The 68,518-nt window shown below is 45.7% G+C and overlaps 2 long non-coding RNA genes and 1 other non-coding gene across 3 annotated transcripts; 1 reads left to right on the forward strand and 2 right to left on the reverse strand.

Annotated features, from left to right (window-relative positions):
* Positions 1-30,254: 30,254 nt before the first annotated feature.
* Positions 30,255-60,383, reverse strand: LOC132208557 (uncharacterized). The gene is made up of 3 exons (XR_009444677.1): positions 60,046-60,383; positions 56,234-56,398; positions 30,255-34,410 (listed from the first exon to the last, which is right to left on the reverse strand). It is a non-coding gene; the product is annotated as an uncharacterized LOC132208557 (long non-coding RNA).
* On the forward strand, positions 41,302-41,493 carry LOC132208559 (U2 spliceosomal RNA). Its single transcript, XR_009444679.1, has one exon. It is a non-coding gene; the product is annotated as a U2 spliceosomal RNA (small nuclear RNA).
* LOC132208558 (uncharacterized) lies at positions 43,804-51,210 on the reverse strand. The gene is made up of 2 exons (XR_009444678.1): positions 51,141-51,210; positions 43,804-45,559 (listed from the first exon to the last, which is right to left on the reverse strand). It is a non-coding gene; the product is annotated as an uncharacterized LOC132208558 (long non-coding RNA).
* Positions 60,384-68,518: the final 8,135 nt, after the last annotated feature.

Below are 68,518 nucleotides of genomic sequence, written 5' to 3' on the forward strand. Positions count from 1 at the left end.
AGGTGGAGGAAGCTAGGGTCAAGTTCAGCTAGAGAGGATTACATGCAGGCAAGGAAGGAGCTCAAAAATGGTCTGAGGAGAGCCAGGAGGGGGCACGAGAAAGGCTTGGCAGAAGGAATCGGGGAAAACGCAAAGGCATTTTACACTTACGTGAGGAATAAGAGAATGGTCAAAGAAAGAGTAGGGCCGATCAGGGATAGCATAGGGAACTTGTGTGTGGAGCCTGAGGAGGTAGGGGAAGCCCTAAATGAGTTTTTTGCTTCTGTCTTTACGAAAGAAACCAACTTTGTAGTGAATGAAACCTTTGAAGAGCAGGTGTGCATGCTGGAATGGATAGAGATAGACGAAGCTGATGTGCTGAAAATTTTGTCAAACATTAAGATTGACAAGTCGCCAGGCCCGGATCAGATTTGTCCTCGGCTGCTTTGGGAAGCGAGAAATGCAATTGCTTCGCCACTTGCGAAGATCTTTGCATCCTCGCTCTCCACTGGAGTCGTACTTGAGGACTGGAGAGAGGCAAATGTAATTCCTCTCTTCAAGAAAGGAAATAGGGAAATCCCTGGCAATTATAGACCGGTAAGTCTCACGTCTGTCGTCTGCAAGGTGTTAGAAAGGATTCTGAGGGATAAGATTTATGACCATCTGGAAGAGCATGGCTTGATCAAATACAGTCAACACGGCTTTGTGAGGGGTAGGTCATGCCTTACAAACCTTATCGAGTTTTTTGAGGATGTGACTAGAAAAGTTGATGAGGGTCGAGCTGTGGATGTGGTGTATATGGACTTCAGTAAGGCATTTGATAAGGTTCCCCATGGTAGGCTCATTCAGAAGGTCAGGAGGAATGGGATACAGGGGAACTTAGCTGCTTGGATACAGAATTGGCTGGCCAACAGAAGACAGCGAGTGGTAGTAGAAGGAAAATATTCTGCCTGGAAGTCAGTGGTGAGTGGAGTTCCACAGGGCTCTGTCCTTGGGCCTCTACTGTTTGTAATTTTTATTAATGACTTGGACGAGGGGATTGAAGGATGGGTCAGCAAGTTTGCAGACGACACAAAGGTCGGAGGTGTCGTTGACAGTGTAGAGGGCTGTTGTAGGCTGCAGCGGGACATTGACAGGATGCAGAGATGGGCTGAGAGGTGGCAGATGGAGTTCAACCTGGATAAATGCGAGGTGATGCATTTTGGAAGGTCGAATTTGAAAGCTGAGTACAGGATTAAGGATAAGATTCTTGGCAGCGTGGAGGAACAGAGGGATCTTGGTGTGCAGATACATAGATCCCTTAAAATGGCCACCCAAGTGGACAGGGTTGTTAAGAAAGCATATGGTGTTTTGGCTTTCATTAACAGGGGGATTGAGTTGAAGAGTTGTGAGATCTTGTTGCAGCTCTATAAAACTTTGGTTAGACCGCACTTGGAATACTGCGTCCAGTTCTGGGCGCCCTATTATAGGAAAGATGTGGATGCTTTGGAGAGAGTTCAGAGGAGGTTTACCAGGATGCTGCCTGGACTGGAGGGCTTATCTTATGAAGAGAGGTTGACTGAGCTTGGTCTCTTTTCATTGTAGAAAAGGAGGAGGAGAGGGGACCTAATTGAGGTATACAAGATAATGAGAGGCATAGATAGAGTTGATAGCCAGAGACTATTTCCCAGGGCAGAAATGGCTAGCACGAGGGGTCATAGTTTTAAGCTCGTTGGTGGAAAGTATAGAGGGGATGTCAGAGGCAGGTTCTTTACGCAGAGAGTTGTGAGAGCATGGAATGCATTGCCAGCAGCAGTTGTGGAAGCAAGGTCATTGGGGTCATTTAAGAGACTGCTGGACATGTATATGGTCACAGAAATTTGAGGGTGCATACATGAGGATCAATGGTCGGCACAACATTGTGCGCTGAAGGGCCTGTTCTGTGCTGTACTGTTCTATGTTCTATGTTCTAAACCCTGGGGACAGTCAGAAAGCATCTGCCCCTTGATCCCTGTTGAAATCTCTTCCATTTCTCTGGGTTCAAAACCAGGGGAAAGTGCTGATAAAATGGGGAAATGTTGGAGGTCAGTCAGTGGCAGGATTGCCTTTGTTTCTGTTTATTTTTTCTTCAAAATATCCTGGCTTTGATTTGGTCAATTTCTGTCTGTTTATTTTCTCTCTCTTTCTCTCTCTCTCTCTCTCTCTGTTTCCCCCGCTCACCCCTCACCCCACCATCTCATTCTCTGTCTCTCTCTCTCTGTGCTGGGGCAGGGGGGGAGATATCTGACACTGAAGCTTGTAGACAGTGAGACACACAGATTCTGGGAGTGGGGGTGTGGGATGTGTGAGGGGGGTGTGAATCCCAGCTCTGGAGTAAATATCTCTCCTGCCCTTCCCCTCAAACAGAAACACTGGGACAGTGAGGCAGTTTGAGATATCTTCCTGTTCCCCACTCTCTGTGTTTAAAATCAGGAGCTGTGCTGGTGTTTGGGTGGAGGGCGGGGTGGGGTGGGGTGAGGAGAGTGTGAGATTGTGGATACTCAGGCATGTTCAGCAGTGGGATCTTGCTGTGCTGGGTGGGGAATGTCTCAGATTGCTGAAGGCAGCAAGCGGTGAGATTTTGCTGAGCTTTCGGTGCTTTTTAAAAAAAAAATCCATTTTCATTTCTCTCTGTCTTACCTCCACCCCCAAGGAGATTTTATTCGGGAGCTGAAACTCAGGATGATGCAGAGTCAGAGAGAATCAAATCATTCTGCAGTGAGGAATCGTCAGACAGGAGCTGGGACCAGAGAGAGCGAGACAGAGAGAATCACAATAAACCATCCAGTGTCCTTGTCGTTCAATTCCACACTCACATGCTCACAGGAAAAATGAATTATGGGGCTCAGGCAGTCTCTGGAGTTTGGACCACAAGGGCGTGAGACCTGGGCTGGGGCTTGGGGGAGACGAAGGGGAAAAATGGGGCTGCTGCACAGTCTGATCCCACAGATTTCACTGCCTTCCTCTGACTCCATATTCCCAGCTTCTTGTCTCTCTCACAGCTTTCCATAAGTCTCCATCTCCCCCACATCCCCAAATCTCCCCCATCCACTCTCCCCTGATCCTCTGATATCCTTCCTTCGAATCACTTGGCTCCCTTCCTGGGATTTTCAGGAACTGTTCCAGCGTACAATCTTTCTGAAATCTGGCCTTCCCCATTCACCTCTCTCTGCACTTTCACTCTCTCACTGTCCTGTGGGATCTTGCTGTTCCTGCCTGACAGTCATTCTATCTGCATGCTCCCTCACTGTCTCCCTATTCCCTACTCTCGATGGTATCTCTCTGTCTGCTCTTCTTTCACTCGATTTCTCTCTGTCTCTCTCTCTCTCTATCCTTTCCTATTTTCTCCCTGGGATTTCTCTCTCTCTCTCTCTCTGTCCTTTCGTGTTCTCTCCCTCGGATTTCTCCCTCTCTACCTGTCCTTTTCCATTCTATCCCTGGGTTTGCTCTCACTCTAAGTTGCTTTCTGTTTCTCTACCTGAGTTTATAGCGGGTTTTGAGAAAATTTGTAGCTCAGGTTGAGTTTCTGGATGTAAGTTTGCTCGCTGAGCTGGAAGGTTCATTTTCAGACGTTTCATCACCATTCTAGGTAACACCATCAGTGAGCCTCCGACGAAGCGCTGGTGTTATGTCCTGCTGAGTTTACATTAACCTCAGTTTATTTTCCCCCTCTTTCCCACTCTTTCTATCTGCCCTTTTTCTTGTTCTCAATGGGATTTCTCTCTGCCCTGTCTGTCTGCCCTTCTGACTCTCCCAGTGGTACTCTTTTGCTCCGCCTCTGCCCCTGGGTTTCCTCATTATGTCTCTCTTGCTGAGATCATTCTCTCTCCCCTCCCTCTGCCTCTCTCCCTTTCTGTTTCTCTGTCTCTCTCCTCAATCTTTCTCTGTCTATCGTCTGTTTTCCAGCCTCAAGTTTCACACTCTCTCGGTCCGTGTGTCTCTCTCGCTTGTCTATCCTTCTATCGCTCTCTGGGGTCTTTCTGTCCCTTTCTATCTGACCCTCTGTTTCTCTCTCCCTATCTTTTCATCTCCCTCTGTCTCTGTCCTACACCTTTTCACTCCCTGGGATCTTTCTCTGTCTCTCTCTCCTTCCCCCTCTCCCCCCTCTCACTTTCCCTCCCTCCCTGGGATTATCTGCCTGCCTGCCCATTGCTCTCTCTCCCTCCCTGGGGCTGTGTCACTCTGTCTGCCTGTATCTCTCTGTCTCTCTCCCTAGAGTGGGTTTGGGCTTTGTGCCAGAGTGGAGAGGGGTGTATATTTATTGGAGTGAGATCGCCCCTGTTTTCTTCTCTCCCTCTCTTTCTTTGTCTGTCCCTCTCTCTTTATCTGTTCCCCTCTCCACATCACTTCACTATTCTTCTGTCTCTCTATACCTCTTTTCTCCTGTTGGATTTTCTTTCTCTCTCTCTCTCACCCCTCTCCCTCCTTCTGTGTGTTTCCACTTCTTACTCCCCATAGCTTGTCTATCCCTTGGCATGTCTGTGCCTCTTTTCTCCTCGTGGGTTCTCTCCCTCCCTCTCTGTCTATGACTCTCTCTCCCCATTGCTTGCCTCACCCTCCCTGAGCCCCTGCCCCACCTGAGTTTCACCCTTGCCTGCTCTCTCTAAACTGAAAGGGGGGTGGGGGGTTACCTGTCTCATTGAGGGGGGCAGGGTCTGCCTGGGGACCAGGGTCTTGCTGTTATGTCAGGCAGTCAGTGAAAAGGCCTCTGAGTCTCTCGCCCTATGCCCTGTGACCTCTGCCCCCAGGGTGAGGCAATGACTTGGTGAGGTGGAGGGGGGATTGTCCACAGAAGGAAATGCAGAGGGCCATTTATATACAGTGGAGTTGCGGTCACGGAGGAACTGGGAGGGGAGAGGAGCTCTATGTGGGGGGGGTGGTAATTATAAACTGAGAGTTGAAACTTTTTGTGAGGGACAAAATATTTGTGTGGTAAAACTCAAGTTGGGGAATTTTGAAAGGTGTTGCAAACATTTATTGAGGGGGCAATATCAGGGGAAATGCAAAGTGGGGGAGTCCCAAAATGGGGAAGGAGGGCAAGCTTTGGGGGCAATATTGTGGAGAGTAACTGAAATTGGGGAAGCAGCAATATAAGGGAAAAATATTTGACAGGGAGGGTCAAATTACTTATGGGGGGGTGCAATATTGTTTTGGGGAGGCACAGGATTTGGAGATGGGGTACAATATTGTGATGGTCGGGAAAAAGTGGAGGACACATTTCTGGGGAGGTAAAAAGGGGCAAAACGTGGAGACAGTGAAACATGCTGGACAGAAGATTTGGGCAGGAGGCAGAAAATGGCTCAAAATTGCATGCCACAAAATTCTAGGGCTCATTTTGGCAGGGGTCATTTCAGGGGAGCACATTGGGAAGCATACATTTAAGGAAGGCATTTGATAAGGTTCCCCATGGTAGTCTCATGCCGAAAGTAAGGGGACATGGGATGGGGGGAAATGTTGCAGATTGGATTCAGAATTGGCTGACTCTTAGAAGACAAAGGGTGGTAGTGGATGGAAAATATTCAACATGGTGCTCAGTTACAAGTGGTGTACCTCAAGGATCTGTTCTGGGTCCTCTTCTATTTGTGATTGTTGTGAATGGTTTGGATGAAGGAGTGGAAGGGTGGATTATTAAGTTCGCAGGCGATATGAAGGTGGGTCGAGTTGTGGATAGTGTGGAGGGCTGTTCTAGGTTACAAAGGGATGCAGAGCTGGGCAGAGAAATGGCAGATGGAGTATAATCCTGAAAAGTGTGAGGTGATTTATTTTGGAAGGACAAATTTGAAAGCAGAGTACAGGGTTAACGGAAAGATACTTGGCAGTGTGGAGGAGCAGAGGGATCTTGGGGTGCATGTCCACAGTTCCCTGAGAGCTGCCACCCAGGTGGATAGAGTTGTTAAGAAGGCACTTGGTGTGTTAGCTTTCATTAATAGAGGGATTGCGTTCAAGAGCTGTGAATTTATGCTCCAGCTGTACAAAAGCATGGTTCGGCCACATCTGGAGTATTGTGTCCAGTTTTGCTTGCCTCATTACAGGAAAGATGTGGAATCATTGGAAAAGATTTAGAGGAGATTTACCAGGATGTTGCCTGGAACAGAAGGAAGGTCTTGCGAGCAAAGGTTGAGAGAGCCAGGGCTTTTCTCTTTAGAACGAAGGAGAATGAGAGGTGACTTGATAGAGGTGTACAAAATGATGAGCGATATAGATAGAGTGGACAGCCAGAGACTTGTTCCTAGGGAGGAGGTAGCTATTATGACGGGGCATAGTTTTAAAGTGAGTGGCAGTAGATATAGGGGAGACGTCAGAGGTAGGTTCTTTACTCAGAGAGTGGTTGGGGAGTGGAATGCATTGCTGGAGCAGATAGTGGAGTCGGCCTCATTAGGGGCATTTGAGTGGCTATTAGATCGGCATGTGGATGACAATCTCAGGTGGGGGTGGAGGTTAGATAGGCCTTGGATTTAGGGTAAACGTTTGGCACAACATCATGGGCCGAAGGGCCTGGACTGTGCTATGTTCTATGTATATGTGATGGGAGCTACTTGTGGGATCTCACCGAGCTGAGTAGGGTAAGGGGTGGATGGTGATGCAGGAGGGAAAAAGGGAGACAGCTGAAAGAGGGAGAGGTGGGTGTGGTGGGGGGGGGGTGATAGGTACAGGATCTGGGGTGGGGGGGATAGGGGAGAGGAGGTTACTCCAGTGTTCAGGCCGAGCCCAGCTCCAAGTTGAAATGGGAGAGTTCAGTGTTTGCTGGTGGGGAGGCCCCTTTTTGCAATTTGCAGCCTGTGGGATCTTGCTGTGTGGGGACAGCCTGTAGCCGTTCCCTTTACAGTAGCGAGGCTACACTTTCCAAATTCAGATGTGGTGGGGCGGGTGAGGAGGGAGGGCTTCCGAAAGTGGGTGGAAATGATGCAGAAACGTTCAGGCTTCTTCAGTGTGGGGTAAGGGCATTGCAGGGGACAGCAGGTGGGATCCTGCTGTGCAGAATGTCCTTCATTCCTATGTCAGCTCCTCTCCTTGTGGGGGCGCTGTGGGGGTGGGAGGATGGGCTCCAACAGGTCGTTAAGGGAATCCATTGGAGGTCCTGCATACTGTAGTCTGTGGGATCTCGCTGTGTATCCCCTTTGGCAGCATGTCACCCTCAGGCTGTCTGAAGGGACCCAGGCTGAGTTTTCTGACAGTCTGATAGTGGGTGGGGTGTAAAATCCCTCCCTTTTGCTGTGCGCCCCCCCACCCCAGTCAGACACGCCCCTCTCCACCACCTCTCGTCACCCCCTCACCCACCAAAATGTGACAGTGTCATGCCTCCCAGACACAGTGGGGAGAAGGGAACACGTGGCAAATGTGAGGCAGGAGAGGGCACTGCTGTCAAATGGAGAGGGAAGAGAGAGAGAGAGTGAGGCATTGAGCCATTATCGGGCAAGAGAAAGCTCAACAGAGATGAAGACATTGATAGGGACAGAGAGAGAGGGAGAAAGAGGAAGGGGTGGAAAGGAAAGAAAGAGAGAGAGAGGTGACTGCACCAGTGGAAGATCCACGTCTAATATTTAATGTAGAATCAGAACCAATCCCAGACAGAATGGACACGGGGGCTGAGCCCGGTGAATGGGAGTGGACCGGGGGGAGGAGGGCACTGGTTTTGTTTTTCAACATCCCCCACCCCATAATGTCAGAGAACCAGCTTGAGGGGGCAGGTTAAACACGGAGGGAGGGAGAGACACAGGCCCTGTGGTGTCACTCCTACCACTGAGTCATTGCCCAGCCTCTCAGAAAATAAACCCTGGGGGCAGTCAGAAAGCATTTGCCCCTCGAATCCAGATGAAATCTGTTCCCATTCTCTGGATTTAAAAGTCAGGGGAAAGTGCTGAGAAATTGGGTTGATTTTGGAAGTCAGTCAGTGATGGGACCTCGTTTTGATCCTCGTTATTTTGTTTCAAAATATATTGGCTTTGATGTGATCAATTTCCATCTCTCTCTCTCCCTGGGGGATTTCTGAGAGACTGAAACTTGGGCACAGACAGAGGGAGACAAACAGAGTCTGGGAGTGGGGATGGGTGTGTGAATCCCAGCCTCTGGAGTAAACATTTCTCCTGCCCCCCTCCCCTCAAACAGAAACACTGGGACAGGCCTGAGACAGGTTGAGACACCTTCCTGTTTGGCGTTCTCTCAGTTTAACATCAGGGGCTCTGCTGGGGGAATGGGAAGCTGTCAGGTTGTGAAGTCCAAGCAGCAATGGGATCTTGCTGTGCTTTAGATGCTATAATTTATTTATTCAATTTTCATTTCTCTGTCTTTCCACACCTGCCCCCGAGGAGATTTGACTTGGGAGCTGAAACCCCAGATGATGTGGGGCTGCTGCACAGTCTGATCCCACAGATTTCACTGCCTCCCTCTCTCTCTGCCTCCAAATCTCAGCTTCCTGTACCTCCCACTGCTTTCTATAAATCTCTGTCTCCCCCACATCCTTCACATCTCCCCGTTCACCAATACCCCACCTCAAGTCTCTCCCGCAACTCTCTCACCCCTTTCCCCAGATTTTGCAGGAACTGTTTTAACGTCCAGCTTTTCCCATTTCTGAACTTCCCAGTCCACCTCTCTCGACACCTTTCTCTCCGCCTGATGGTCATCCTATCTGTGACCACCCCACTCTGTATCTCCATCACTCACTCTCCATGGTATCTATTTGCTCTCCTCTCCTTTGATTTCTCTCTGTACCTGTCCTTTCTCGTTCTCTCCCTGGGATTTCTCTCCCTCTCTCTGTCAGTCCTTCTCTCTGTATGCTGGATTTATTCCCCACTCCCACCTCTCTGCCCTTTTCCTTGCTCTGAATGGCATTTCTCTCTCTTCTCTCTCTCACCCCGTGGCTTTATTGTTCTCTCTCTGCTCCTTTCCTTGGGTTTTGTCTTGTCTCTCTCGCTGGTTTCTTTTGCTCTCTACTCCCTCTCTGTCTCTGTCCCAGGCCCGTGCCTCAATCCCTTCTGTCCTCCCAGATCCCAGTTCTTCCAGTCAGTTCCCAGCTCTCCCTACCTGACATACACCTCCCTCAGGTACAGAGCAGAGTAAGAGGCTTCTTTGTGAGATTAAAGCAGGATGTGAGGTGGTGTGAGAAAAAGCAACAACTCAAAAGTTCTGTCCAGTGGCTCCTGTCTGTCTCTCCCTTCTCCCCCTTAAACAGTCACTCCCTTTCTCTCACACTCCTTCACACTCTCTCTCTCTCTCTCTCTTTCTCTCTCACACACACACACACACACACACACACACACACACACACACCAGGCCTGAAATCCACACAGATACAAAACTGCAGTTTAAAACTAGCTACAACACCCTTTCATTCTGAAAAGGGAACAGAGTTTTCTGCAGCCAGGGAACCCACATTTATCCCACAGGGGAACACAATACTTTCACTCAAACACAAGATGTGAGTGGGATTGAACTGAACCAGTACAGTTGGCGAGTTTACTTTTAATGATTTTCTGAGAATGAACATCAATCAGTTTCACAGATGGACATCAAGTGATGCCATGGATCTGTTGCACCATTGGGCGTATGTACATTGCACAAATGATCATGTGTTTCTTAAACACATTCACCTTCTCCCTGACAGTAGCCAAGGGGCATCACAGCACTGTCCCACTTTCTCATCGGCATTTCATTTGTAAAAGCTGGGAATTACCTGATTGACAAGAACTGTCTTAAAGCTGGTTAATGTCAGGGCTGTGCCTGCGACTGCACATGGAATCTGTATGTGTCATTTTGTTTCTTTGTGTCTGTGTTTCTGTGTGTTTGTGGTGTGTGCTTCTGCGTTTGTGTGTGGCTGTGTCTATCTGTGTGCTTCTGTCTTTGCATGACTGGGTCTGCATGTACATATGTGTGTAAAAATGTATCTGTGTGTCTCCATGTCTGTGCCTATATGTGTGTGTGTTTGTGTCTCTGTGTGTGTGTGTGTGTGTGTGTGTGTGTGTGTGTGTGTGTCTGTGCCTGTGTGTATTGACGCTGCTGTGTGCTGCTCTCTCTCTCTTTGACTGAGCCCCTGCTGGCTTTCACCATCGATCATCCTTGTGCAGTGGCGTGAGGAGGCCAGCAGAGGGGGATATTGTTTCACTTTAAACACAAGGGAGCAATCGGGATCGGAGGTAACAAAGTGTGGAGCTGGATGGACACAGCAGGACAAGCAGCATCTCAGGAGCACAAAAGCTGACGTTTCGGGCCTAGACCCTTCATCAGAAAAGTGGGATGGGGAGAGGGTTCTGGAATAAATAGGGAGAGGGGGGAGGCGGACCGAAGATGGTTTGCAGTGGGAGAGAGATCACCTGAGGTTGGTCCGGAGGGAGGAGGGTAACTTCTTCAGGTTAGAAAAGGCTTCACAGTGAGGTTAACATTGTATCAGAGATCATGGGAACTGCAGATTCTGGAGCAATCGGGAGTGAGACATAGATCCCCCTCTCTCTCTCTCTCTATATATATATATATCCCCCACCTCATTCTGTCTTTGCCCCCCCTCTCTCTGCCTCTCCTGCTCTCTCACTCCATCTCTCTCCTCCCTCCCTTTCTCTCTGCCTCTCTCTCTCTCTGTCTGATCCTTCGAGTTTGGCCCACCATGAGGAAAGCTCATGTTTGATGTGATGGTGAGTGAACGGAAGGAAGGTGATAAATCTCATGTGAGAAGCAAAATGGGACGATGGACAAACTAAGACAGCGAACATTAGAAGATATTGAGTGTCTGTGAGCAGCTTATTGTTGAGAATGTGATGCCTGAGAGCCCTGTCCGCTTCCCTTCCATCACTTCACTGAACATTGAAGATAACTCACTCAGAGGCAGTAGGAACTGCTGATGCTGGAGTCTGAGATAACACAGTGTGGAGCAAGAGGGACACAGCTGGCCGGCAGCATCAGAGGAGCAGGAAAGCTGATGCTTCGGGTCAGGAGCCTTCTCCAGAAATGGGGGAGGGGGAATTAGGCTGAAAAATAAATAGAGGGGCGGCGGTGATAGAAGGTACATAGTGGAGGGATACGGTGGGAGAGAAGACGGACAGGTCAAAGAGGCGTGGATGAAGCCGGGGAGGTGAGTGTGGTTGGTGGGGATGGTCAGTGAGGTGGAGGGAGTGGATAGCTGTGAGGAGCGGGTAGGTGGGAGGAGCGGATATGTGGGAGGGAAGATGGACCGGTCAAGGAGACAGGGATTGGGGGTTGATGCTGGTCTTGGGATGAGATCTGGTGAGGAGTGTGGAGGATATGAGGGTTATACTTCCCTCTCCACCCCATCTGCCTTTTGAGGAACTGCTGTCTCCGCGATTCCTTCGTGCGCTCCACACCCCCCATTAACCCCACCAACTCCGGCATCTTTCCCTGCAACCGCAGGAGGTGCTAAATCTGCCCCTGCACCTCCCTCCTCACCCCCATCCCAGGCCCCAAAATACCGTCCACGTTAAACAGATGTTCACCTGCACATCCCCAAATGTGGTCGATTTTATCCGCTGTTCCCAATGTTTGCTCCTCAATGTCAGGGAAACCAAACGGAGGCCCAGAGAACGCTTTTTGTGAAACACCCACGCTCGGTTTGTGACAAACGACTGCACGTCCCAGTAGCGAACGAGTTCAACATTCCCTCCCACTCCTCAGACGACATGCCCATCCTGGGCCTCCTCCAGTGTCACATTGATGGCACCTGGAAACTGGAGGAACAGCAACAATAATACAGTTCACTCTGCTGCTTGGCTCTCTTTAATATACATATTTATCAATTACAAATTGAAGTGATAGGTACAGTCAGTGGGATGGTGCCTTTTCTCACTGGCCCACTGAATTGAGACAATCATCGAAATGTTTCCCTGTAACCCCCTGCGAGATAAGTTTGGACCAGCGCTACCTCCAGTCTGTTACCATAGCGACAGGCTGCTTCATTGCTGAAACATTGAACTGAAATGAGAAAATCCTGGATGGATTGATTAATGAGTGAATTTGATTGATTGATGAATTTGGGTAAAGGGATATTTCAGCACATTCTTCAGCTGCTGCCTGAACTTAGTCTGGGTCACGGCATAAATCGCGGTGTTTGTGCAGCAACTGAGGAGCTGCAGCATGAAGCCCAATTCCTGCACAAAGCGACCTAGATACACAGAGTCATACCCAATCCACCACATCCGGGACCATATAGAATACACCATTAACGTTGACCATAACAGGATGAAATTGGCCGAGATCACAAACAGTAAAATGATGGATTTTTTTCGATTTCTCATTTCTGTGTCACACTGACCGTCCCCATTGGTGTGAGCCCGGAGTCTCCTGCGGGCTCTGCTGGTCACTAAAATGTGTCTGACGGTGAAAACATTGAGCAGCAGAATCAGGAGAAATGGGAGAGTCGGGGTTAGAATGTGGTGGAGGAACTCGATTGTGACCCAGGCACGAGAGGATTGAACATCGTCTGTTACAGAACAAAACCAGGGGGCGTTCACCAACCAATAGCGAGCTGAGAGCATAAAATACCAGAAAATGTTCTTTAAACAGCTCAGCACAGTCACTGTTCCCAGAACCACAGCCGCCGTTTTCTCACTGCAATATTTACTTTTCAGCTTCTGGCAACAAATGGCCACAAATCGATCAAAGGTGAAAGTGACGGTTAACCAGACAGAACAGTCAGTGGCTGCATAAAGCAGGACGGCGTGGATATTACACACGAGGATGTACTGCACGAAATCAAATTGTGTCCAATAAACAATGGGAATGTGTCTCAATATCAGATCGAGGATAATGACCAGTAGATCCGCCACTGCCATAGCCCCCAGGTAACGTCTGACACATGGAGACAATCCACAATCTTTATAAAGCAGGACGTAGATTGTCACTACGTTAACTGTGAGGAAGGAAAACAAACAAATCATACACCAGCCTGGAAGCAAAGTTACCAGTTTGATTGAGGACCGAGTGACATTTTCAAATGTGTCGCTGATTTATTGCGGGGAAAAAAAGCTGAAATAACAAATAGTAATTTCTCAATTTTGTTTGTGAAAAACGCAACATGAAACACAAGAAGCACTCCCACCCGAAACACACAGACACACATCCATAAGAACGGATGTTTTCTGGAACATTCCCACCTGCGCAGTCACAGGTCACTTCTTCACAGTTCCTGATACAGAGGGTGAAGACATTGCATTCCTGAAGGATTCTTTCCCAGTTCCTTGAAGACAAACAGAGTATAAAAAATTCTGTCTGTTTGTCTAAATTGTGGTCAATTTTCAGATGTGAAGAAACATGAACACAGGGAAAATGTATTCACCCCTTTAACTCCCTGAGGAAATTTTGAAACAGTATCTCCTTCTCCCTGGAAAGGGATCATTTCCCTCAGGATCTTATCTTTTGTTCAATTAACTGACATCCAAACATTCACAAATAAATTCGGTTACAGAATGTTCCGGGGAAAGTCGGTGACAGAATGTTCCGGGGAATGTCGGTTACAGAATGTGATGGAGTCATAAAGATCCACATCACAAAGGCCCTTCTGTCCATCAGTTTTGTTGAGAAACACAGCCTCGCGGTGGAAATCTCTCCCCAAACTCAACACAACTGGCAAACACAAACTGAAGGCATTGCCAGATCAGCTGAAGTGGTCAGTTATCTCACATTCTCAATTCACCTCACGGAACCAGCCCAGACACCACAAACCCAGATGGAATATCTGTTCAGCATGGAGCACTGTGCAGACCAGGCTAGTGTCCTGCTCAATACAACCCGGCAATTTGCCCAGAGTGGGACACTGTGCAGGCCTCACCAGTCACATAGATATCAGTCCAGCACGGGGAGCTGTGCAGACCACACCAGTGCATCGATCTATAACCCTGGATCAGGTACCTCTCCAGCACGGGGGGCTGTGAAGTGAACACCACTGAACTGATCTCTAAACCCGGAGCAGTTACCCTCCCAGCGTGTAGATCTGTACAGACCACTCCAGTGCGGTGCTCGGTTAACGCTGCGTTAAATCGCTGCCCAGTTTGGGGAAACTTGCAGCCCATGCTGGAAGTGACAGGATGTGCTGCTCCCATCCATTTACAGCTCCATATCTCCAATGTGCCATGACAAGGGGTGCCATGGGTGTGAAAATCACTGCCAGAGAGAGATGGTGGGGAATCAGTTTAAATACGAACAAATGGGATGGATTGGATTTCTAGACAGAGACGGGGAGATTGAGAGACTGTGTCATGGAAGGATGTGCTCACAAGTTTTAGAATACTGACATGTAGACATTTTGATAGCATCTTGCAACATGGGTCAGTGTTTCAGGAATGATGTGTGAATAGGATATTGCTGTGAGTTCAGATGATGGAGAGTTTTGAATGAGCATTTGTTCTGCATTTGTGACAGACAGTGTGGTGAGCACAGTTTTTGACTCATTGGGCTGAATCTAACAATAATTTGTCTCAGTGACATTTCAATTGAGTTTGACAGAAGGATAGTCTGCAGGAGGCCGAGCTAGTTTTTTGATGCTATGTTATCAAACTCCCCTCATTTTCTCCCTCACCCAGCACATGCCATTCCTCTCATTCAATGCCAGCCTGACTCTCCCACCCATCATGGCTGGTAATAGTTCCCATCGCCTGGATGGCCCAGGTATTCCATCCCTGGTGCAGGTGCCATTCTTTAAAAGGCCAATGGGCACACATTAGAACTTTCTTAGTTTGGTGCCAGCCTACACGGTTTACCCCGAGCCTGGCAGATCAGGAGCAATTGCACCAAGATTGATCGAAAGGGACACGGAGATCCTGGTGCATGGGCGAGTACAAAGGAGGACCATTCTTTTAGCAGAGGAAACCACACCACCAGACCCACCGAGCATGGCCTGAGCTCACCACACAGCCCAGTGCAGTACCTGCAGTCTGAAGAAATGTCCAGCAACACAGGGCAACAATAGCCTTCCCCGCTCCGTCAGGATAAACAACACTGTATTCTCACTGCTCCATCTCTCCTTCTCTCTCTCTCTCTGCCTCTGTGTCTCTCTCACTCTCTCTCTCTGTCTCTCTCACACACACACACACCACCTCCGCTACTCCCCTACACTGAAAACATTGCATGGAATCAACATTGTCAACTGATTCAATCCGGACACCTCACCAATTCCCCCTCACCTACACCATCACTAACAGCAGGGCCATGCACATTCACCTTCATTCCAACCCTCCCTTTCCCTCATTCCAGGAGGAACAGCCTGGGATAGGACAGAAAAGGCCAAGCAGGGCGGTGGTGTTCCCCACATCAGTTCCCTCACCCACCTTCCCCCGCCGCATGGGGTGGACCCTGGAATGAGCTGGAGAGAACCAGGACGACCCGTGTGGAGATTCCAAAATATACATGTCCCACCGACCGAGTAAGCAGCAATGTTCAGTGAAGGGTAATTCTCACTTTAACCCCACTGTCAGTTCCATTTCCACCTGGCACAGCTTAGAAACTGTGCCCCTGATGCCATCTCCCTTTTATATCGAGCCGGTATAAATGGAATCCCCACGGTCTCGGTGGGCAGGAGGGTGGGCTCACAACACATCGTCTCCACCAGCTCCCAGGAAGGGAGCACGGAGTCTCCCTCCTACACCTCCTCCTTCAGACAGGTCAGATACTGAATCTAACCTGTAATATTTACTAGTCTCCCAACTTGTCCCTACATCTTCAATAATCAAGCATTGAAAATCTCACAGAGTCACAGTCCCCATGGAACAACTGAAAGACTGTCACACTCACTGGAGAGAGCAAATACTGATGTACTCTCATGGAGTGACTCAAATAATGAAATGCTGTCCACGGAATAACAGGAATCCTGACACACACCAGATGGAATGAATGAAATATTGACAAACCACAGAGCCAGAGAAATTCTGATAGTCTCCCCTTATATGTGTAAGTATCGGTGTATTTGTGTATGTATCTGTGTGTCTCTGTGTGGGTCAGGTCTGACAGTCTCTGTGCTGTTTGGTGTGATGCAATGCCACCCTCTGCTGGTCTCCACACGCCACTGCACAGGCAGCAGCAGAGGATGAGGACCATCTGGGATTTATTCAGAGAGGGCCTGGGAAGGCAGCAGCTCACAACACCATCCAAACTGATTTCTTCCTCATGTACTTATCTAAATGTCTTTTAAACATGGTAACTGTCGGCACTTTCACCATTTTGTCTGGAAGTTTGTTCCATGCACGAACAACTCTGTAAAATAATTGTTCCTCATGTCTTTTCAGATATTTGTTCCTCAAAAAATTAAATATCCCCATCATCTTGAAATCTTCCACCCCCAAGAAAAGATGACTAACTTTCAACTTATCTGTGCCCCTCAAGCTTTGTAAACCTCAATCAGGTCTCTCCGCAATCTCCAAAGCACAACTGAGAAAAGTCCCAGCCTGTCCAGCCTCTCCTTATAACTCAAACCATCAATTCCCACCGACATCCTGGTAAATCTCTGCTGTTCTCTCTCCAGATTAATACTATCCTTCCTATAACAGTGCGACCAGAAGTGGACACAGTTCTTCAGAAGATGCCTCACCAACGTACTGTACAATCTGAAAATGACATCCCAACTCCCAAACTCAAAGGCCTGAGCGATGAAGACAGTAAACTGAGCACCTTCTTAACCAGCCTGTCTATATGTGACAAAGACTTCACAGAATTATACCTGACAGTCTAGTCTCTGTTCTGCAACACTACCAAAGGCCCTAATTTAAATTGTATCAGTCCTGCCCTTGTTTGTTTCACCAAAAACAATGTCTCGCATTTATGCAAATTAAACACAATCTGCCCCACCAAAGCCCAGTGAGTGATATTCCCACCACCACCCCCACACAACACTGACATGTTTTGAAAGACCCTCCCATCTCCAGAATCTCTACAAACTCCAGTCTGCATTTTCCCAAAGACCCTGAGCTTGGTTTGCCTTGTGTGGGCAGGAGGAGATGGGTGGAGGGTGGATTGCTGACCAAATGAGGAGACTAATTTTCTTCAGGAAAGAGGGGTTGCCATGGGTACCTGGATGGGCCCAAGTTTTGCCTGTCTCTTCATGGGGTACGTGGAACATTCCGTTTTCCAGTCCTATTCTAGCCTCCACCCACTAATCTTTCTCCAATGCATCAATGATATCATTGGTACTGCTTCTCTCTCTCATCTGGAATTAGAAAACTTCAGATATTTTGCTTCCAATTTCCACCCTGCCCTCACTTTCACCTGGTCTATCTCTGACCCCTCCTTTCCCTTCTTTAACATTTCTGTTTCCATTCCTGGGGAGAGATTGGCCACTAACGTCCATTACAAACCCACAGACTCCCACAGCTACCTGGACTATACCTCCTCAATCCCACTTCCTGTAAAGACTCCATCCCATGCTGTCAGTGCCCCCGTCTCGGTCGCATATGTTCAGATAACTTCAAAAAGGGATCGTCTGACATGTCCACCTCCTTCCTCAATCGAGGATTCCCCAGCTCCGTTGTCGACAGGGCCCTCAACCAGGTCTGACCCATCTCCCACACTTCTGCCCTCATCCCTTCTCTTCCCTCCCGCAACAGCGATAGAGTTTCCCTTATTCTCAACGACCATCCCACCAGCATCCACATCCAGAAGATCGTCAGAAACCATTTCCGCCACTTTCTGCGAGCTGCCAGCATCAAACTCAGATCCCCCTCCCTTTCCTTGTCTGCCTTCTACAGGGCCATTCCCTCTGGGACACCCTGGTCCAAACCGCCAACCTCCCCACAGCCCTACGGCACCTTCCGCTGTAACCGGTGAAGGTGCAACACCTGCCCATTTACCCCCTCCCTCCCCAGTATCCAAGGACACAAACATACCTTCCAGGTGAAGCAACACTTCACTTGCACTTCCCAGAATCGTGTCTACTGCATTTGCTGCTCACAATGTGGTCTCCTCTACACTGGGGAAACAAAGTGTAGACTTGGAGACTGCTTTGTAGAACGTCTACATTTTGCTCCCAAGAAAAGTCCCTGAATTACCTGAGATAATGGGAACTGCAGATGCTGGAGAATTCCAAGATAATAAAATGTGAGGCTGGGTGAACACAGCAGGCCAAGCAGCATCTCAGGAGCACAAAAGCTGACGTTTCGGGCCTAGACCCTTCATCAGAGATCTCTGATGAAGGGTCTAGGCCCGAAACGTCAGCTTTTGTGCTCCTGAGATGCTGCTTGGCCTGCTGTGTTCATCCAGCCTCACATTTTATTATCCCTGAATTACCTGTTGCCTGCCACATCAATGCACCATCCAGCTCCCTGGCCAACATCTCTGTCTCTGGCTTGCTGCACTGTTCCAGCAAAGTCCAATGCAAGCTGGAGGAACAACACCTCATTTTCCACTTGGGGACCCTGCAGCCCTCCGGACTCAGTATTGAGTTCAATAATTTTAGGGCCTAAACTCTCCCATGTCCCACACCCCACTGCACACACCAGGCCTTGTTACCACATACCCTGCCATTACACACTCCCTGTTGTTAGTCACTAACAGTCCCTATTAGCAACTACTCACCCTCCCAGCCTGATCGTTATTAACTCCTTTGTCTGTCCAACTTCTTTCTCGCTCTTTGCGCCCTATCCTATTGTTTACTCCCTACCCCACCCACCTCCCTATTTTCGGCAGACAAACTGACATTTTCCCAGCAGCCATAACTTCTGGGGAAGGGTCACTGGACCCCAAACATTAGCTCTGTTTTCTTTGGCCTTCACAGATGCTGCCAGACCTGCTGAGCTTTTCCAGCAACTTTGCTTTTGTTCCTCGAATATAGTTTGTTGCCTTGTAACATTTAATGGTTTTAGGGTAGGGCAGCCACACATTAGAGACAGGAAATCGTGATCTGCAATATGCTCTTTTGGGGTTGGAAATTATGATCTTTGGCCATGTCTGGTGTTCAGTAATGTCTAATCGAGATTCTCTATAGTGCAGAATATGTCTGCAGAGTTTGTTTCGCTAACATTGAAGTTTACAGACAGAGTCGGAACTGCCAATGCTGGAGAATCGGAGATAATAAGGTTTAGAGCCGGATGGACACAGCAGGCCAAGCAGCATCAGAGGAGCAGGAAAGCTGACGTTTCAGGTCTGGGCCCTTCTTCAGAAATGGGAGAGGGGAACGGGATTCTAGAATAAATAGAGAGAGAGGGGAAGTCACATGGAAGATGGATAAAGGATCAGATAGATGCAGAGGAGAAGGACAGCTCAAGGAGACAGGGATGAGGCCGGTAGGTATGAGGTGGGGGTAGGAGTTGAGGTGGGAGGAGTGGATGGGTGGGAGAAAGAGCAGACAGGTTACAGGGGCAGGGACAAGCTGGGCTGGTTTTGGGATGCAGTAGCGTGAGGGGAGATTTTGAAGCTTGTGAAGTCCACATTGATGCCATTAGGCTGCAGGGTTCCCAAGCGAAATATGAGGTGCTGTTCCTGCAGCCTTCAGATGGCATCGTGTGGCACTGGAGGAGGCCCATGATGGACATGTCGTCCAAAGAGTGGGAGGGTGAGTTGAAGTGGTTTGCGACTGGGAGGTGTAATTGTTTGTTGCAGACCAAGCGTAGGTGATCCACAAAGTGGTCTCCAAGCCTCCGCTTGGTTTCCCAACGTAGAGGATGCCCCATCAGGAACAGGGGATACAATATACCACATTAGCAGATGTGCAGGTGATCATCTATTTGATGTGGAAGGTTTCCATGAGGCCTGGGATGGGGGTGAGGGAGGAGGTGTGGGGGCAGCTGTTGCACTTCTTGCGGTTGCAGGGAAAAGTGCCGGGGATGGTGGGGCTGGTGGGGAGTGTGGAGCGGACAAGGGAGTCAGGGGGAGAGTGGTCCCTCTGGAAAGCAGATTTGGTAGTGGGGTCCGATTGCAGGTGGCGGAAGTGCCGGAGGATGATGCAATGGGTCCGGATGTTCGTGGTGTGGTACGTGAGGAGAAGGGGGATTCTGTTTTTGTTGTTATTGCGTGGAGGGGGTGTGAGGGATGAGTTGTGGGAAACACAGGAGGTCCGGTCGACAGGGTTTTTGACCACTTGGAGGGGAAGTTGCAGCCCTTGAAAAACGAGGACATCTGAGATGTACGGGAGTGGAATGCCTCATCTCGGGAGCAGATGCGGCGGAGGCGAAGGAATTGGGAATAGGGGATGGCATTTTTGCAAGGAAGGTGGGTGGGAGGAGGTGTATTCTAGGTAGCTGTGGGAGTCAGTAGGCTTGAAATGGATATTGGTTTCCAGGTGGTTGCCAGAGATGGAAACAGAGAGGTCCTGGATGGAGAGAGAGGTGTCAGAGGTGGTCCAGATAATTTTAAGGTTGGAGTGGAAGGAGTTGTTGAAGTGGATGAACTGTTCGAGTTCCTCGTGGGAGCATGAGGCGGCACCGATACAGTCATCAATGTACCGGAGGAAGAGGTGGGGGATAGGGCCGGTGTAGCTTCAGAAGAGGGACTGTTCCACGTACCCTACACAGAGGCAGGCATAGCTGGGGCCCATGCGGCTACCCATGGCCACCCCCTTTGTCTGTAGGAAGTGGGAGAAATTGAAAGAGAAGTTGTTAAGGTTGAGGATGAGTTCAGCTAAACAGACAAGGCTGTCAGTGGAGGGGGACTGGTCGGGCCTGCGGGACATGAAGGAGCAGAGGGTCTGCAGGCCGTCTGCATGGGGACTGCAAGTATGTAGGAATCGGGCGTCCATTCTGAAGATGAGGTGTTGGGGACCAGGGAGTCGGAAGTTTTGGAGGCAGTGGAAGGCGTGGGTGGTGTCACAGACGTTGGTAGGGAGTTCCCAGACCAAGGGGGAGAAAGTTGAGTCTACAAGGGTGGAGACAACGTCGGTGGGGCTGGAGCAGGCAGAGACAATTGGTCGACTAGGTCAGTCCGGTTTGTGGATTTTGGGAAGGAGATAGAAGCGGGTGGTGCGGGGTTGGGGAACCATGAAGTTGGAGGCTGTGGGTGGGAGGCCACCTGAAGCGATGAGGTTGTGGATGGTCTGGGGGATGATGTTTTGGTGGTCGGGGGTGGCGTCATGATCCAGGGGGCGGTAGGAGGAGATTTCAGAGAGCTGGTCCTGGCCTCGGTGATGGAGAGGTCAGTGCGCCATATTACAACGGCACCTCCCTTGTCCGTGGGTTTTATACTGAGGTTAGGATTGGAGCGGAGGGTGCAAAGGGCTGAATGCTCTGTGGGGGAGACGTTGGAGTGGGTGAGAGGCTGGAGAGGTTGAGGTGTTTGATGTCTCAATGGCAGTTGGAAATGAAGAGGTCAAGGGAGAGTAAGAGGCCTTGGGGTGGTGTCCAGGAGGAGAGAGAGAAAGGGTCAGTGGAGGGAGGGTTTCAGATAATAACCATGAAAGTTGGAAATCATAGCCAAGCAATTCAAGATGTTATTAGTTGATCTCAATGGCACAGAAATGCACTCAACATGCTAATAGTTGAGGCAAGTACCTTGCATTTGGTCAACACTGAAAAATCTTCCCTGTGTACTTCAGAAAAGTTAACCAGGATTTGATAAACCAAAACTCAGTTGACAGCTGGCAGGCAAAATGTGACTCAAAATCTGAACATGACTTAGGCCTTGTGTAATGGGTAGTGCCAATGCCTCTGTGCTACAGCTCTGGATTCGATTTCCGTCCTTGAACCTGTGGCAATGTCACTAGCCCCGGAGCAAAAGTTCTGGATTCAAGTGCTGCCAGTCACAGAGGTGTGTCACAGCCTGTCAGAACAGGCTGATGAGCAAATTTACAGGAGAGTAATGTTGCAGATTCAGGGGCCTTTGCAGTGTGGTGGCAGTGTCTCCACCTTTGGGCCCAAAGGTCTGGGTTCAATTCCCACAGCAGTGTTTCATAAAATGTCTGAACAAATTGGTTCAACTTTTTTCCAGAATTGTGACTTGATTGAGAAGGATCAGTGTTGAATTACAGAATTCAGGCCCGGGATAACAGAAAGCACAGCCATTCGTGTGGACTGGAGTAAAATGTGCACCTTATATATGTTTATAAAATCATGAAGGGCATGGATAGGGTGAATAGTCAGGGTCTTTTTCCCAGAGTATGGGGAGTCAAACATTAGAAGGCACAGGTTTAAGGTGCGAGGGGAAAGATTTTAAAAACATTTGATTGAACTGCCAGATGACATGCTAGAGGCTTGTTGAAACACCATTTTAAAGGTATCTGGATAGGTATATGAATTGGAATGGTTCAGAGGAATATAGGCCAAACACTGGAAAATGGGACTAGATTAATTTCAGATACCTGGTCAGCATGGACATGTTGGGCCAAAGGATTTGTTCCCATACTGTACATCTTTATGATTCATTCATTCAATTAATCAAGTTCACTTTGTAATCTTGGAAAGCCTTCCCTGTTGACAGTTGAAATAATCTCAGTGTTATATGTAAACTTGCTACCCATGCCTTCTATCATTTTCATCTAAATCATTTATTGAAATGACAACCAAAAATAAATCCAGCACCAATCCCTGTGGATCACAGCGAATCACAGGCTTCCAGTCTGATGGACAATCCCACATGACCATGATATTTCCTGCCATAAAGCAGAAATACACAGACACACAGACAGACACACACACACACACACACACACACACACACACACACACACACACACACACAGAGACACAGACACACTCGCGTCTTTAAGATAAAGATAGATACGTTTTGATCAATGAGCAGATTGAGGGTTATGGTGAGAAGGCAAGAGAATTATTTTGAGAAACTTGGCAAGCAGGATCGAACAGTAGAGCAGACCTGACGGGCCAAATGGCTAATTCTGCTCGAACTTCTTCTGCTGTCTGGTCTGAAGGTATCGGGAATGTTTTCCCAAGAGAGCAGTGATGGCTGAGATTGATAAATACTTTACTGAACAGAGCCAATCGGAATATGGAATAGGTTTGAGGGAATGAATGGCCTACATCTGCTCCTATTTGTTGTGCTCTTTAAAGAGGAGGTAACTTGCTGTGAGGGTAACCCACTTTAAGGAGTTGCCCAATTAAGATTGAGATAAGAATTTATCTTTCTCTTTAATATTGTGCTGTCTGTGGTGTTTTCATCCGCAGGGAACAGTGAAGACTGGGTTAGTGAAGATATTCAATGCAGAGATCAACTGACCTTTAATGGACAAGAGAGTCCATTATTGGGAATAAACAGGAAACGGGTGTTCAGCCACAAACAGATCAGCCATGATCTTTCTAAGTTGAGCAGCAGGCTCGAGGGTCTGAATGGCCAACTGCAGTTCCTATCCTGTGTGTTGTTCTCTCACTCCACCCCTCAAAGCTGTTACAAAGGGAAAGGAAGTTATAATGAGATAGGGGATCATTCTTCCCCTCTCAGGAGTTACACAAATGGAGCAGTCAAACATGGATTCAGAGAGACATCGAGATAGACAGCATCCAAACAGACCCTTCGGTCCAACTCGTCCATGCCATACAGATATCCCAAATAAATCTAGGCCCATTTGGCAGCACTTGGTTCATACATCTTTAAACTGTTCCGAAACATATACTCATCCTGATAATTTTAAATGTTGTAATTGGACCAGCCTCCACCACTTCCTCTGGCAGCTCATTCCATAAACACATCACCCTCTGCATGAAAATGTTGTCCCTTAAGTCCCTTTTAAACCTTTCCCCTCTCTCCTTAAAGCTGTGCCCTCTCGGTTTGTACTCCCCCACCCCAGGGAAAAGACCTTGGCTCTTTGCACATCTGTGCCCCTTATGACTTTGCAAACGTCTGCAAGGTCACTCGTCAAAGACTTTGTTCTATTTTGTTATGGGAAATTTTCCACACAGCACCTACAGCCAGAAATGAAATTAATTAAGAAGATTATCTGTATTTGTGGTGTTTGTAAAGGGGCGAATGTTAACCAGGCTGATAGGAAATCTCCGCTCCTCCTCAATATGTGTCCAGGGAAAATTGAGCACCTGATTGAGAGGGTAGACTAGATTTATTGCTGCATCTAAAAGACAGCATTTTTGACCGTACAGCATTCTACTCAAATGTCAGTCTATATTCTATGCTTGATTTTTTAAATGCTCAAGGATCGGAATCATTGACAATACAACCTCTACCTGATGATCTGACAACAAATAGCCCTAATGGTGTGTTGCTGAGCTCAAATACACCTCGTCTACGAGTTACACACTGCAGTAGAGGCCCTGCAACCTTTCTTGGCTGCTACACAGCAAGCCCTGGTTCGCTAACAGGAAATGCAGAGTAGAGATAATTATTTATTTTCAGTTTGAAAAGCTGCAGCGACTGGAATTCCTTGGGGATGAGTGCGAGGTCATCAACAGTTCACAATCTAGATTAACGATTTGGACGAAGGTCTGACAAGATTGGAGCTCAATTTGCTAGTACACCAGTACAGTCATTCAATAAGATGTCAAGTGGAGGCGGAGCATCTATAACGGGCTGTAGACAGGGGATGATAATGAGCGAACTTTCAGCATTGCAAATAAAACAGTACAGTGTGGGTTATGGGAAGTTTGTGTTTTGGGGAAAGGGTAAAACGGCAGTAAATTATTTAACTGGAGGGAGAACACAGAGTTTGCGTGCGAAAGAGGGAGTTGTGGGTCCTGGTACATAAATCAGATAAAGTTAATCTGAAGATGTCACAAGTGATTTGGAAAGGAAATGGAATGGTGCTGTTTCCTGCAAAGGGTGCTGGGTATGATCTTAGGCATATTTCCCTGCATTTCTACAGGACATTGCTGAGATTCTACCCAATGCACTGTCTGTAGGTATCATGCCCTAAACTAATAAAAAATGATGGCCTTTGAAACTTTTCAAAGAAGGGTCTCTATATAGAACAGAACAGTGCAGCACAGTGTAGGGTTTTCGGCCCACAATGTTGTGCCAGACCTTTACCCTAAACCTAAGGTCTATCTAACCTCCACCCCCACCTTATACTATCACATTTTTACATGTCTAATAGCCACTTAAATGCCCCTAATGAGGCTGACTCCACTACCCTCTCTGGCAATGCATTCCAAGCCCCTACCACTCTCTGAGTAAAGAACCTACCTCTGACGTCTCCACTATATCTACTTCCACTCACATTAAAACTATGTCCCCTCATAAAAGCTACCTCCACCCTAGGAAAAGTCTCTGGCTCTCCACTCTATCTACACCTCCGATCATTTTGTACACTTCTATCAAGTCACCTCTCATCCTTTGTCATTCTAGGGAGGAAAGCCCTAGCTCTCTCAACCGTTCCTCAGAAGACCTTCCCTCCATTCCAGGCGACATCCTGGAAAATCTCCTCTGCACCTTTTTACAATGCTTCCAGATCTTCCCTGTAATGAGGTGATCAGAACTGAACACATTACTCCAGATGTGGCAGAACCAAGCTTTTGTACAGCTGGAGCATAAACTTCATGGCACTTGAACATAATCCCTCTATTAATGAAAGCTAACACACCATGTGCCTTCTTAACAACTCTATCCACCTGGGTGGCATCTTTCAGGGAACTGTGGACATGAAGCCCAAGATCCCCCTACTCCTCCACACTGCCAAGAATCTTTCCGTTAACCCTGTATTCTGCTTTCAAATTTGTCCTTCAGAAATGAATCACGTCACACTTTTCAGGGTTATAATCCATTTGCCACTTCTCAGCCCAGCTCTGCATCCTATCAATGTCGCTTTGTAACCTACAGCAGCCGTCCACACTGTCCACAGTTACCCACCTTTATATCATCCACAAACTTACTAATCCATCATTCCACCCCTTCATCCAAATCATTTACAAACGTCACAAACAGAAGAACACCCAGAACAGATCCTTGTAGTACACCACTTGTGACAGAGCACCATGTTGAATATTTCCCATCCATTACCACCCTTTGTCCTATAAGGGTCAGCCAATCTGCCACATTTCCCCATATCCCATGTCTCCTTACCTTCTGCATAAGCCTACCCTGGGGAACCTTATCAAAGGCCTGGGTCAAATCCGCAGATACCACATCCACTGCTCCACCTTCATCCATGTGTTTGGTCACCACTTCAAAGAATTCAGTAAGGTTTGTGAGGCATGATCTAACCCTTACAAGTCCATGCTGCATATCACGAATCAAACTGTGCCTGTCCAAGTGATCATAAACTCTATCTCTCAGAGCCCTTTCCAATAACTTGCCCAGCACTGAAGTAAGACTAAGTGTTCTGTAATTTCTGGGGTTATCCCTGTTCCCTTTTATGAACAAGGGAATGATGTTTGCCTCTTTCCAATCTTCCAGCAATATAACCATGGACAGTGAGGATGAAAAGATCATTGCCACAGGCCCTGTGATCTTGTCCTTCACTTCCCACAGAATCCTTGGATAAATCCCATCAGGGCTGCATGACATATCTACCTTCAACTTCCTCAGAATTCATAGTACATCTTCTTTACGAACATCCACGTCCTCTAGCCTACCTGTTTCACAATGTCCTCCTCTACAATGAGGTCCCTCTCAGTTGTGAATACTGAAGAAAAGTATTCATTAAGGACCCCTCCTATCTCTTTCGGCTCTGTGCACAAATTCCCTTTACAATTCTTGATCGGCCCTACCATTCCTCTGTTCATTCTCTTGTTCTGCACATACGTGCAAAAAGCCTTGGGGTTTTCCTTGATGCTATCCACCAAGGGTTTCTCATGCCCCTTTATAGCTCTCCTAAGCCCTTCCTTCAGCTCCTTCCTTGCTAACTTGTATATACCGTCCTGTGATGAAGGCATTCAGTTCCTGGAGGATTAACAGTTTAGGCCTGAGAACGAGAAATGTTCTTGACTATGTAAGAGCTTGAGGTGAGTGTTAATGGTGAAGACCTGACTGATATTTCCTCTTGTATGGGAGAATAAAACTGGGGAAATAATTTTAAAAATAAAACAGTTTCTGAGGAAGGATCACTGAACCTGAAACATTAATTCTCATTTCTCTTCATGGATGCCGCCAGGCTGCTGAGCTTTTCCAGTAATTTTTGTATTTCTTTAGGAATAAGACACATTCTTGTTAACACAGATTATATATGTATTAAACATATATTAAACATGTTATTTTTATATTATGCAGGCACATATAAACATACCTTTATAACGAGTGCGGTCATATGTGGCTCTGTGTATTACAGCAGCAATGATACATCTACGTGGAGCAGGGAATGTGATGTACGCATATAATGGAGACAATGTTCAAGGAGACCTCACATGTTCCAGTTTGTGGGTTGGATAGTGTTATTGTGCGATTCAACTCAGAGGAAAAAAAAGTAACCTGCCTCGAAAGCAACAGCCTGTTGCTCCGTCTCTATTTCCTTGTTCCTCATCACATCAATGTATGAGAGCTGAAAATGCACCAATCATCTTTACCACTCATGGAGGATTCATGATGAGGATTAATTGTAATCTCCCACCAGCTGTAGCAAAGGGAATTCAGCCAAATCTAAGGGCTGCAGGAAGTAATCCCATTGCCAACAACTTGTGCGAACAGAATAAATTTTGCACCAGAATAACATTTGTGAGAATTGATCACATTTCTTTGTGTGTGTGTGTGTGTGTGTGCGTGTGTGTGTGTTTGTGAACTGCATGTGTCATTCTTCATTCCATCATAGTTTGAGTAAATTTGTTTTGATCATAAACATGTTGTTTTCGCAGATCAAAGTAAACTGCCTGACTTGCTCCTTACACTGATGCTGACACAGTCTGAGCCCTATATCATCGGCCACATCACCAACCTGGTTGCATTTAAAATTTGCTGTGACCAGTGGAGGAGTGGGACTCGAAAAGGAAACAATGATCAGCCAAGCCAGTGAACCATAGACCAGTGAGGCTGACATGAGAGCTGGGTAAGTTGTTGGAGGGGATTCTGAGGGATAGGATTTACATGCATTTGGAAAGGCAAGTATTGATTCGGGATAGTAAACATTGCTTTGCGCAGTGAAAATCGTGTCTCACTAACTTGATTATTTTGAAGAGGTGATAAAGAAGTTTGATGAAGGCAGTGTGGCAGACATTTTCTATATGGGCTTCAGGAAGGTGTTCGGTAACGTTCCGAATGGTAGACAGATTAGTAATGGGTAATCACATGGGATCCGGGGGGAGATAGCCAATTGAATTCAAAATTGGCTTGAAGGCAGAGGATTGTTTTACAGACTGGAGACCAGTGACCAGCGGCGTGCTGCAAGTATCAGTGCTGAGTTCACTGCTGTCCATCATTAATATAAAGGGTTTGGGTGTGAATATCAGAGGCATGGTTAGTAAGTTTACAGATGATATTAAAATGTGATGCAGTGGACAGTGGTGAAGATTATCTCAGAGTGCAATGGGACATTGATCAAATGGGCCAATGGGCCAAGGAATGGCGGATGGAGTTTAATTTAGATAAATGAGAGGCTTTGCATTTGGTAAGGTGATGCTGGGCAGGACTTAGACAGCCCTGGGGACTGTTACTGAATAAAGAGACCTTTAGTGCACACACATAGTTCCTTGAAGGTGGAGTAGCATGTGAGACAGGGTAGGGAAGGACAGTGATAGTGGGAACTGCAGATGCTGGAGAATCCAAGATAATAAAATGTGAGGCTGGATGACCACAGCAGGCCCAGCAGCATCTCAGGAGCACAATAGCTGACGTTTCGGGCCTAGACCCTTCATCAGAGAGGGGGATGGGGTGAGGGTTCTGGAATAAATAGGGAGAGGGGGGAGGCGGACCAAAGATGGAGAGTAAAGAAGATAGGTGGAGAGGAGAGTATAGGTGTGGAGGTAGGGAGGGGATAGGTCAGTCCAGGGAAGACGGACAGGTCAAGGAGGTGGGATGAGGTTAGTAGGTAGGAGATGGGGGTGCGGCTTGGGGTGGGAGGAAGGGATGGGTGAGAGGAAGAACAGGTTAGGGAGGCAGAGACAGGTTGGACTGGTTTTGGGATGCAGTGGGTGGAGGGGAAGAGCTGGGCTGGTTGTGTGGTGCAGTGTGGGGAGGGGACGAACTGGGCTGGTTTTGGGATGCGGTGGGGGAAGAGGAGATTTTGAAGCTGGTCAAGTCCACATTGATACCATTGCGCTGCAGGGTTCCCAAGCGGAATATGCGTTGCTGTTCCTGCAATCTTCGGGTGGCATCATTGTGGCACTGCAGGAGGCCCATGATGGACATGTCATCTAAAGAATGGGAGGGGGAGTGGAAATGGTTCGCGAGTGGGAGGTGCAGTTGTTTGTTGCAAACCGATTGGAGGTGTTCTGCAAAGCGGTCCCCAAGCCTCCGCTTGGTTTCCCCAATGTAGAGGAAGCCACACCGGGTACAGTGGATGCAGTATACCACATTGGCACATGTGCAGGTGAACCTCTGCTTAGTATGGAAAGTCATCCTGGGGCCTCGGATAGGGGTGAGGGAGGAGGTGTGGGGGCAAGTGTAGCATTTCCTGCTGTTTAAGGGGAAGGTGCTGGGTGTTGTGGGGTTGGAGGGCAGTGTGGAGCAAACAAGGGAGTCACAGAGAGAGTGGTCTCTCCGGAAAGCAGACAGGGATGGGGATGGAAAAATGTCTCACATTTGTCATGGTTGCCCTAATCAGTCAGAGCATTGGGTATAGGGGTTGGGATGGCATGTTGCTTCTGTACAGGACATTGATGAGGCCACTTTAAGAATACTGCGCACACATCGGTTGGCTCTGCTAAAGGAAAGATGTTGTTCACCTTGAGAGGTGCAGAAAAAAACAGATTTACAAGGATGTTCAAGGACAGGAGGGTCTGAACTGTAGGGAGAGGCTGAACAATTTGAAGTGTTTTCCCCGGAGTGTGGAGGCTGAGGGGTGACATGACAGATGTTTATAAGATCATGAGGGGCATGAATAGCCTGAATAGCCAAGGTCGGTTTCCCAGGAGAGGGGAGGCCAAAAGTAAAGTGCTGATGTTGAAGGTGAGAGGGGAGCGACTTAGAAGGAAACTTCGGGCAACATTTTCACGCAGAGAGAGGTGTGTGATCAGAAAGTGCTGTCAGAAGTGGTGAAGGTGTGTGCAATTACACAGCTAAAAAAGTATCTGGATTGGTACAAGAATAGGAAAAGTTGAGGGGGATATGGACCAAATATTGGCAAATGGGAATAGATCAGATTACATATCAAGTCAGTGGGGGCAAATAATCTGTTTCTGCGTTGTGTGACTTTCTGATTCCATCAGGTAGATGAGAAGAAATTTGAAAAGGGCATTTGGAGTGGGAATTCTCTTCCCTAGAGGTCTGTGCTGCCTTTGTGTTGACATTTATTCAGAGATACATTAATGAAATAGTTGACAGATGTTAAACAAAACACAATTTATTTAAACACTGTAGTCAAAGTAGAACCAAAAAAAAGGAATTTAGAATAACCTCGCTCTGGTGGATAAACTTATAGTATAATAGCTATAGCAAATATTACTAATTAACTGTTCCAGCATAGTAGCAGCCCATAAACAGACACTTTGGTCAGAAATAAAATTCAGAGAAGGTTCTCACATGCGGTTCTCCAATTCAGGAGGAGAAAATAATCATCCAAAGAAAATTCTGCAGTCAGGAGACATTCACTGAAGCTTCCAACTCCATTGAGACACCAATAGCTTCTGATGCAACAGAAAAGCAAAACTCAGAAATTCTGATCTGTGAGAGCTCGTCGCACTCATTCAGGCTGCATTTAAAAAAAACCCGAACCCTCTCAAGACTGTTTACTCAATGGTCTTAACTAGACAGCTTTGTGCCTCTCGTTCAATCCTTCTCTTAAAAGAAACCAAAATAAAATAATATCTTACAGTTACAGCAATGTCACATGAACACATCGAACTGTTCCTCAGGAGCCCAGGGTGGATCAATTCAGCATTTGGCCCTGCTGTACAGCCCCTTGCGTCCCTACATATGAAAAGGAGAAGGCCATTGAGACCCTACAGTCACTTACATGTAAACAGACTTAGGTAACATGACAAGCAAATGGAGCTAGGCTGTACAGATAGTCTGCTTCACGCTGGTCAACATGCCTCCATTGTTCATGGTACACATGCAGTACTTTAATGCAGTTTTACAGTAGTGTGGTGGGAAGACTAATGTTTTGTGCAAAATCACAAGTGGCATCCTCTGAAAATACATGCTTCCGTTCTCTATGGAGATCAGAATCTGGTTGGTCTGGCTAATGTCACAAAGAGGGTATTTGGGCTGCTGTCAGGATTGTGAACAACATCGGGTTCAGTGTAAGGTCACAGATTAATGTGGGGAGAGTTCATTCAGAGCCTGTGCTTCTCTCTGAATCACTGTGGGGCTCTATGTCATTTTATATGTAAAATCCACATGTATTTACATGGGTCACGTATGGGATTTCTCACCCTATCAATTTCTTTTGTGGATAAAAGAGTTCATCACCAACTTTGTAATTTTAATGCAGTAATCTCTGATTCTCTCACAGCACAACATATTAAACACTCACTTTCTTCACTCGCTCCTCATGGTACCATCATCTCAGGGATTAGACTGGTGATGACCATTTGTACCGTGTCTGTGGCAAGGAGTTCTTTCATTACAAAAGGGATCAAGCCTATGCACAGTGCCCATAAATAGTCTTTCATCAAGGCTGTACATGTGCAGACATATGGTTTTATTCATGTACATGAATCATCTTACAATGAAGGACAACATACCATTTACTTCCCACATGACTGATAGCGCTGCATGTACTAATTTTGGTGACCTATGATCAAGGACATGCAGGCCCTTTTGTGACCACAACACTTCCCAACCTCACATCATTTAATCATTACAAAATGAGATGTATGCTGTTGCTGGCCACATCCAAATAGTTTGTATGCCTTTTAAATTACTGTGGTCCAAACACTGATTCATGTGATACCCCATAACGAGCAGCATTCAGCCTGGAAAAGGGCTCCACTCTCTGTATTGCGTCAACTAAACAATTCTCAATCCATGTAGTATATTCCACCTTACCTCTCAACTCTAATTTTATTCACTCACCTGTGTGCAACCATATCAAAAGTACTCTGTAAATTCAAATACACCGCTCTCACTGGTTCTCATGTGTGGATACTTCAACTATTATATACATATTACTCAGTCGTACATGCACTGGGCAAAGGATCACAACACACAGGAATTGCCAAAACAAGTTGGAAAGTACATCAACTTCAGTCGATAATGCAGTTTTCTCTATTTTCACATCTCATCACCCATATTCTCTCTCTCTCTATCTCATACATACATGACATAAATCAAGTTAATGAATACTCCAATCTTTCTCCATGTTTTATCTCTCAAAGCTCCCTCTTTCAGTTTAAATGTATTGTTTGCATTTGGATGTGACACAATTACAACTGAGTGATGAAACTAAAAAAACATCATGAGGAAGGAACGGGCTAGAGTTAATAGGAATAGAATCTTAGGGAAGATGGTGGAGTAGCAATGGAAGACATTTCTGGGGATAATTTGGACACACATCTGAAATTTTTGGATGTTTCAATTAACATAAACTGCACAGGTTTACCAAAGATAACTTCCCTTTCCTGAATCGAAGTTGACTCTGCCAAGTCATATCATGATTTCCCAAGTGTCTAGTTTTTACAGCCCTCAAAAAAGGTTCCATATTTTTCTCATAACAGATATCAAGTTGTCCAAAATTTATTTTTATTTTGATTTCCCTCTCACTCCAGTTTTTTTTTAATGTGCGTTACAACAGCTACTTCCATTCTGCAGGAACTGGCAATTCCTGAATCTGAAGAATTCTGAATGGTAATCAATAATTCTTTCTCGTAGTTACAAGTTTTAAATGACATTTGGACAAGTTCATGAACAGGAAACAGTTGGAGAGATATGGGCCAAGCCCAGGCAGGTGGGACTGGGATAGTTTGGGATTATGTTTGACATGGACTGGTTGGACTGAAGAGCTGTCTGACCCTGTAACTCTTTCACAAGCTCTATTCCCACCTCCATGTAATCTCTGGGACATACCAGAGCAAAGTACCAAACTTCAGTTCAATTAGTTTTGAGCAGTTCCGCTTTATTAATTCTAATCTCCCACAGTTTCTCATTTTCACAGTCACAGTCCTGTAGAATTTCTGGAAGATTTCCTATATCTTATTCTGTGGAGACAGAGTAATGTATCCCACTCAGCAGTGGGTCAGTGGGGGTTGGGGTGAAGAGACACTGCCTCCTTCAACAAGTGAACACATCGGAGCACTGCACTTCAGAGATAATGGACATGGCACCACTGCTACTTGGAAAGTTCTAGAATCTAAACAGTTCAATGAACTGTCATTTGATGGCCATCGACGGGTTATGCTGAAACCACTGACACAAAGCTGTAACCTCCTCATTTTAGAATCAAACTGGCTCCACACTTTGCAACTGGCATAGGTCGAGGTAGAGATAAAAATAAGAATACAATCAAAATATTAGTAACTGCAAGTGTGGCCAGAAGAGAGCTGCAACTGGAAAGGAGCAGATTATGATTTAATCAGAAACAGCACTGAAGCGGAAGTGAAAACTGAGGATATTATTAGTGATAAAGGGAATATTGTGATATAAATCAGATCAGGACAAAATGGGCCAATGGTGGTTATGAACACTTTTCTTCCTCCTCGGGTGTTTGTAAGTGAAGGTGAAAAAAACCCTGGAATAAGAGTTGAGTTTGTCACTGAAAGTGAATACAATAGTTTCCTTCGTTGCCAAATACAGAGCTTAGAAATTGAGTCGCTGGTCACAGAATAAATGAATGGACAGAGATAGAGAGACTTACCGGGAACACCGACAATAGCGAGGATGGGATAGTAACCCGCCTGAATAACCATCAGGACAGCTTCTATCCACAATGTTAATGGTAACCAATTGATAGAAAGATAGTAAAGGCCAGAGGATAAACTCCTGTCCATTGTTGGAACATTCCAATCTATTCCTCTCAGTTTCTTATACATTGTTGTCACATTCCCGGCTGTGGTTCTGAGATTCTGATCCATCATTTGGAACATCCCAATCTGCTGGTCACAGATTCTGATCTCTCCACATCTCTGGAGCTGCTGATCCCAATTGTGTTGAATATGCCACAGCCACAGATACTGTGGGATAACGCATTGGGAGAAACCCCTTATTAACAGAAGAGGGAAACCCTCCAGTGACACAGTTAGTATCCATGGAGACTGACATTAATTCGAGTCACTGAACAAACAGCTCCAGTTAACCCCTTCCACTCTGACACTTTTAATGTAACAACAATACCTGGTTTGGGTGACATTGCCTGCTATTGGACTCAATGCCCATCTCCAATTCCTCTCACAATGATAGAGACAGAGGAGAAAGTTGATACTTTCTCTGCACAGGCTCAATGATTCTGCCGTGTTATCCACATGTGATGATGTATGTAACCATTTTCCTGAGAGCCAAATGAGAGGTTGTTATTTCACCAAAGTCTCCTCCACCACAACAACTGCCAATCCAAACACTGTCTCTGGCCACGACAACCTGGAGAAAGACAGGAAATGTGGGTTTTGCTGAACTTTCCTCTCACTGCCCTAATAAGGCAACATTTTATCTTTAACACAATATTTTCAATAATTTGCTTCTAAAGTTGCAAACAATTTTTTTGCAGTTTATACAGCCTTTCCTGACCAATTTTTTTAGCCTGAGCCCAAAAGTAAACATTACATTTCCAATAGCTTTGCTTATTGGGAGGAAAGGGTCAGAGACAATATCTATGTGATTGATTAAGAAACAGTAAGGAAGAGGGGACAGTGGCTGTGCAGTCTGGACAGGATGAACTTGATATTGCCCAGTAGGCAATTTCTTCTTCATAGATGGAATAAAACAAAATGCAGAGAAAGAGACAGAATAAATTTGGCTGAAGGAATGGCGACTGACAAGGTGAACAAAACACGATAGGTTGCAACGGAACGGAGGAGAAATGATTTTATATACACTGTTTAATCAGCGTATGTGTGGAGACATATAAGATTGTTCACATATGCTCAACACACTCAGGGTTATTAATGAAGATATGATGTACACAATATGGCATAGGCGATGTGACCTTGTCTTGTTTGTGTCTTGTTAACATTGCATTCAGTTGAGGGAACCCATCTCCCCCATTCATAACTTTATTTACTCCCATTGTACATCTGCTTCTCTTTCAACACAATTAAAAGCCGATTTGTATTTTGCACGGCACCCCAACACCCTCTGTTTTCTGTTAGCCCTCCTCCACCTCTCGTAAGGTATTAAAAAGGCCATTTCCCGAACCTGTTCAGTTCTGAAAAAGGGTCTTGCTGGACTTAAAGCCTTAACCCTGTTTCTCTGTCTCCACCGATGCATCTCGACCTGCTGAATTTCTCCAGAAATGAATCAGCACTGACTGAATTTTCAACAAAACAAAGAACCATGCATGCTGGAAATCTGAAAAATGAAAAATTGCTGCAGAAACTGGAAGCTTTGAAAAGGCATCACTGGGTCCAACAGCTTAACTTTGCTTTCACTCTACAGACACTGCCAGACCTGCTGAGTTTCTTCAGCAAATTGTGTTTTTGAATAAATCCCAAAAACGTGTGTCAAAGTTGCTCAAATACCCTTTCCAACATGGATCACCAAACACTGAGAAGTGAGTGACAGTGCAAGGTGAAAAAATTACTTGGTTCTGAAACTACATAACTCTAGCCTCACTGACAGTACAGAGCTCTTAATCATGGTCAGGGAGAGAAACATTCACTTTAAAAACCTTCCGACAGTGTGGAAACAAGCCCACCAGCCTAACAAATCCACACCGACTCTCACAGCATGCCATCCAGACCCAGCCCCCTATTACTCACCTAATCCACACAATGGGCACTTTAGCATGGGCAATTCACCGAGCCTGCACAGCTTAGGTCTGTGGGTGGAAAGTGGACCACCTGGAGGACACCCACGCAAACATGGAAGAACATGCAAACTCCACACAGTCGCCTGAGGGTAGAATTGAGCCGACATCACAGGGGCTGTGAGGCAGCAGTGTTAACCACTGAGCCACTGTGCCACCCAAAGATGTTCCTACTGGAAAGGGAAAGGTTCAGATGAATATGTTAAAGGGTTTTGAGCAACGTGACAAATTGGAGATGTGACACCATGGAGAGACTGTCAGTAGAATGAGAATATTAAAATGTAAGTGTTACCACATCAGAAAATAGAGTAGGTCACTGCGTACAAGGGCAATGGGGACTCAGTCTGAACTGGGGAACATTACATTGCACTTATTGCAGCTCAAAACTGGGCATCCATGTGGTGATGGAAACCACAGCAGCAGCAGCAGAAGCAGAATTGTATTCCACCAGAATCTGTGACTCTTTGTCCCGGATAATCCCTCAGTCTATGATTCCCATGAAGCTGATCAATGGTTCAGTGACGAGTGCAGGCAAACATGCCGGGGTCAGAACCATGCGTACCTGAAACTGATGCCAACCCATTATAGCGACTGCATTCAACTGCTTGCATTACAAACAGCAGAACTAATGCATTACAGACAGGGTGGAAGGATTGCAACTATTCTGCTACAACCAGTCATGAATGGTGATGGGGGCAGCAGGAACTGCCGATGCTAGAATTTGAGATAACAAGCTGTGAAGTTGGATGAACACAGCAGGCCAGGCAGCATCAGAGGAGCAGGAAAGCTGATGTTTCAGGTCTGGACCCTTCTTCAGAAAAAAAGTAGGGGAACAGAGCTCTGAAATAGAGAGAGGGGGAGGCAGTGATAGAAGGTAGATAGTGGAGCAGATAGGTGGAGAGAGGATGGACAGGTCAAGGAGTTGGGGATAAAGCCAGTAAAGGTGAGGTAGGTAGGGAGATTTGACGGGGGTTGGTCAGTGAGGAGGGAGGGGCGAGTAGTGGGAGGGAAGACGGACAGGTCGAGGAGGCAGGAATGAGACTAGTAGAGGTGAGGTTAGTGTAGGTGGGAAGTGGGGCTGGAGGTTGGTCAGTGAGGGGGGAGTGTAGGTGCTCCACAAAGCAGTCTCCAAGCATTCGAGATAACACGGTGTGAAGCTGGATGAACACAGCAGGCCAAGCAGATTCAGGGGAGCAGGAAATTTTGACGTTTCAGATCGGGACCCTTATTCAAAAATGGGTGAGAGGAAGGGGATTCTGAAATAAATAGGGAGACAGGGAGGCGGATAGAAGGTGGACAAAGGAGAAGATAGGGTGAAAGGAGACAGACAGGTCAAAGAGTTGGGGTTCAAACCAGTGAAGGTGACTGTAGGTGTGGAGTTAAGGGGAGATAGGTCAGTCCAGGGAGGATGGATAGGTTGGGAGGGTGTTGCGTGAGGATAGTGGATAGGGGATGGGGGTGGGGCTTGAGAAGGGAGGAATGGTTAGGGAGGCAGGGACTAGCTGGGCTGGTTTTGGCATGTGGTCGAGGGAAGGGAGATTTTGAAGCTTGTGAAATCCACATTGATACCCTTGGGCTGCAGGGTTCCCAAGCGAAATATGAGATGCAGTTCCTGCATCTTTCGGGTGGCATCATTGTGGCAATGCAGGAGGCCCAGGATGGACATGCCATCCGAGGAGTTGGGGGGGTTGGAAATTGAAATGGTTCGCAATTGGGAGGTGTAGTTGTTTGTTGCGAACAGAGGATAGGTGTTCCACAAAGCGGTCCCCAAGCCTCCGTATAGTTTCCTCAATGTAGAGGAGGCCACAACGGGAACAGCGGATACAGTGTATAACATTGACAGATGTGCAGGTGAACATCTGTTTGATGTGAAAAGTCTTCCTCGGGCCTGGGATGCGGGTGAAGGGGGAGATATAGGGGCAGGCATGGCACTTGCTTCGGTTGCAGGGAAACATGCCCGGGGTGGTGGGGCTGGAGGGGAGTGTGGAGCGGACAAGGGAGTCACAGAGAGAGCGGTCCTTCCGGAAAGCAGATAAGGGCAGGAACGGAAAAATGTCTTTGGTGGTGGGGTCGGATTGCAGATGGCAGAAATGTCAGACGAAGATGCGTTGGATTTGGAGGTTGGTCATGTGGTATGTAAGGATAATGGGTATTCAATTTTGGTTATTATTGCGAATAGGGGGTGTGAGGGATGAGTTGCGGGAAATGCGGGAGACATGGTCGAGGGTATTTTTGATCACTGTGGAGGGGAAGTGGCGGTTTTTGAAAAAAGAGGACATCTGGGATGTTTGGGAGTATCATAGGCCGAGACATCTTTGTCAAAGATCATCAGTCTCCTTCGCTTTGTGCAGAACATCTTCAGTTTCACCAACCTGACCTTACAATTAATATCCCTCAGTTCCTGAATCATTCTGATCAATCTCCTTTCAATCACTCCACAGACCCTCACTTCCTTGGTGCACACCACCTGTTTGTGCAGACCCGAATGCTCTGTGTTCAAGTGGGTGATGTTATCACACACGGGCAATTGCTCAGTGACATCACCCTGAATCCTGGGCATTTCATGAACTGTGGGTTTCCTCTGATCCCAGTGGCTCTGATATCTTTTGAGCTGCAGACTCCAGCATTTGATTTTAAAGTTGAAGACAATGAAATTATTTCATTATTTTCAACCAGTAATGTACACATTTTGTATCAGAGATAATAGGAACTGCAGATGCTGGAGAATCCGAGATAACAAAGTGTGGAGCTGGATGAACACAGAAGGCGAAGCAACATCTTAGGAGCACAAAAGCTGACGTTTCGGGCTTGGACCCTTCATCAGAAAAGCGGAATGGGGAGAGGGTTCTGATATAAATAGGGAGTGAGGGAGAGGCGGATTAAAGATGGATTGAGGAGAAGATAGCTGGAGAGGCAAAGGTGGCAGAAAAACTGCTCAATGTCCTAACGTGACTGTCATTCGTGGATGTGTGGGTGAATGAGGACAAAGGTGAGCCCCTTACTGAGGACTAACCGTTTGACCTCAGTCAGTGGGAGGTCTGGGGGATGGTGAAAATTCGGCAGGGCTCAGCGTGGCTGTCTCCTCTGGGGCTGCTGGCTGTGGAGGCTGTGGGCTGTTTGGCCTGCTGTATTCATCCAGCTCCACATTTTGTTATCTCATGTACACATTTTGCTTCACATACTGTTCCCAGTCATCTGACTCTGGTGTTGGTGTGATGTAAATCATGTCCCACTAACATGAGGATTTTGCAGAGGTGACAAAGAAGGTTGGTGAAGACAGAGCGGGTAAAAATTGTTTGGATGCACTTTGGAAAGGTGTTTGAAAAGGTTCCTCATGGTAGACTGGTTAGATCACATGGAATCCAGTGGAAGCTAATGGTTTGGATCCAAGACTGGCTTGAAGGCAGGAGGCACAGAGTGATGGCGGAGTATTATATTTCAGACTGGAGACCTGTGACCTGTGGTGTGTCACAAGAATCAGTGCTGGGACACTGCTTAGCCATAACTTTATATAAATGATTTAGATGGAAGCATAGGAGGGGTGGTTAGTAAGTTTGCCGATGGCCCCAAAATTCATGTTGTTGTGGATAGTGAAGAATGTTATCTCAGAGTACAACGGGACCTTGATCAGATGGGCCTATGAGTGACAGATAGAGTTCAGATAAATGTGATGTGATGCGATTTGGTAAGGCAAACTAGGGCAGGACTTACAAGTTAATGGTAAGGCCTTGGGGAGTGTCACCAAACAGAGACATTGGGGTGCAGATGCAAAATTCCTTGAAAGCGGAGCCACAGTTAGACAGGGTGGTGAAGAAGGCATTTGGCACGCTTGCTTTTATTGATCAATGTATTGAGTATCGGAGTTTGGACGTTATAATGCAGGTGTACAGAACATTGCCACTTTTCGAATACTGCATTCAGTTATAATATCCCTGCTACAGGAAAATTGTTTAACTGAAAGGTTTCAGGAAAAAAAACATTTACAAGAGTGGTGCTTGGATTGAATAGTTTGAGCGACAGGAAGAGGCGGCTGAATAGGCCGGAGCTGATTCCCTGTAACGTCATAGGCTGAGGCGTGACCTTACAGAGGTTTATAAAATCATGAGGGGCTTGGATGGGGTGAATTGTCAATATCTTTTTCTCAAGGAAAGGAATCCAAACCTGAGAGCATGGTTTAAGTTGACAGGCGAAAGGTTTAAAAGGGACCTGAGGGACAGTTTTACATGTAGAGAATGCTGCATGTACGGAGGAGGTGGTACAATCCCAGCTCTTAAACAGCATCAGGATTGGTAAATGAATAGGAAGGGGACGGAGGGATAGGGGCCAAATGTTGGCAAATGGGACTAAAATAACTTAGGATATCTGGTTCGAATAGACAAGTTGCAGCAATCAGTCTGTTTCCATCCTTTATATCTCTGCAGCTCTCGGATCTTAATTTGCAATTCTAAATTACCAGATTGTAATTGGAATGTTTGGAGTCGAAGCCAAACCATTTGTGACTTTTCAAGGTACTGAACTTAATATCCAGCAGCATCACGCTGCTCATTTCCATGAAGGGCGGGGAGTGACGTTAGGGATGTTGGAGTGGTTTGGGGACCAGAGTTCATATATTCCAGGTCAGATGGATTAGTCTAAGAAATTCTGTTTGTAACTGTGACCCAGTACTTCCTGACAGGGATATTACTTGATCAGAATTAGAATTTGTTTCAAGTATTTGATTTGATTTGGGAAGAGGCAGGCATTTTTATGCATTGCTAACAGTTCAGTTTGCTTAGTGCACAGAATAGAATGGCATAAAAATCAGACCCTTTTAGCAACTGCAGGCACATTGACACTGCAGGCAGTTACACATTCCAAAGAAATAGACGGGGTGGGATGGATTTGGAGGGAGGGGATAGTGATTCGCCTTTTTTTTGTAACAAAGAGTCACATTTATCAAGGGAGGGGGACCCACCATCTTCAGCGAGTGGTTCCTGCCGGCTGTGCACTGCCTGAGAGGGCGCTGGAAGCAGAATTATTCATGGCCCTCAGGAGAGAGTTGAATGATGAGATTTACAGGGCATCGGGAGGGACTGGTGAAGTTACCCATACAGAAAGCTGATGCAGAGAGTGACAGGCTGAAGCACCTTCCTCTGTGCTGGGACATTCTCTGAGCGTGCCGTTCTCTGCCGATTGTTGCTGCAATCTCACTGACCCGCTGCTAGTCATGGAGCTGGTTGATGAGGCTTGTTGGTGACGTCAGCTCTGCCCTACCTCATCTGATTGGTACATTTTCGATGATCTACATTCACTACGAAGATGTTTTCTAGAAAAGTGATGAAAAAGCACTGGTGCAATCTGACTTCTTTGCCCTGGTTAAGAAACCCAGGAGTTTGGGAACAACAGTAAAAACTGTCAGCAGTGATTTACAAGTCTTTGCACACAGTCAGGCTGGTGGAAAATAGGATCAAGTGTTTATTATACCAAGTGTTCACAGTTGGTGGCTATCTCATGTGTGGAAACATGGCCTTGCTTTTAGTCGTTTTGGTGTGAAGACAACACCACAGAAAAAGCATTTGTCCCTATCAGCTTTAATATCTGATATGTCCTTTGCCTAAGGACCCTATATTAAACTGATTTTTGGAGCAGGGAGTTGGAATACGAGCTTTCTCCATGCATTATTGTGGTATTGCAGTGTTCCCAGGAATGATGAAGTCTTATTAAACCAATTTTAAAAGCAGACTGATCAAAACTTGAAAAATCCTAGGTCCAAACACCTTGTTATCTCAGATTCTCCAGCATTTGAAGTTCCTACTATCCTCGATATGCTGGGATATGCTCAATGCTCTGGAACCATAATCATGGAATTCCTACAGTGTGGAAACAGGCCCTTCAGCCCAACAAGTCCACACCAAACCTCACAGCATCCCAGCCAGATCTATAACCCTCCTAATGTACCCCTCCCTGAATACAACAGGCAATTTAGCACAGCCAGTCCACCTAACCTGCACATCTTTGGACTGTGGGAGTAAACTCACACAGAAATGGGGAGAATGTGCAAACTCTACACAGGCAGTCGCCCAAGGCTGGAATCGAACCCGGGTCCGAGTGCTGTGAGGCAGCAGTGCAAACCACTGAGCCACCGTACCACTGAAATGCTTTCTCTCAGTACTTTCACCCAACTTTCTCTAAATATGCTTGTTCCAAGGTAAACGTTAATCTCTCCTTTTCTGCATGGTCAGCACTTACTCTGAATATTATTGCCTCATCCCTGGTACATGCTGCACCTTCCCACCAACACCATCCCTGAATATTCACACATGGCATCAGAAGTAAAAGAAAATCACCTGCCAACACTACCTCATTACAAATAGCATTTCACAAAAAAATGCTATCGAAGTATTCACTAATTTTGAATTTGATGATGATGACTTGGATGTATTGAATGAGAGATTTTGGGAACACTGTGAGCCAGGAAAGGATATGGTGTATACAACGCACATTTTTCATTTGAGTGCAAAAGCAACCAATCAAACAGATGTGCACGTGGCTGCTTTATTTTTCGCAAGTCGAGGCCTATGAGTTTAATCAGATTACTGACTCACTGATGTGGGACACAACTGTGAATGACCAAGTCAGTGGCATATTACGCCAAAAGCCATTTCTCACATTAGCCAGACCAATAGATATTTGCGGATCTAGCAAAATGAGCCAGAGTGAAATAAAAATGCTACATCAAGATGCCCAAAAAGTACATTGTTGCTGTCAGAACTCTACATGCTTTTCAGCACCTGAGGCATGTTCTGCTCAGGGCCTGGCACAATGTCTCTGCCTTTCCCTGGCATTTTTGCACTTTGATGTCTCAACTAGAACCTAATGTCCCACAGTGCTCCTGTCTTGCCTGGTTGCTTATCACAGGCATAAGTCAGGCAGCTTAGCATCGTTATTACCAGCAGTCAGTCAAGGGCTGGTCAGCAGCTGTGGCAACTAATGCATTTTTTTCAACCAAATGGTCACGTCTACAAGTCTCAGGGAAACAGTTCTCAGTCAGGGCAAGGGAGACAGGATTCAGTCAGGGGATCCTGACACAGCATGTCCAAGGAATCATTTGATATCAGCCCAGGGACTTTGACAGTGTCAGTCAGCCATTGGGGCAATCAGGATCAGGGAATCTGTATCACTACAGTACAGAGAGGTGGCCACACTCACTAATTACATTCTCAAAATGCTGCAATAGACTTGTTGAGCCTGAATTATGTTCATCAATCCAAGCTGACCCTGTCCATTCCTGCCATTGGAGGTCAGTTTGATGAAATGCTCAAGGTTTTTGGGAGTTTGGGAGGTTCAAGTCCATAGCTCCCTGAAACAGCAGCACAAGTAGATAAGATGGTGAAGAATTTCGCTTTCATGGTAAACAGCATCAGGATATGGTCAACGTGGATGTCTGGTTCCTAAGTGGCATGTCAGAGCATGCACTATTTGTACGAGAATTACTATGGTTTCAACCACGAAATGGCCACAACTTGATCAAAAGAGAAAGTGACCAACAAGCAGTTTGAACCATCAGCTGTCAAATAAATTAAGACAGAGTTAAACGTATTGGCAGGAGTTTTTTTTACATTTTTTTAAAAAAAATTCATTCATGGGATGATCACATCACTGGATAAGAATGGCAGTTTCCTTCCCTAAAGGCCGTTGGTGAACAGATGGGTTTTTTCCAACAAAGACAATGGATTCACAGTCATCATCAAATTCTTATTTCCAGATGGATTCACACCTAGGTCCCCAGAACAGTATCTCAGCCTCTAGGGAAGTGACGGACAGAAGACTAAATAGAAAATATGTACTAGAAATCATACAATGTCTTGGTTTATGTTTCCATCATGAGATCCATCACTGCTATGGACACCAGGTAAAGAGCTGAAGAGACTGCAATGCCCCCAGGCAGAGTCACAGCGGTCACCAGGTTTCATAGCCGACTGGGAAAATGCAATCAGGGATTATAGGACATGACTCAGCCCAATCCTATGTTTGGATTTAAAACTTTCCTTTGATTTTTATCCACAAAATGAAAGATTACATTGTTTCCAATAAACAAATGTCTGTGGAGAGCAACAGAATCCGTCATTGTAAAGGTGTGCAGACCTGTCTAACAAATAAAGGGCCATCGAGATCATCACAGAATTCCTACAGTGTGGAAGATGGCCATTCAGTCAATATCAACCCTGCAAAGAGCATCCCACCCAGTCTCACACCCTACCCACCCTATGCCTGCATTTTGCACACAAGATACTATGGGCAATTTAGCATAGTCAATCTACATAATTTGCACAGTTTTGGACTGTGGGAGGAAACCAGAGCATCTGGAGGAAACTCACGCAGACAGTGTCTGGGTAAGACACTGTTTGTCAGGTCAGTGCGGACATGATGGGCTAAATGGTCTGCTCCCACACTGGAGGGATTCTATGATCTCCAGCAACAAGCCCAAAACACATGGTTTTTGAATCTACTATAACAATGTGTGGAGCTGGATGAACACAACAGGTCAAGCAGCATCTCAGGAGCACAAAAGCTGACGTTTCAGGCCTTGACCCTTCTCTAGGCCCGAAAAGTCAGCTTTTGTGCTCCTGAGATGCTGCTTGGCCTGCTGTGTTCATCCAGCTCCACACTTCGTTGTCTTGGATTCTCCAGCATCTGCAGTTCCCATTATCACTGATACTATTTTTGATTCTACTGTTAGCTATATTCAAACCAATCAACTTATTCAGAAATTTGCTGGCAGTTAACCAGTCCTGATGAACCAGCAAGTCCCTTTTCACATATCGTGCAGGTGGATAGTCTTTAGTCAGTGCGAATGTGTCGACGTGTTGTGACAACGTGACTATTTCCAAGCTCTACCTTACACAACTGTTAGTGTGACATTTTATTCACAATACCAGCACCTTTAATTGAGCAGGGGTCGGTAACATCTGTACAAACAGCCCAAAACCATGGTTCATTTGATAGTGAGAGTGACAGCAAAGTTCTTCAACTGTGGTTGTCTGTGAACTCGCTGGTGTGTTAACAGTTTGGATGACAATGAATCCCTTCCCACACTCAGAGCTCATGAAAGGTCTCTCCCCAGAGTGAACTCGCTGGTGTATCAGCGGGGAATTCGAATCAGCAAAGCCTTTCCCTCATGCAGAACAGGCCAATGGTCTCTCTCCAGTGTGACTCTGGTGGTCAGTTTCTAGCTGGGATGGATGAAGAAATTCCTTCCTGTAATCTGCACATTTCCACACTGTCTCCCAGTGTCACTGCACTGGTGTTCGGACATTTCAGATGAATCTTCACAGACTCTTCAACACACACACCATGTGCATTTCTCCCCAATGTGAGTGCTGCGTTTTCCTTCAATGTTCAAAACCCTGAGATAATTGGGTTGTGATAAACAAAGTGACCGTCAGACCTGGATGTGGACCTGTTAAAATTCTCCAACTGCAGACTATACTTTCAAACAGAAAGTTAAGTGTAGCGAGTAAGAAACCAGAAGGACACAGATTGTGAAACTGAGAAATTCTCTGGGCATGTGTGGAGCGATACTTGGGGAAAATGCTGGATCACCATTAGAACAAATTCATTCATAAATATCCTCCAGGTAAGGGATCCAGTCAGTGTTTGCATAAAACTACCAAAAGAGAGGTGGGGGAAGCCAGCGAGGAAGGACAGTCATTGTATAGATCTGTAACTCAGTCTTTCAGAGGGATCGAAAGGTTAAGAATAGTGCAGAAGTAAAATTGTGGGAATCTGAAATGAAAACAAAAAATGCTTCATCAGCATTGTACAGCACAAAACAATCCCTTTGGTCCCAGTTGTCCATGCTGACTAGATATCCCAAATTAATCTAATCCCATTTGCAAGCATTTGACCTATACTCTGCGACACCCTTCCTATTCACATACAACATTTAAAAGGTATCTGGATGGGTAACTGTACCAGCTTCCACCAGTTCCTCTGGCAGCTCATTCTACACAGGCACCACCCACTTTCCCTTTTTAAAAAAAACAAATTCGCTGGAAAAGCTCAGCAGGCCTGTAGCATCTGTTAAGGAGGAAAAAAAGTTAACATTTCAGGACCGGTGACCCTTCCTCAGAACCCGAAACTCTTCTCTCCTCCACAGATGCTGCCAAACCTGCTAGGCTTTTCCAGCAAATTTGTTTTTTTTTAGATTTAAGGCATCTGCAGTTCTTTTGGTTCCCTTTTAAGACTTTCCCTCTCGGCTAAAGCCAATGTTATTAGTTCTAGTCTCCCCTAACCTGGGAAAACAATCTTGGCCATTCACCCTACGCCCACCATAATTTTAACAACCTCTATAAGGTCACCCCTCAGCCTTCAATGCTCCAGGGAAAATAGACCCAGCATATTCAACTTCTCCCTACAGCTCAAAATTCCACCTCTTGCAACATCCTTGTAAATCTTTTCTGCACCCTGCCAAGTTCAACAGCATCATTCCTATAGCAGGGAGACCAGAACTGAACACAGTATTCCAAAAGCAGCATAATCAATGCCTTGTTCAGCCTATAACATTGACCTCCCAACTCCTACGCTCAATGCACTGACCAATAAATGCAAGCAGAGCAAATATCATCTTCACTACCTTCTGTACCTGCAATCCACCTTCAAGGAACTGTGCACATGCACCCCAAGGAGTCCCTGTTGCATAACAGTCCCCAGGGCCTCATCATTAACTGTTTAAGTCCTGCGCTGATTTGCATTACCATAATGCAATTGCTCACATTTATCTGAACTAAAAACTTATTTCTATCACTCCTTGGCACATCAACCCATGTGATTATGTTCCCATTGTGCTTGGGAAGTAAACGCCTTTGCTGTCTACTACAACAACAATTTTAGTGTCATCTGCAAACTTACTAACCATTCCTCCAATATTCATTCCGCATGATTTGCATCAATGATTAAAAAAAAGCAGTGGACCCAGCACCGATCCTTGCAGCACACTGCTGTTCATAGTCATCTAGACTGAATCCACTCTCCCCCAGCTGACCATGATCTTGTCTCCTACCTTCAAGCCAATTTTGTTTCAAATAGCTAACTCTCCCTGGGTTCCATTTGATCTAATCTTGCTAACCAATCTGTCATGTGGAGCTTTGGTGAATGCCTTGCTGAAGTCCATAATAGACAATGTCCACTGCTTTGAGTTTTTTGAAGAAGTGACGAAGAAGGCAATCAAGTTAATGAGACAAGATTTCCTACTCACAAAGCCATGTTGACTATCCCTAATCAGTCTTTGCTTCTCTAAACACATGCAAATCCTGTCCCTCAGAATCCCCACCAGCAACTTACCCACCACTGACATCAGGCTCAACGGTCGATGGTCCCGTGGCTTTTCCTTAAAGAATGACACCACATTAGCCACCCGGCCTTCTGGCACTTCACTAGTGTCAGTGATACAAATACCTCAGCAAGGGGCCAGCAATTGCTTCCCCAGCTTCTCCCAGAGTTTGTGGGTAACACCTGATCAGGTGCCAGGAACCTATCCACCTTTATGCATTTTAAGACATCTAGCACCTAGATCTCTGTAATATAGACACTTCTCACGACTCACTATTTATGTTTCCAAGCTCTCTCACTTCCATATCCTTCTCTGCAGTAAATACTAATGCGAAATACTCATTCACTATCTCAGCCTGCAGTTCCACACAGACAGCCTCGTTGATCTTTAAAGGGGCCCTATTTTCTCCCTAGTTGCTTTTTTGTCCCAAATGAAGTTTCAGAATCTCTTGGGATTCCCCTTAACTTGATTTGCCAAAGATAGCTCATGTCTCCTTTTTGCCGTCCTGATTTCTCGAGTATAATCCTACTGCCCTTGTACTTCGAGGGATTGACCTAATTCCTGCTGTCAATACCCGACATGTGCTGCCGCCTTTTTCTTGACCACAGCCTCAATTTCTCCAGTCAGCCAGTATCCCCTACATTTACCAGCCTTGCCCTTCACATGAACAGGAACATATTGTGTCTGGGCTCTCCTTATTTTAGTTTTGAAGACCTCCCACTTTCCAAGCATTCCTTGACCTGCATATTACCTCTCTGGATCATCTTTTGCAAGTTCTTGCCCAACAATGTCAAAGTTGGCCTTACTCCAATTTAGAATTTTGAAATGTATATTAAATAAATAAGTTTTATTTTAAACTGATCACATCTGCCTGCATCTGGCATATACTCCTCTAAACCTCTCTTGTCTATGTCCTAATTCAAATGTCTTTTAAACAACGTGGCTGTACCTGTATCTGCCACTTCCTCTGAAAGTTTGTTCCACACATGGAAAACTCCATAAAAATAAAAGTTTCCCTCATGTCTTTTTAAATATGTCTTTCTCCTCTCACCTTACACACATGTCCGCTTGTCTTGAAATCAGCCAACCTTGTGAATAAACCCTTGCTATTTGCATAATCTGTGCCCTCATGATTTTATGAACCTCCAAGGCCACTCGTTAACCCATTATGCTGCAGTGAGAAAAGTGCCAGCTTTGGCCGTCTATTTGATAATCAAGCCCTCCATTCCTGGCAACATCCCAGCAAGTCTATTCTGAACTGTCTCCAGTTTAATAATAATGTCCTTCCTGTAACAGGGCGACCAGAGCTGCACACAATACCTCAAATGAAGCCAAAACAATGTCCTGTACAACCTCAACATAACATCCCAACTCTGAGACTCTAAGGTCTGAGCAATGAAAGGAAGTGAGCTAAACAACTTATTAATCACTCTGTCTACTTGTCTACATAAACTTCAAAGAATTATGCACTTGAATCTCAGCATTTCTCTGTTCCACAACACTACCCTGGGTGCAACCATCAATTGTGCAAGTCCTACCCGGTTCATTTTACCAAAATACAATGTCTCACATTTATTCAAATTGAACTTCATCCTCCACTCCTCAACCCATTGACATAATTGATCAAGATCTTGCTGTCATCTTCGATAACCTTCACTGACCACTATACCAACATTTCATACCACTAATTCTAGTATCATCTGCAAACTTACTAATCTTGTCCCTTAAATTCTCATCCAAATCATTAATATAAATGAGAAACAAAAGTGGACCCTGTGCCAAATGCTGTGGAACATGCTGGTCACAGAACTCCACTCTGAAAAATCCTCCAGCACCACCGTCTCTCCTCCAACTGAGCCAATTCCGCTTCCAATTAGCGAGCTCTTCCTGAATCACATGTGATCTAACTTTACGTATCAGTCTACCATGTGGAATCGTGTCAAAGGCTTCACTCTCACTCTGGAGGTGCTGCAAAACTGAAACAATTCCCCCACCATTTGCCCATCATTCCTTGAAAAGTTAAATCCAAACTCTTTTTTGAGAATAACTGCTAAATCTGCATCCAGCTGCCATTCAGACTGTTCCAGATCCTGGGAACTTGCTGAGTCAAACACTCTTCACATTTTCACTCTGCATTTTTTGCCAATTATCTGAATGTTGTACTCCACGGTTACCAAACATTGCTACAATGGAGAATTACCTGAGCTTTTGTTCACTCTCTCCAAACCAGAGACCCATCAATTTTAATTGACTTATGGGATGTGGCCTTTGCTGCACAGGCTAATATTGATTTCCACTTTTATTCAATTTGGAGAAAGTGGTACTTTCTATTACTGCTGCACTCCATCTGCTGTAAGTACACCACTGTGCTGTTATGATAATAATCCACCCTGGAGCCTCACTACCCTCCCTACTGCAGGAATCATACCTCAGACCTCACTACCCTCCAGATCATGCCCTCAAGCCTCACTACCTGCATTGTTGCAGGCATCATTCTCGAGTCTCAACACCCTTCACATCTGTGGAATCCCTCTCCAGCCTCATGACCTGCCTATCGTTGGAATCCCCCTCCAGCCTCAACTCACACCATCTATCTAGATTCCTCCAGTCTCACAGACCACCTTATCTGTCATCTCCTCCAGCCCACAAACTTCTTTAGCTCTATAATTGTCTTTACCGTCACAAACTCCCTCTGTCTGGTCTCCTCCAGCCTCACAATCTTCCCCATTTCTGTAATCTCCTCCAAGCTCACTTTTCTCTATTTTTGTAGTCTTCTCCAGTCTCAGAACCCTTCCTGTCTCTCATATCATCCAGCCTCACAGATCAGTGATACAAGAACGATATTTCTTTCCTCTAATACAATCCTTATTTTTATTCATCCACATGATGGCAGCACTTTCAATTTCCTGGGCTTCAGGCCCCAGAATTGAAGTCAACCGCTTTCCCTCTATACCTCACTTTACTCCCGAAAACACTGACCAATCATGAGTCATTTAGTCTAATATCTCATTTTCTGAAATAACTTGAAATATTGCTGGGCATCTTCCTATGTGAAGAGTCTCGGAGGTCTACAGCACAGAAAAAGGCTTTGTGGCCCATACAGCCTGGGCTGGTTAAAAACCACACCCTAACTATTCTAATCTAATTTTCCAGCACTTGGCCCATACACTTGTCTGTGTTGGCATCACAAGTGTGCATCTAAATATGCCTTAAACGCTATGAGGATCTCTGTGCCTACCACCCTCACAGAGAGTGAGGCTCAGTGCCATTGTCACAGCATGATGACATCACAGACAGGAACAGAGACGAGCTGAGTCTGTGCAAACCAAAGATCCCCCACACACCGTGAAGGACGGGAGGGTCCCTGATAGGGGGCAGAGGAGATTTAACAGAATGGTTTGTACGAAGAGGGTTTTTAGTTGCATGGATAGGGTTTTTTTTAAAGTTATAATTTCATGTGACTTAGGTATTGCTGGTACATATTGAGAATATCCATCGACAATAGATGGACTCTCATTCTCAACCTCTCCCCTTGCCTGGGGTGTGGTAATCTTCAGGTTAAACTAGCCCTATGGTCAGGTAGGATAATGGTGACTTCACCTTAGGCACAGTGATGCCACTTTGCCTCAGTGGTGTAGAGGGGAATGTTGAATGTGGTGGATGGGACACCACTCCGACACTGCTTCATCTGGAGGATGTTAACTTCCTTTAATATTGTTGGGGCTGTACTCATGCAGGTAAGTGGAAATGAAAAGTGGATGAGTGCCTCACACACAAGAAGCAAACTGTCATTGGGTAATCAGGTGCTTGGGGAAACGGAGATTGATCTCCTTGTAACAAAGGATTTTGAGGGGACCTTTGATAGGAGGTGTTTACAAAAGATAAACATTAGAATGGTAAAACGTACACAACTGGCCATAAAAAAGGACTACAGGACATATATTGAAAGTTGTAGGAAAGATCTATTGAGAGAATGGAGTAATAAGAGAGAAATTTTACATGGCAAATGGGAATGAGCAGGAACACAATACTCACACACAATGCGAATATCCAGGTCCTGATGAATTGAGTAATTCTGTCAGAGTTTGGTGTTACAATTATTGAGGTTCTTACCTGAAAGTCCACTTGTAATATCCTGTAACACAAATTCATAAAATCCATCACTGTCAGAGTAGAAATCCACAACATCCCCTCCTCCTGGCCGAGGGTAACTGTGCATTGTTCCTGCTGCACATTATTCCTTGTGGGAGTCAGCAGCTGATTTGAGGGATTTCTATTTGGGTTTCTCGGAATTTCCACATTGGGGCTTCATGTCACTGAACAGAACAACAGGTGTTTGACACAAGGCAAAGAATGGCCAAGATTTAGTGCGATGCAGGCAGCAGGATTTGCTTCCTTTTCTTTCCTTCTGTGCTGCTGCACTGCCACAATGAGACATCAGCTTTTCCGGCCCAATGCAACTTGATGAACAAGTTGTCTCGATTCTGAGAAATGGGCAGTAAGCTTCTCCCAGTCATTTGAAAAAACGCCCCTTAAAAAGGCAGCAATTACATATGTGTCATGTTGCCCAGTGCTCCCAACAAAAAGATGAGAAGAATGAGGGAGGATCTCATAAAAAGGGATAACAGTCAAGTTCCATGAGGGTTAGAGTTTATGGAGAGATATTGATAAATGGGCGACAAGTCGGCAAATGGAGTATAATTTGGGAAAATGAGAAGTTGCTATTTTTTGAGGAGATGACCGAAGAACAGTGTTATTTAAAAATGTAAAAACTGTGGAAAACTGCAACACAAAAGGGATTCAGGAATAATTGTGCAGGAAGCATGAAGCGAGCACACAGTTGCAACAGGTAATCGGGAAGGGTCATGGGATGTTATCCTTATGTCAAGGTGTTTGCAGTAGAAGAGTTTGGAATACATGTCTTAGGACAAATATACAACTTGCTGGCAAGACCACATCTGGAAGAATGTGAGCAGCTTTTTTGGTCCACTTATTCGAGCAAGTATATCACTTCACTGGAGGCATTTCAAAGAAGTTGAACTAAGATGATCATTGGTTTGGAGGGATTATGTTTTAAGCTAAGACTAAACAGGTCTGGAATATACTAACTAGATTTTTTTGAAGAATGAGAGATGTTCTAATTAAAAATAGAGGATTCTCAAGGGAGTTGACAGGATAAATGCTGAGGGAATATTTCTCATCGTGGGAGCAGATTCTTGATAAGGCAGAGGAGAGGGTTCTCTTTTGGAATTGTCAAGCTTAAGGCAACACAGACATGGGTAAGGGGTTTCAGTCGCGAATGAGCTGGAGTGAGGTGGAGAGAAGGAGCATTTTAGAGATTGAAATTTCTGGCATTTGTGATTGAAATGTACGGTAAGATGTTCATCTTGAGACCAGATATGAGAGCATTATTGAGAAGGGTGCAGTTCAGCCTCAGACAGTTCCCAATGAGAGGGATGGATTCAGTACAATAGTAAGGAAAAATAATTTGTAATAATAACTGAAGGCAATGTGTTTTACTATCACAAAGTGTTATTGGAGGAAATTTCAGCTAATCAAGTAGTGGAAGCATGAAAAGCAGTTTTATAATTGAGTAACAGTGGAGCAAAGTGATGGAGACGAGTTAGATCTGAACATTGTAGAATACATGTGAAAGTTAACACAGTGCTTGTCGAAGATCTCACCTCCTGGAAGTATGTTGGTGAGAAACAGCATGGGCCAAGGATAGATCCTTGAGGGACATTTACTACATGGATTTCAGACAGGAAAGAGAGATGGAGTGGGATTTTCCAATGACGGTGAGGTCGAACATTGGTTTTAAACAGAATGGGTGAGAAGGACATAACCAGAAAAGAGAAACAGACAGAACAAGTAACAATATCTGTGAATTGGCATGGGGGAAGAGGCAGGGAGGAGGAGGAGGAGAAATAAGAGTTGGAATATTTGTAGTTTAGTGAGAATAGGGCAAAGGGTTAAGATGAGCTCTGATAAGGCTTGACATGAAACTGGACAAAGATGCAAGTTTAAGCCTAAAACGAGGAGCAACATGCTAGGCAATTTGGTTTGGTGGGCTTGTGGAAGAGAGGGAAGCAGCAGAGGCAGCTGATTGGATTGTCTCAATCTTAGTGACATAGAAACTGCATGTGTCTCCTTCACTTGCTGTTGGAGCGGAGGATGGAGGAGACAGGATGATGGACAGTGTTTTGCAAAGAAACAATGCCTGTGTTAGTGATATTTAAAAATGAGTGAACAAACCTGATGACTAACTTTTATCCAGAATGTTAAAATGTACAACAGAAGTCCAGGTTCAAATCCTATCTCAGCAGATGGTGGAATTTGAATTCAATTAAAAAAACTGGAAGAATCAACTGGTTGCCATGGCAACAATTGCTGATGACAGAGTGAAAAAAAAATCTAATGTCCTTTGGGGAAAGAAATTTGCCAACCTCAGCAAGCCACTCAGTTGCAAATCACTGCAAAGTTTCAACAAAGGAATGAAGCTGGGTGGCCCATTTGGCATCTACCAGGGAACTAGGAAAGACAACTGCAGAATCAGCCCTATCGGCCCCCCAAACTCCTGCTTAATAATATCTGGGGGCTAGTGGCAAAATTTGGAGAGCCGCTTCAAAGACGAGTCAAGGAACAGTGTCAGACTCATGGAAACATACCTGGCAAACAATGACACACACCACTATCATTGTCCTTAGTGAAGCCCTGTCCCAGCAGACGTGACAGCACAGTGCTATTCTGACCAGATTATTTGACCTGGGAGTACTCAACTTTGACTCTGACGCCTGGAAGTCTCACGGCTCCTGCTGATTACCATGTACCATCCTCCCTTGGTTGATAAATCAGCAGTAGTATTATCGCTAGATTATTAATCCAGAGACCCAGGTAACATTCTGGGGACCTGGGTTCGCATCCTGCCATGGCAGATGGTGAAACATGAATTAAATAATGATCTGGAACTAAGATTCTCATGATGACCATGAAACCATTGCCAATTATCAGGAAAGACCCATCTGGTTCACTTATGCCCTTTCCGGAAATGTGCCATCCTTACCTGGTCTGGATGACATGTGACTCCAAACCCATAGTGATGTGCTTGACTCTTAACTGCCTTCCAGGTTATAAACGCTGGTCCAGCCAGCGATTTCCACATCCCAAGAGGGAATTTTAAGAAACAAAAAACTCCATCATGTTGAACAGCACTTAGAGAAAGCACTGCGAGTGTGAATAGCACTAAATGGACTCAATGTCCACATCAGGAGTAGTTTGCAGGAGGATTACCAATCAGGCTGGTCGGGTCCTGAAGGACAAAGCTGCTTGGCTGGGACTGCAGCAGGTGCTGACGCACCAAAACGGGGAAAATATAGCTGATCTCATCATCACCAATTTCCCAGCTGCAGAGGCATCTGTCCATGACAGGATTGTTAACAGCAACCACCGCACAGTCCTGTGGAGACAAAGCCTCATCTTAAACTTGAGAATACCCCCCATTGCGTTGGGTGGCACTAACTTCGGCTAAAAGGGACAGACTTGGAACAGACACAGGAGCTCAAAACCAGATATCTATGAGGCTTTGAGAGAGACTGCAACAGTAGCAGACCTTCTCCAGCACAATCTGTAACCTCATGGCCCAGCATATCCTACAGACAGCCATTGCCATTGATCCAGGGGACCAACACTGGTTGAACGGAGAGTATTGGAGGGCACGCCAAGGGCAGCACCAGGCATACCTAAAAAATAAGGTGCCAACCTGGTAAAACCACCAAACAGGACTATCTGCATGCCAAATAGCATAAGCAGCAAGAGTTAGAGCTAAGCCACCCCATAACCAATAGATCAGATGCAAGCTCTGCAGTTCTGCCACACCCAGTCGTGAACGGTGATGGACAATTAAACAACTCACTGGAGGAAGAATGCCAAAAATCCCCATCTTTACCCGACACAGGACCCCAACCTATCCATGCAAAAGACAAGTCTGCAGCAATCTTCAGCCAGAAGTGCCAACTGGATGATCCATCTCAGCCTTCTCCAGAGGTCCCCAACAGAGATGTGAGTTTTCATCCAATTTGATTCATTTCACATGATATTAAAGAAATGAATGAACAGTGCAAAGGTTATGGGCCCTGGCAACACTCTGACAATAGTAGCGATGACTAGTGCTCTAGAGCTTGCTAGCATCCAAGCCAAACTATTTCAGTTCTGCTACAGCGCTGGCATCTACTAACAATTTGGGAAACTGCCCAGGTCTGTTCAGCACAGAAACACTGAAAATTGAACCCGACCAATTTCCCCTCAAGCAATCTACTCTCTATCATCAGTAAAGTGATGGAAGGCGTCGTCGACAGCGGTCGTAAGCAGCACTTACTCAGCAGTAACCTGCTCAGTGACACCCAGCATGGGCCATGGTGGGCACTCGGTTCCTGATCTTATTACAGACTTGATCCGCAAATTCACAAACAGCTGAATTCCTGAGGTGAGGGGAGGGTAAACAGCAGAGCTCTGCACAAAAACCACTTACTTCCACTTCAGTGACAATGACTGACAGTGACACCTTAGTTTCAGCTCATCTGCTGAACCTCTCATCTATTCCTGTGTTACCTCTAGACTTAACTATCCAAACTCACTGCCAGTCGGCCTCCCACATTCAACATCCCTGCAACCTCAAGAATACCTAAAATTCTGCTGCACACAAGTTCATTTGTACCAAGACCTGTTCACCATCACTGCTGTGCTCCCTGACCCACAAAGGCTCCTATTTATAAGCAACAATTTAAAATTCTCACCAGTGATTTAATTCCTGGCTGTGATGAGCCCTATCTCCCTGCACCAAACAACCTTCAAGACTTGGATAACTCATTTAGTTCCAGACTCCAACAATGCGTTTAATCATCCCTTCACTATTGGAGGCTGTTTCTAAAGTTGCCAGAAAACGTGATCTGGAATTCCCCTGATAAACCTCTTAGGTTTGCTTTCCTTGAGAGAGTCAGGAAAACCTGTAGATTTGGTAACTTTTTGGTCACCTGACCTAATATGGCCTTACGTCAAAAGTTTGTTGATAATATTTTTGTGAAATTATAAAACATGATAAAAATACAAATAGTTTGTTGATTTGGACATACACCATTAGCTCTTCAGTAGCTCTTCAGTATCGCTAGATGAATGATCTGTAACTTCTCAAATGGAGCATTGTGAGAGCACCTTTATCATACAAACTGCAGTAGCACACGAAAGTTAAACATCACCTTCTCCACAGGTAACAGGGCTTTGGCAACGATCGCTGGTATCTGTGGAAGGAGAAACACACAGTAAATGTTGCAGAAGTGCAAAATGAATGACAGATAAAAACGCTGTAGAATTTGGTGGTCTGAAATGGAAGAAAAATACACTCTTTCTGGGAAAATATTTCCTGACTGTGAAAGATACCATTCAAAAATTAATCTGGTCAGAGAGCAGCACATGGTCAGGGGGTGGGCAGCAGAGGAAAATTTATTTACAAAAAAGGTACAAGGAAATTACAGTAAAATACTACAGAGATCAAATCTATCCATCAGTAGAGACTGAAGAGATTAGACACCGACAAAGGTGATCAGGGAGCACAGAAGTGAGCAAGAGCAGTGTGAGCTGCTATGATCCAACAGTCTGGGAAAAAAAATCCATAAGAAACAAACATTTCTCTTGGATAAGAGATAATAGGAACTGCAGATGCTGGAGAGTCCAAGATAACAAGGTGTGGAGCTGGATGAACACAGCAGGCCAAGGAGCATCTTAGGAGCAGGAAAGCTGACGTTTTGGGCCTGGACACTTCATCAGAAACGGGGGAGGGGAAGAGGATTCTGAACGAAATAGGGAGAGGGGGGAGACAGATCAAAGATGGAGAGAAAAGATATTTGGAGAGGAGACAGACAAGTTAAAGAGGCGGGCATGGAGCAGGTAAAGATGAGGAGAGGTGGGGAGGTAGGGAGGTGATAGGTCAGTCCAGGGAGGACAGACAGGTCAAGGGGGTGGGATGAAGTTAGTAAGCAGGAAATAGGGGTGCAGCTTGAGGTGGGAGGAGGCGATAGGAGAGAGGAAGAACAGGTTAGGGAGGCAGGGACAAGCTGGGCTAGTTTTGGGATGCAGTTGGGGGAGGGGAGATTTTGAGGCTTCTGAAATCCACATGGACACCATTGGGCTGCAGGGTTCCCAGGCAGAATATGTGTTGCTGTTCCTGCAACCCTTGGGTGGCATCATTGTGGCACTGCAGGTGGCCCAGGATGGACATGTCATCTGAGGAATGGGATGGGGAGTTGAAATGGTTCGCGACTGGGAGGTGCAGTTGTTTCTTGCGAACTGAGCGTAGGTGTTCTGCAAAGCGGTCCCCAAGTCTCCGCTTGGTTTCCCCAATGTAGAGGAGGCCACAACGGGTACAGGGGATGCAGTATACCACATTGGCAGATGTGCAGGTGAACATCTGCTCGATGTAGAAAGTCTTCTTGGGGCCTGGGATGGGGGGGGGGGGGGGGGGGGGGAAGAGAAGAGGGAGGAGGTGTGGAGGCAAGTGTAGCACTTCCTTTGGTTGCAGGGGAAGGTGCTGGGAGTAGTGGGGTTGGAGGGCAGCGTGCAGCGGACAAGGGAGTCACGGAGAGACTGGTCTCTCCGGAAGGCAAGCAAGGGTGGGGAGGGAAAAATGTCTTTGATGGTGAGGTCGGATTGCTGATGGCGGAAGTGTCAGAGGATGACGTGTTCGATCCGGAGATTGGTGGAGTGGTATGTGAGGATGAGGGGGATTCTTTTTCAGTTGTTATTGCAGGGACAGGGTGCGAGGGAGGAGTTGTAGAAAAATGCAGGAGACACGGTCAAGGGTGTTCTTGACCACTCTGGTGGGGAGGTGGGGAGTGGAGTTGCGGTCCTTGAAAAACAAGGGCATCATAGATGTACGGGAGTGGAATCCCGGGAGCAGATGCGGCAGAGGTGAAGCAATTGGGAATAGGAGATGGCATTTTTGCAGGACGGTGGGTGGGTGTGAGATGTTAATGTGATAACATCCCATTAATTTAAAGAAGTATAGAAATCAAAGTCTTTCATCTGCATTTGATTCCTATACAGAGACTTCGATTTATAGAAGTAAAGTCTTTTATCTACTCACATCGGTATGCAGACACTGCCCTGAAGCTTCCTGCCCAGCTAGGAATTCAGTGTAAAGCTTTTGTAACTCCTTATCTTCTCACACATCGGCATGCAGACACTGTCTTAAGTTTCCTGACTGAACTGAAATTAGAATCAATCTGTATCAAATAGGGTTAGGTGGGGAAATTTTGTAAAGGTGTGAAACCTCTAAAGCATGTAACTTCTGTCGCTGACTAAGGAGCCAGGGCACTGACTTTGTCCTAGCCAGACACACTGGCAACTTGAAATCACAATCTGTCCCGGACAACAACTCAAAATCACCTCCTGCCATGAGCAGCTACTTCACAAGCAATCGATACTATATCCTGGTCTTTTATGTTGTCGATGTAATAATTGCTTGGTATCCTGTTTTTGTCTGTTGTAGTAATTGTTTTATGTATCATGTCATTGGAGGTTGTGAAATCGTTTTCTGTATCATGTCTTTTGTAAAGTATAAAAAGCAGGGACTGTCCGGGGAGAACTCCTTGTGAGACTTTGCACTGTGTGCCGGGTTGAGTACAGTGATTCTTCACAGCTTGTACTTGCTTGGTAAGAAAATGATTGGTGTTTTTCTAAACAGGTCAGTGTCTTGTTATTGCAGCACGTCCGTGAGGGTCTCCGAAAACAAACTTGACAGGTGGGAGGAGGTGTATTCTAGGTAGCTGTGGGAGTCAGTGGGCTTGAAATATATATCGGTTTTGAGATTGTTCCCCAAGATGGAAATAGAGGACCAGGAAGGTGAGAGAGGTGGTTAGAGATGGTCCAGGTGAACTTAAGGTTGGGGTGGAAGGTGTTGGTGAAGTGGGCGAACTGTTCGAGCTCCTCATAGGAGCACGAGGCAGCGCCGATACAGTCATCCATGTACTGGAGGAAGAGGTACGGAAGAGGGATTGTTCCAACAAAGAGGCAGGCAAAGCTTGGGCCCACGCAGGTACCCATGGCCACCCCCTTTGTCTGTAGGCAGTGGGACGAGTTCACCGAAGCACATAATGGGGTCAGTGGAGGGGAACTGGTCAGACCTGCAGGACAGGAAATAGCGTAGGGCTTTGAGGCAATCTGTATGGGGTATGCAGGTGCTAATGTGGTATACTGCACCGCTGCACCCGTTCTGGCCTCCTCTATATCAGGGAAACCAAGCAGAGGCTTGGGGACCACTTTACAGAACACCTACACTCAGTTCGCAATAAACAATTGCTCATCCCCACCTCCCTAACCTGCTCTTCCTCTCACCTATCCCCTCCTCCCATCTCAAGCCACACCCCCATTTCCTACTTGCTAACCTCATCCCACCCCTTTGACTTGTTGGTCCTCCATAGACTGACCCATCCCCTCCCCACCTACACTCACCTTTACCTGATCCATCCTCACCTCTTTAACTTGTCTGTCTCCTCTCCACTTGTCTCCCACTCTCTCCCTGTTTGTTTCAGCATCCCCTTCCCCTCCCCCATTTCTGAAGGGTGTGGGCCCGAATACGTCAGTTTTCCTGTTTCTCTGATGCTGCCTGTCCTGTTATGTTCCTCCAGCTTCACCCCCGGCCCTTTTAAAGTTTCAAAGCTGTCGCGCATGCGCCCCGCGGATCACTGCCCCCAATAAAGATGGTGACGGTCACACGGGCCTATCGCCATCTGAGGCGTTGATTTGTTTTCTGCAAACGTGAGTCTGGGAGTTTCAAATGGGTGTGTTTTCCGACGTGCACTAACTGTTTGTAAAACTTCCAAACCCATACGAATATCACTTCCCTCCAGCTTTCTACCGTTTTGCTTTCTTTACTGTGGCCTGCTCTTACCTCAATTGCACAAATCTTGGTCTCAGCGAAGGATCTAGGCCCGAAACGTCAGCTTTCCTGCTGTGTACATCCAGCTGCACACCGTGTTATCTCGGATTCTCCAGCATCTGCAGTTCCGGTTATCTCAGCGACTCTGCACCGCACTCGTGGATGATCACGTGGTTTTCACTGATCCCGCCCTCCCTTCATTCCGATTGGGCGACATCCGTCCGGTCATGCACGGCACACCTGTGCTCCTATTGGTCGCGCACTGACATCAATCAGCCGGACTTCACTGTGAGCTGGAGCATGCGCAGTGCTTTGTGTTATTGTTGGAAGCAAATGAACGTCGTCGCAATGTTGCATTTTGAGACGAATGAGACTGAAAACTGGATCTGTCTTTTTACCTTCACAGATGCTGCCAGACCTGCTGAGCTTTTCCAGCAACTTTGTTTTTGTTCCTGATTGACAACATCCCAGTTCTTTTGTTATTTTTTAATAAGTCGCGATTGAAAAGGCTTCCGGCAGCTCAAAGCTAAAGGTACTCTTGATACCGCTCTGTCAGCCAATAGAGAAATAGCGATGAAATAAGGGTAATAAATACAGGTCTAGCAGTCCTCAGGTAAGATGTAAAGGGAATAATTATGAATATGAAGAACATCACGTGGTGAAGTGAGGTGAGTGTTGTTCATATGAACTGTGATTGGACAGAGAGGGAGGTTAATCAAAAAAGAACAAGCAGAAAAGAGACTCTCAAGAAAGGTCTGTGCAATGGAAAGCAACGAGAATCAGAAGATAAAAGCCCAACACAAGAAAAAGTTTGAAGACCGCGGCTGCAGAAACTCCAATAAGTTGTTTCACTGCTCTACTGCCTAGTTATTGACTTAAGCAGTATAATCCACATTCAACTGTAAGTAGCTGTCTGAGTTTGTCACTGTAGTTTACTTCATAACAGATAAACTCCACACTTTGTCTCAATAAAGCTGACAGTTGGTTCACCAATTAGTTCTGCTGCCAAGTCTGTTCTTGTTTGAAAAGGGGTATAGATCACATTTAAATAGACAATGAAAAATGTCAATCCAGGCTGGGAGCAAAATTCTACTCCCTCGCCACTGACTCCATCCCTGCCCCGGGTAACTGGCAGGTAACACACTGGTCACAGTCAGGGTGCAATATTTCACCCCAAGATGAGCTTCTAACCACATTACTCACCCCCACACTCATTATCACAAAGACCACATACAATTTCAACCTCAACAGCATCTCAGGTCATCTGCTGCTGAAACTCTCATCCATTCCTTTGCTACCTCTCGACTTAACTCCCCAAACACACTCCTGGCCGGCTTCTTAATACTACTTCCCTGAAATCTTGAACTGATCCAAAAATCTGCTGCCCATGTGTTTATTCTCACCGATTTTAACATCTTCAAGTTTTGCCATTCTGTGCTCACTAACATAAACATTTTCTCAGTGGCAAAGCACCAAGGTTTTGAAATTCATATCCTTATTTTGAAATTTTGGCATCACACCACTTTCGTTTGATAGTCCCTCCAGCTGCAAACCCCTCTGAGATATATCTGAAGAAGGGTCACTGGACACAAAACAGTAATGCTGCTCTCTCTCTCTCCACAAGCACTGCCAGATAAGCTGAGTTTTACATCAATTTCTGCTTGTGTTACAACTTTCAAGCATCTACTGTCCTTTTGCTTTTTCCTTCAAGACATTTGTTCTCCCTGACTTCCAACCTCCTGTGGATTTCTGGTTTTAACTCCCACCTTTTTCATGTTTTCAGTTCCTAAGGCCATAAGCTCTTGAATTTACTCCCTAAACATCCGTGGTTTTCAAAGTCCCCTTGTTTGTTCAGGATATTCCTTGAAACCTACTTCTTTGGCCAGTTTTGGGTCACTTGTCCTAATAAGTACCTGGTATCAAATATTGTTTTGTGACAACCTTGTGTAATATGTCAGATCATTGGATTGAATCAAAAATGTGAAAACATTTAAATTGTTCTTTTGGAAAACATCACTAATCCTTTACGATCATTTGGGAACTCGTTACCTAATATCATTGCAAGTGCGACTTCACCACATGACCTGCACTGGTTCAGAAAGGTCAAACATCAAGTTCTCCAGATGTAACTGAGGATTGGCAATAGTTACTGATACCTTTGGAGAGTGATCCAACGTTCATGTATCTGGATATGGTGAATGAATAGACAATAGGTGCTGGAGTAGGCCGTTCGACCCTTCGAGCCAGCACCACCATTCATTACGATCATGGCTGATCATCCACAATCAGTATCCTGTTCCTGCCTTATCCTCATAACCCTTGATTCCACTATCTTTAAGTGCTCTATCTATCTCTTTCTTGAAAGTATCCAGAGAGTTGGCCTCCACTGCCTTCTGGGGCAGTGCATTCCATATATCCATCGCTCTCTGGGTGAAGAAGTTTTTCCTCAACTCTGCTCTAAATGGCCTACCCCTTATTTTTAAACTGTGTCTTCTGTTCTGGACTCACCCATCAGCGGAAACATGCTTCCTGCCTCCAGAGTGTCCAATCCCTTAATAATCTTATACGCCTCAATCAGATCCCCTCTCATCCTTGTAAACTCAAGTGTATACAAGCCCAGTCGCTCCAATCTTTCAACATATGATAGTCCCGGACGCCATTCCAGGAATTGACCTCGTGAACCTACGCTGCACTCCCTGAATAGCCAGAATGTCCTTCCTCAAATTTGGAGACCAAAGCAGCACACAATACTCCAGGTGCGGTCTCACCAGGGCCCTGTACAGCTGCAGAAGGTCCTCTTTGCTCCTGTACTCAATTCCTCTTGTTATGAGGCCAGCATGCTATTAGCTTTCTTCACTGCTTGCTGTACATGCATGCTTGCTTTCATTGACTGATGTACAAGAACACCTAGATCTCGTTGTACTTCCCTTTTACCGAACTTGACTGCATTGAGATAGTAATCTGCCTTCCTGTTCTTGCCACCAAAGTGTATAACCACACATTTATCCACATTAAACTGCATCTGCCACGTATCCGTCCACTCACCTAGCTTGTCCAACTCACCCTGTATTCTCATAACATCCTCCTCACATTTCACACTGCCACCCAATTTTGTGTCATCAGCAAATTTGCTAATATTACTTCTAATGCCTTCGTCTATATCATTAATATATATCGTAAACAGCTGCGGTCCCAGCACTGAACCTTGTGGTACCCCACTGGCCACTGCCTGCCATTCTGAAAGGGACCCGTTTATCACTACATTTTGCTTCCTGTCAGCCAGCCAATTTTCAATCCAACTCAGTATTTTGCCCCCAGTACCATGTGCCCGAATTTTATTCACCAATCTCCTATGTGGGACTTTATCAAAGGCTTTCTGAAAGTCCAGGTACACTACATCCACTGGTTCTCCCTTATCCATCTTCATATGGACATGTTGCAGAACCTGTTGGGTAGGAGAAGTTCAGAAACAGAACTGCGATGGCTTCCTTCTGACTCGAGAGGGTCTAACTTTACTTTTTAATTGAAAAATCTTCAGGTTCATTTATAGTTCTTCACGGAGTATGAATTGTTGAACTTATTCAGCTGCATGTGTCCAATAAATTTCTTCAGATGTGAGGTCAAAGAAATTCAAAACTATTCCTCATCCTCCCACAGACTTTCTCTCACTGTTAAGGTGCCTACTCATGGACTTAGGGGATCCAGGTACATGATTATTTGAAGTTTACATCTCATTTAGACAGTGGTTAAACAGTCTTTTGGCACGGCAGCCTTCATTGCTCAATTGTTTCAGTTTAGGAGTTGGGAAGTCATATTGAGGTTGCACAGGATGTTGATGAGACCTCTTCTGGAATACAATGTGCGGTTTCTGTCACACAATTACAGGAGGCATATCATGAAGCTGGTGAGCGTTAAGAAGAGGTTTACCAGGATGTTGCCTGGTATGGAAGCTTTGATTTATAAAGAAAGGTTGGATAGACTTTGACTTTTCTTGCTGGTGCTTAGGAGGTTGAGAGGCGGCCTGTTAGAAGTTCATAAAATAATGAGACATGTAGATAGTATGAATTGTGGTCGTCATTTCCCAAGGATGGGAGATTTCAAGACTAGGGAATGTCTTTAAGTTGGGAGGAGATAATTTAATAAAAAAAATATGCAAGGCAGAACTTTGCAGTGACTGTGAACAAAGCAATGGCAAGTTCCAGCAGAGAAACGGGTGGCAAAGAAACAGGTGACAGTGAACCAGGCATGTGAGGGCTAATGTGTTTCGTTTGCCAGTGACATTCACCGCTTCACAAAGTGGAGAACGTTGAAGTGCAGCAGCGACGGTGATTATTTTGCAGGATATTCACCTTGCAAATGGTTTTTCCGCCAGTATCCCTGATTACATCGCAATCGACAGGATGAAAGCTGCAGCAAGACGTGTGGAGCCAGTGGTGTAATTGAGACGGCATCTGATTTTGAATTGGAAGTTTGGAATATTGTATCCTCTCTCACTCGAGTGAAGTTGACAGCTTTTCTACCCTTGCAAATTGACAGACACTCCCGAAGAGGAATGTCTGGCCAACGCTGTTTTTGTCAGGTTCCCAGCAGCTTAAGTGAATGGATTGCTGGGTTTTGGAAATTGAAAATTGAAATTAAAAGGTAAATGAGTAACTTGAGTGTGGGGCTACTTCAGCTCATTGTATATTTCATATCCCAGCTCATGGCAACAGTACCCATTGTCAGGAGAAACTGCATGTGTTCCACACAAAGCTGCCTTTTGCTGGGAAACCTTGTGTACAGCAGGAGAAGCGGGTAGAACACTGTGTGTATAAGACTGACACTGAGCCACACATTAAACGGTAAAGATAACAAGTAAAGTTGTAAACTTGCTCACCCAGCTGGCTTGTTTTCGTTCAGACTTTTCGTCACCACGCAAGGTAACGTCATGAGTGAGACTTCCGAAGAAGCGATGTTGTTCTCCTCCACTTGAAATTTATACTGCCCGGTCTGTTCCGGCAACTTCTGTCATTTCGCATTCTGTTCTGTATGGGTTGCATATGGGGTCCAATTCTATATGTTTGCCGACTGCATTATGGATTGAGAACCATGCCTCTAGGAATTCCCATGTGTGGCTATGTTTGGATTGCACTACTACGGTTATGTTGTCCCAGTTAAACTGATGGCCTTCATTATCCGGGTGTACTGATATTAGGGAAAGTTTGTCATGTCATTTTGCTGCCGGCTGATGTTCATGTACACTGACGGCTAGTTTCCTTCCTGTCTGTCTGATATAATGTTTGTGGCAATCGTTGCACAGTATTTTGTAAACACTGTCAGTTCTGCATGTCGTGGGTATGGTGTCTTTAATCCTTGAGAATGTTTGTCGTAGCATGGCTTTGGGCTTGTGTGCTACCGTAATTCCTAGTGGTCATAGGAGTTGTCAGTTCTGATATGTTCTTGATGTGTGGCAGTGTGTCCAGTGTGTTAGGGCATAATGTGTCCTCTTCGTGTTGCTGTTTAGTCAGTACCTGTGGATGAAATTGCAGGGATAGCCATTCAAAGCGAAGATTTTGTATTGGTGTTCTTCCTCTTTCTGCATAGTTCTGGGTCATTGCAATGAGTGGTGACCCATTTAAATAGTGTCCCGACACAGCTTAGTTTGTGCACCACTGACCTGAGTTAGTTGCCAAATTAAAAATATCCGAGCCCCTCGAGGCACTGACCCGAGTTGTTGTGTGCAAAAGACAACACACAAAGGAGGATCCTTGTGTGATTGATCCAATGTGATCTGTATGCCAGGGTAACAGTGAAGACTGGTCTTCAACACCCACATTGAACCTGGCTCCACTTGGCCTCCAGTCACCTCTCACAAACTACCATTGCCCTTCACTTTTCCTGACCTCCCCTCTATTCTTGTTTTAAACTGATTGCACACCAGGCAGTTTCAGCTGGCATTGCTGCTGTGGAACTGTAACATGGAGTGAATTGATTTTGACTGATCAATGACATAATTCTGCTTCTCAAGATCAGTCAGTATTTCAGATTTATTACTTTAAATGATAACCATGAACAGGCTACGACAGTGAAGGCACTGAATAGTAATCTCTGGACCAGCAGGAAAGATCAGTTTATGGCACTCAGGACACTGTCTGATTCGGCCTTGCATTCTCCCAACCTTCTGCACATGATGCCCCTCTGCTCTGTTTCGGTTTTGTTACGTCTTGATATATAATAGTCTCCAGTTATCTATTCTTTTGCTATTTCCAATACATGAGACCCTCTTTCCATGCCTTGTGCCTGGCTGCACAGCTCAGTGGTCAGAGCACTGGTCTCAGAAACAAGTGGTTGTGAGTTCGAGCCTGTGATAGTGTTTGCACACCCCCTGCTTCAAAGGTCAAAAAGAGCCCTTTAAAAATTATCTGAAATTATAACAGTATCATTTCCTCCACAGACCAGAAATATGTGTGAATTTCCACATTGCTGTTTGTCCTTCCACTTGAGGAGCAGCATTTGGAATGGCAGGAAGCAGCTGACATCAGTGATGTTTGGCTGGAAGTACAAGGTGAAGCAGGAAAACTGCAGGTGAGCAATGGGGGAGGAGCACAAACCCAGGGCATCCATCAAATACTTCCATTTGTTGCTGTAAACAGGTTCTAGTTTTGGAGTCTGGAATGGGACAATAGAGCCAAGTGAGTGACGTTCTGCTTTCTGGGGGTTGCTCTCTCCGAAAGCCTCTGGCACTCTCAGTGGAAGGTGTCCTTGTTAGTTTCCTTCTGTGGGTGAAAATGAGGGTCACTTCCCCGAGGGGGCATGGACACAGTCTTCCCACCTCAAACTTCAGTTTTGCTTGTTGGTTCCTCAAAGTGTTGACCCAGAAACCCGCACTGCACACACTTCATTGGGGAGACAGTGGCCTGAGATTGTTATCACTGGACACTTAATCCAGAGACCCAGATAGTACTTTGGGGACTTGTGTTTGAATCCAGTTGCAGCAGACGGCGGAATTTGAATTCAATACAAACCTGGAATTAAGCGTCTAATGATGAGCATGAATCTGTTGTCCTTTAAGGGAAGTAAACTGCCAGCCTTGCTTACATGTAACTCCTGACCCACAGCAATGTGGTTGACTCTTAACTGCTCTCTGGACATTTAGGAATTGGTAATAAATGTTACCCTAGCCAGTGATGCCCTCATCCCGTGAATGAATTTAATAAGTATGTCAGGAATTCCTCCTGTATGCAATGATAACTGATTTGCTTTGCCCAATCTTTATGCAGACTGAAGTCACCTGACTCTTGAAGTCAGTGACCTTTCATCACAGTTAGAGCTCTCCCTTTCTGCTGGTGTCTTCAATTTCCTGTTTAGTGCCTTCTGCTAAAATTACCACTTGAGTTGACTGGGGTGGATATACATCGACCACTGTCAATTTCTGTCCCTTGATGTTTCTAAACTGTACCCAGACTCCATTTCACCAGAACTAATATCCATTGTCATTACCATATTAATTTTATTCCGTAACCAGTAATGCTGACCTACCTCCTCCTTCTTGTCAGTCCTTCCAAGAAACTGAATACCCCTGGAGCCCAGCTTCAGACATCGTAGATATTTTGGTTTCTGATTTACCAAAATATCCTGGATTCTGGAAAAGTCTGAGTTCAGTAGAAATTAGCAGTTGTAACACTGCTATGTAAGAAAGAAAGAGGAGCAAAAATAAGGGATAAAGCCAGTTAACATGATTTCAATCAGTTGGGAAAGTGCTTAATAATGTCTCTTCATTAAGTATGTTTCAGCAATGCTTTTAAAACAAAAATCGTATCATCTGATTAAATCAACGTGGTCAATCCAGAAGAAGACATTCCATGATGGAGACAGGGCAGTTGCAGGTAAGTTCAAGGTCACCCTGGGGCCAGGCATGTTTGACAATTTCATTCCTTTTTCAGAGTCAAACAAGTGAGGTCGCAAAGAGGAAACCAACAGCTGCATAACACTTGGATTCCCAAGAGGCACTTTGTAGGGTGTCACACTGGTGGCTAATAGATAAGATAAGGGCTCTGGAACTGAAGGTAATGTATGAGCATGAATAGAGAGTTGGTGAACATGCAGGACATAACAGTAAGTGTTGTTGTGACTGTGATGAGAGGAGTGCAAAGGATTCGAAGGTGAATATAAAGGTTAAATTAACCTCAGGGATGTTTTTAAGGGACTTTCAGGACAGATGAGACCATCCATCCTCTTGACAGCTGACCAGCCAGTCTGGCCACCAAATAAATTAATAGACGTATTGGTCACATGTGGGCAGGCCTCCTGGTGCCTTCACCCCCATGGGCAATATCCCAGGAAGGCTGTTAAGGGAAGATGGTGAAGATGGGAAACTGCATCCATGTTATGATGCCCACGTTTACAAACAAGCCCTCCCCACATGACAACCGCGTACACGGAGATGAAGTGGAAAACAGCAGGTAACTGCTGGAACAGGTTTTGTGTTCTTTCTCGGGAAGGTTTT

The sequence above is a fragment of the Stegostoma tigrinum genome, unplaced genomic scaffold (genome assembly GCF_030684315.1).
Source record: "Stegostoma tigrinum isolate sSteTig4 unplaced genomic scaffold, sSteTig4.hap1 scaffold_466, whole genome shotgun sequence".
Lineage (NCBI taxonomy): Eukaryota > Metazoa > Chordata > Chondrichthyes > Orectolobiformes > Stegostomatidae > Stegostoma > Stegostoma tigrinum.